Source organism: Eucyclogobius newberryi, unplaced genomic scaffold (assembly GCF_026437365.1).
Source record: "Eucyclogobius newberryi isolate DKJ021-1_F unplaced genomic scaffold, fEucNew1.0.hap1 SCAF_4, whole genome shotgun sequence".
Taxonomy (NCBI): domain Eukaryota; kingdom Metazoa; phylum Chordata; class Actinopteri; order Gobiiformes; family Gobiidae; genus Eucyclogobius; species Eucyclogobius newberryi.
This window is the reverse complement of record NW_027316056.1, coordinates 4,887,829-4,955,117: the sequence shown is the minus strand read 5'-3', so window position 1 is coordinate 4,955,117 and position 67,289 is coordinate 4,887,829. Positions and strand designations below refer to the sequence as shown.

Sequence of the window (67,289 nt, the reverse complement as noted above, 5' to 3'; positions counted from 1 at the left end):
TCCTGCTCCGTCCCTCCTCTCTCTCTCTCTCTCCTGCTCCCTCCCTCCTCTCTCTCTCCTGCTCCCTCTCTCTCCCTCTCTCCTTCTCCCTCCCTCCTTTCCCTCTCTCCCTCCCTCCTCTCTCCCTCCCTCCTCTCTCTCTCTCTCCCTTTCTCCTGCTCCCTCCCTCCTCTCTCTCTCGCTCTCTCTCTCTCTCCCTCTCTCGCTCTCTCTCTCTCCCTCCTCTCTCTCTCTCCTGCTCCCTCCCTCCTCTCTCTCTCCCTCTCTCCTGCTCTCTCCCTCCTCTCTCTCTCTCCTGCTCCCTCCCTCCTCTCTCTCTCTCCCTCTCTCCTCCTCCCTCCCTCCTCTCTCTCCCTCTCTCCTGCTCCCTCCCTCCTCTTTCTCTCTCCCTCTCTCTCTCTCTTCTGCTCCCTCCCTCCCTCCTCGCTCTCTCTCCCTCTCTCCTGCTCCCTCCCTCCTCGCTCGCTCCCTCTCTCCTGCTCCCTCCCTCCTCTCTCCCTCCCTCCTCTCTCTCTCTCCCTTTCTCCTGCTCCCTCCCTCCTCTCTCTCTCCTGCTCCCTTCCTCCTCTCTCTCTTCTGCTCCCTCCCTCCCTCCTCTCTCTCTCTCCTGCTCCCTCCTCTCTCTCTCTCTCTCTCCCCTGCTCCCTCCCTCCCTCCTCTCTCTCTCTCCTGCTCCCTCCCTCCTCTCTCTCTCTCCCTCTCCCCTGCTCCCTCCCTCCTCTCTCTCTCTCCCTCTCTCCTGCTCCCTCCCTCCTCTCTCTCTCCTGCTCCCTCCCTCCTCTCTCTCCCTCCCTCCTCTCTCTCCCTCCCTCCTCTCTCTCCCTCCCTCCTCGCTCTCTCTCCCTCTCTCCTGCTCCCTCCCTCCCTCCTCGCTCTCTCTCCCTCTCTCCTGCTCCCTCCCTCCTCTCTCCCTCCCTCCTCTCTTTCTCTCCCTCTCTCCTGCTCCCTCCCTCCTCTCTCTCTTCTGCTCCCTCCCTCCCTCCTCTCTCTCTCTCCTGCTCCCTCCCTCCTCTCTCGCTCTCTCTCCTGCTCCCTCCCTCCTCTCTCTCCCTCCCTCCTCTCTCTCCCTCCCTCCCTCCCTCCTCTCTCTCCCTCCTCTCTCTCTCTCGCTCCCTCCCTCCTCTCTCTCTCCCTCCTCTCTCTCTTTCTCTCCCTCTCTCCTGCTCCCTCCCTCCTCTCTCTCTCTCTCTCCTGCTCCCTCCCTCCTCTCTCTCTCCTGCTCCCTCCCTCCTCTCTCTCTCCTGCTCCCTCTCTCTCCCTCTCTCCTTCTCCCTCCCTCCTTTCCCTCTCTCTCCCTCTCTCCTGCTCCATCCCTCCTCTCTCTCTCTCTCTCTCTCCCTTTCTCCTGCTCCCTCCCTCCTCTCTCTCTCCTGCTCCCTCCCTCCTCTCTCTCTTCTGCTCCCTCCCTCCCTCCTCTCTCTCTCCTGCTCCCTCCTCTCTCTCTCTCTCCCCTGCTCCCTCCCTCCTCTCTCTCTCTCTCTCCTGCTCCCTCCCTCCTCTCTCTCTCTCCCTCTCCCCTGCTCCCTCCCTCCTCTCTCTCTCTCCCTCTCTCCTGCTCCCTCCCTCCTCTCGCTCTCCTGCTCCCTCCCTCCTCTCTCTCCCTCCCTCCTCTCTCTCCCTCCCTCCTCTCTCTCCCTCCCTCTCTCCTGCTCCCTCCCTCCCTCCTCGCTCTCTCTCCCTCTCTCCTGCTCCCTCCCTCCTCTCTCCCTCCCTCCTCTCTTTCTCTCCCTCTCTCCTGCTCCCTCCCTCCTCTCTCTCTTCTGCTCCCTCCCTCCCTCCTCTCTCTCTCTCATGCTCCCTCCCTCCTCTCTCGCTCTCTCTCCTGCTCCCTCCCTCCTCTCTCTCCCTCCCTCCTCTCTCTCCCTCCCTCCCTCCTCTCTCTCTCCCTCCTCTCTCTCTCTCCCTCCTCTCTCTCTCTCTCCCTCCTCTCTCTCTCTCGCTCCCTCCCTCCCTCCTCTCTCTCTCCCTCCTCTCTCTCTTTCTCTCCCTCTCTCCTGCTCCCTCCCTCCTCTCTCTCTCTCTCCTGCTCCCTCCCTCCTCTCTCTCTCCTGCTCCCTCTCTCTCCCTCTCTCCTTCTCCCTCCCTCCTTTCCCTCTCTCTCTCTCTCTCCCTCCTCTCTCTGTCTCTCCCTCCCTCCTCTCTCTCTCCCTCTCTCCTGCTCCCTCCTCTCTTTCTCTCCCTCTCTCTCTCCTGCTCCATCCCTCCTCTCTCTCTCTCTCCTCTCCCTCTCTCCTGCTCCCTCCTCTGTCTCTCCCTCCCTCCTCTCTCTCTCTCCTGCTCCCTCCCTCCTCGCTCTCTCTCCCTCTCTCCTGCTCCCTCCCTCCTCGCTCGCTCCCTCTCTCCTGCTCCCTCCCTCCTCTCTCCCTCCCTCCTCTCTCTCTCTCCCTTTCTCCTGCTCCCTCCCTCCTCTCTCTCTCCTGCTCCCTCCCTCCTCTCTCTCTTCTGCTCCCTCCCTCCCTCCCTCCTCTCTCTCTCTCCTGCTCCATCCCTCCTCTCTCTCTCTCCTCTCCCTCTCTCCTGCTCCCTCCTCTGTCTCTCCCTCCCTCCTCTCTCTCTCTCCTGCTCCCTCCCTCCCTCCCTCCTCGCTCTCTCTCCCTCTCTCCTGCTCCCTCCCTCCTCGCTCGCTCCCTCTCTCCTGCTCCCTCCCTCCTCTCTCCCTCCTTCCTCTCTCTCTCTTCCTTTCTCCTGCTCCCTCCCTCCTCTCTCTCTTCTGCTCCCTCCCTCCTCTCTCCCTCCTTCCTCTCTCTCTCTCCCTCTCTCCTGCTCCCTCCCTCCCTCCTCGCTCTCTCTCCCTCTCTCCTGCTCCCTCCCTCCTCTCTCCCTCCCTCCTCTCTTTCTCTCCCTCTCTCCTGCTCCCTCCCTCCTCTCTCTCTTCTGCTCCCTCCCTCCCTCCTCTCTCTCTCTCCTGCTCCCTCCCTCCTCTCTCGCTCTCTCTCCTGCTCCCTCCCTCCTCTCTCTCCCTCCCTCCTCCCTCTCTCCCTCCTCTCTCTCTCTCTCCCTCCTCTCTCTCTCTCGCTCCCTCCCTCCCTCCTCTCTCTCTCCCTCCTCTCTCTCTTTCTCTCCCTCTCTCCTGCTCCGTCCCTCCTCTCTCTCTCTCTCTCCTGCTCCCTCCCTCCTCTCTCTCTCCTGCTCCCTCTCTCTCCCTCTCTCCTTCTCCCTCCCTCCTTTCCCTCTCTCTCTCCCTCCTCTCTCTGTCTCTCCCTCCCTCCTCTCTTTCTCTCCCTCTCTCTCCCTCTCTCCTGCTCCATCCCTCCTCTCTCTCTCTCTCCTCTCCCTCTCTCCTGTTCCCTCCTCTGTCTCTCCCTCCCTCCTCTCTCTCTCTCCTGCTCCCTCCCTCCCTCCTCGCTCTCTCTCCCTCTCTCCTGCTCCCTCCCTCCTCGCTCGCTCCCTCTCTCCTGCTCCCTCCCTCCTCTCTCCCTCCCTCCTCTCTCTCTCTCCCTTTCTCCTGCTCCCTCCCTCCTCTCTCTCTCCTGCTCCCTCCCTCCTCTCTCTCTTCTGCTCCCTCCCTCCCTCCCTCCTCTCTCTCTCTCCTGCTCCATCCCTCCTCTCTCTCTCTCCTCTCCCTCTCTCCTGCTCCCTCCTCTGTCTCTCCCTCCCTCCTCTCTCTCTCTCCTGCTCCCTCCCTCCCTCCTCGCTCTCTCTCCCTCTCTCCTGCTCCCTCCCTCCTCGCTCGCTCCCTCTCTCCTGCTCCCTCCCTCCTCTCTCCCTCCTTCCTCTCTCTCTCTTCCTTTCTCCTGCTCCCTCCCTCCTCTCTCTCTTCTGCTCCCTCCCTCCTCTCTCTCTCGCTCTCTCTCTCTCTCCCTCCCTCCTCTCTCTTTACGCGCGCGCTCCATCCATACATGCGCGCTGCCGACGCCCCGTTCTCAGCAGCCGCGGCGTGACAAGAGGACGGTCCTTTTCACCTCATCCCGTTAAAACGCGCCGTCCGCGGGAGAAATCCCTCCGCTTGGCCGGTTATTTCAAAGGTACGTGTTTGATTTGAACCGTACCAAAGCATCCGCAGGCGCTTAATACTCCCCAGAGAACTGTTTTATTGGGTTAACGCCGATACATTCATCTATTTTTAGCTCAGAGTTGATGCCTAATGCGAGGAGAGAGGATAAAATGCTTTTTGGTGTGTTTTTAAGCTACTACTGTGTTAGTCTAGACAGGGTGGTCCCATCACGAGAACTCACACCAGATAGACTAATATGGATTGGATCATGCACTGACTCTTTCTTTTTTCTTCAATGTAGCATACATAACATTCTCGTTGACCTCATTGCAGTCATACCAATAAAAACAAGAACAAAAAGAACATTATCGAAGTAAATGAATGTAATCCCAGCCCGATTTCTCATTAATAACATCATGAGCTTTTATCTTTCTTTCTTCAAACATTTTTATCCAGCCATGGACTATAAGTGACTGCTGTATATTTGTAACGTAACTATTACACTGAGATAAAAAAAAAGACACCAACAATAAGCGTTCACAGTAAGTTTGGTCACAGTCTCAATTATCATGAATAATCGTGATGTTTTTTCTCACAATAATCGTAACACTAGAATTTGACATCGTCACATCTCTAGTCCTAATGTAGACTTGGTTTGGTCCTGTTCTAGTTCTGGTCAAGTCCAGGTTTAGTGCTGGATTTAGGCGCAGTTTGAATGTGGTACAAGCTCAACCTAAACGCAGATATGACAGGATTTTGTTTGCAGAAATAGTCATATATTTATGTGTTCAGCAACATAATAACCTTCCACTTCCACTAAGCCGTCCTTGGTTAAAAAAGCCAAGGCCGAAGCTAAAAGTGTGGTGCCCAGTGCTTCCTGTGTCCTTGTCAGCTACAGCAAGTCGTGTTGAAATATTCACCACTTTCTCCGCATAGGTTGAGGTCACACATCGTGCATTAAAGATTAAAGTTGAGGTGGAGGTCGGGATAGTAAATGCACCAGTAAGTTGTAAAAATGTAGTTTATTTTCTACCTTGTTAATGCAGAACGTCTCTGTTATTAGTGCCTGTCCACATGAAACAAAAACTGGCACAAAGTTCAATGTTGTGCTTTTTTGGTACTTGGTAATAAACCCATACTAGATCAATATTTTACATTTGGTTCATTTTAAATGGCAGTAACGATTTAAAACGTATTAATAATAGAAAGACTTCCTGTTCAAAACTGCTGACTCCGCCTCTGACTCCGCGCTTCTGTTCTTAATTTTAAATAATAATAATACGTGAACAGTGTGGGTAGATACGGGATTATTCAAACATTTAAAATACATCATTAAAATCTGTTATTAAAAAGCTCTGTAAGCCCATTTTTTATTCTTAGTCGCCTATTAGATTTAGTAAAAGTACTCAATAGAAGTATTTTTATTACTGTAGTGACAGTAATTTTGGTTATCAATTAATCTGTTTTTGATTATTTCCTTCAATTAATCGATTAGTTGTATGGATTGCGAAAGGACTGAGACTTTTGGCAAATTGAATTGAGACAAAGCTAAAAAGCAGCTTCACAAAAATCAATCAATACATTTAAAACGACTCAACCTGTCACCACCCACCTGCTCGCATTTTCCATATCTCAAATATTCTCTTACATCATCACTTTTATTTCTGTGGTCAATACCAGAAAGTTATACATCATTTTAAAGCTTATTTTCTCAACAAAACGAATATTTCATTGATTTACATTGAATAATTTGCCCCAAGAAGCAATTGCCAATAGTTTGTGATAAAGTCTCAACTTTTACAAACGCATGTCCTGTTTGCTGTTTATGACGGACGAAACGGCTTTAATTCTGTACATCCTTGTACTCAGTCTGTCCGTAAGGAATCATTGAAAAACAATATCCACTTGTATTTTTCCTGAAGTTATCCGATTTCGAGATATTGTCAAGTAAACAAAGTTTTCTTCTCTGACGATGGTCAGAATTAAGGCTCGTCCGGCGCATTTCTCCGTCCATAACAAATGACCCGTTTGACTTATAAGACGGTGTTTGGCATCAATCTCTTCTTCAGACTGTTACCTACAGAATGAGACCATCCACCAATTTTTCTGTCCACGGGTTTGTTCTCTACAGCCTCCGGAGGAAAAAATGCGCAGCTTCCGACCCGCGAAGCTAACGTGTTTTTAGCCACATAGCTAACGTCAGCACTGACTTAGTGGACTTTGATTAACATATTATTCTAGCCAATAAGAATAGCTTTAGAATGGGGGGCGGGACTTAGGGGTCCCACACACAGAATCCTCTCTATTCTCGTGCCTAAGGCTGGAAAGAGCCTAGATTTTTCGGCAGGAGGCGACTAGATTTTACGCATAACGTTTTCTGATTTTATTTGCCTTTTGGACGAGCATTTTGTTAGATATGTGTACTATTATACCAATACAAAAATAAAATAAAAATATTATAATTATTATTATTTTTTTTCACCTCGATATGGGAAATTCATGGGTAAACTCATATTTACACATTCATTGTTTTTAGCAGTTATAATGGGTATTAGTGGCCTACAAAACATCAAAATGTATGTTTTATGATCATAGAGGAGCTAAAATTGTAATAAAACAGTTTGGCACAGTTGGCACATATTTGGATCACTTGTTCCGAATATACTTTTTGATACAAAATGGTCAACAGCACCAAAATGCCTGTTCCTAGAGATCTGAAACTGTACACAGTTGTTGTCAACAACAAATTGACAATATTCTGGCGAGACAAAAAAAAGGATGTTTTGTTCATGTTTGGGCCTCTGTAGTGTAAGTTCTGAAGCCCTGACAGTGTGTCATGTGCACATCTGCAGAAACTAGAAGGCCTAAGCTTTCTAATGATGCATCACACTTGTATGTGGAACATAAGATCCTCTTTTAATAAGCAATGCCATTTGGGTGTGTCCAACCATTGTGCACAGGGCCAAATAGGTGGATGGTAACAGGTTTTAAAATCGTCCAATCGTTTCGTGATCAACTAAGTCTACAGCCGATCTTCTCTCAGTAAAAGCCAATTGTTGTTAAATGGAACTGTCTAGAGCAGGGGTGGGCAATTATTTTCCTCCGAGGGCCATATTCGAATCCAGGCAAGTAGCGGAGGGCCGACCCGCGATCATTGGTGTGGAAAAAATATATACTTAAAAATTAAATATCAAATAAAATATAACTTTTCTGTCAAATAATAGGCTATTGAATCTATTATTTAATTCCTTCCGCGTCATATTTATTAAGGATACAAGTACAGACTGATATCTAAGGGCAAAAAAAATAAAATAAATAAATGTGGCCCGCAGGCCGCAGTTTGCAGTGTTTATTTAACATAGAAATGTATATAAAAAATATATAAAATAAAACATTTTATATAGAACTGCACGTCACAATATTGGAAACGAGTGCGAAATGCGATAGATATTGATTTTATTGCGGTATTTAAATTTACTTTTTGACATGTTAAGACACAAACGCATTTGTCATAATCAGTCAAAAATAAAAACTCAACAGAGACAAAATAGACACTTAGTCTGAAGAAGGAAAATCATGAATCAAATTTGTGTTCTTTTTCAGTTTAAATACGATGCATTTCTGTCTGCGATATTGATTTTTATTACAATATTTATACGCCGTGCAGCCCTGGTATATTCTAATGTGAGGAAGAGAAGAAGAAAAAATGTGATCACCTTTTTGCCGTTTGTCCTGGTCCGCATAAAGTCCTGGTTTAGACCCAGTTTAGTCCTGGTTTAGGTTAGGTTCACATTTTTCTTCCCCTGCTGCCTCATGTGTTTGAGTGACGCTGTGATTGTCTCATTCATAATGGATAAAGGCCATGTTTGTGCACTTGTGGCTACACCACACACTGTTTAGTCTCATTCGCGATATCAAATGTGTTTTATTACTTAATTGTGGGAGGAAACATTCCGTTATAACGATTATTGACACATGAAACAAAAGTGAAATCCTTAATATACTAGTGTTAGAATAGTGACGCTGTGATTGTCTCATTCATCTCAGAATAGTATGTGACTAGCTTTATCAAACTTTCTGAATGCAAAAGTAAAGCTATTGTGATGCATAGAGCCACGTAAAAAGCACTGTGCATTTAGATGTACTTAATGTTGTTTTTAACATAGCCACAATTGTTAGTTCTTATGTTTATATTGTGACCTAAATAATCAGGATTATCGATTAACTGAATAATCTTCACATCCCTTGTGTCATTTTAAAAATCTATTGAAGACTACATTTTGTACGGCAATGTTTTCAAAAGCCAAATGTATTTTAGAGCAGTATAACTATGATTCCATCCACCCTCGATAAAGCCAAATCCACATTATTTCAATTCATACAATTAGATAGGTAGACAATTTTTCAAAACTGGAAATATCAGTTTTTTATATTCAAAGTCTTCATTTGATTTCTGTCTTGGAGACGTATTTGATCTAGAACCAACTCCATTCTCCAGCAGAGATTCAACCACAAGGACTAAACTAAACCAGAATGTACAAAAGAGCAGGACCTCAAACCAGACTAAACTAAGACTATCACTTGGAGATCTTTGTTCAACTGGGACCATTCTCCTCGGGCAGATTTTTCCTAAAGTATCTGACCAAAAAAGTCCCGTAGTTCAACCTGAAGCTGTTTCTGAACTCCTTTCTGAAGGAGTAAAGCTGTTGTTGGAGGAATGAACTGACAATAGACAATTTCCATTTCAAAGATGAAGCCGCTGTCACTAAAAATAGATTTCTAATTAAAGTGCATGTGTCAGATTCCTGTGTTTTTTGCTGGTTGAAGCTTGATACAATTCTCTTTTATCAGACGGTGGACTAGAAAAGGGAAGAAGAAGTCCGGGAGCCTCCATTTTTCTTCTTAATAAAGGCCATGATCATGACATTGCAAATCAAAATTTAAAACTCAAAACCTCTTTGTACATTTCTGTTGTCTGCAGTTTCACTTAAAGGAGTCATTTTTTTTGCTTACAACGTTGCGCCTTCTTCACAAGCCGAGATCTTAGGGTGATTATGTAACTCTTCTGACTTTGCCCTTGTTCTTTCACTTCCTGGTTTGCAGACAGCCAGTGATGATGTTGAACCGTGATTGGCTGATACTCTCCTGATCACCATGGCGACCGGGCGTAAAGGTGAGGTGGTGCTTTGTGTTATTTTGGGCACTGCTGCTGACTTTTTTTCCGTTCCTTTAAAAGTGTCATGGAATTAGACATACACCGATGGACTCAATTGGTCACTGAGTAGGATAGGCAAGCATCCGACCGGTCTGTGTGGTCGCTGTCGGGTGCCAGAGACTGTCGAGCATGTGCTGATTTGCTGTGAGGCTTATGATAGAGAAAGGGCCCACCTTCTTCGCCCTCTTTGACGTTCGGTGCTTTGGAAGTACAAAGCCCATGAGATCATGGGACGTCTTTGTTGTTTTACAAAGCCCATGATGTCATGGGACGTCTTTGTCGTTTTATCCTTTAGAAGTCCTTCTTCCATCACTTTGGCGTTTCTAGGCCCATGAAGTCCAAGCGCGTTAGAACATCCTCTTGCTCCTCATCCTCGGCTCAGTCTCCAACACCCCCCACCTCTATAAACGTTTACCCAGCCCTGTGCTACATAAGTAAGCAACCACAGCCTGACACAAACCCTGTGACTGGATCGCCAGAACGTTCCGCAGATTGAACTCCCGCCCATTATTCCGAAACCACAAGGCCAACCCGGCCCTTTCCCTATCATAAGCCTCACAGCAAATCAGCACATGCTCGACAGTCTCTGGCACCCGACAGTGACCACACAGACCGGTCGGATGTTTGCCTATCCTACTCAGTGACCAATTGAGTCCAGTATGGCCAATCCTCATGCGGGCGAAGGCCCTTTCCTCCCACGCGTTCCTGCCCATATACCCGCAAGGACCCACACTACCCTGTATGTGATAGAGATGCCGTCCAGTAACACAGTGGCTCCAAAAAGCCGGTTGGTCTCTGACACAACAACTATTCTAGTCACAAAGTCACATCATGACCTCATGGGCTTTGTAACACCAAAGCAATGGGAGGAGTACTTTTACGGACTACGACAGAGTCTGAGGACTACGAAAAGTCTGAGGAATAAAGTCTGGCGGTAATGCAACACTCGGATGCCAACCGCCATAAAACAACAACAACAACAACAACAACATACACCGATGCTATTCCTTAACACATCGAGAACACAATTCAACTTAGAATATAAAACGACACAGAAATATCAGACTTTTGTGTGGCATGCATGGGAGAAAACGCCGGGACTGGTCAGCCAGGCTGTTGTAAGCAGCCTGCGTGATCCTCCTGCGTCTCACACGTTTTTTCCCATGCTGGTTGGTTTTATTAGATATTCTGGAATAGGCGGGTCACATTTCTCATTGGTCAGCCTCACATCAAGGCACTTGTTTTACAGCTGGTATTTTTCCTAGAGATCAAGCCTTGGGTAAACATTACCCAAACTCCTCTGGGCTGTCACCCCCCCTCCTGGGGCAACATTCTTCACGACACCTTCACAAACAAATGCTGTCACACACCCGTTTTTCTCAGACTAATGATGCAGATAATATATCACTATTATGCAGATAAATCTACCTCTGTATCTACCTGCGTTGCACCAATGAAATTTCCCCATGTGGGACAATAAAGGAATATCTTATCTTATCTTATCTTAAAATACATCACAGAAATATAATCATATATTCACATTTTATCACAAAAAGCAGTGATTAGTCGAAAGGGAAGAGAAACTCAGACAAAGCATGAAACAGAACCAATCTAACTTAACTTTATTTATATGGCACATTTTATAAACAAGAATGTTTCCAAATAATTATGTTATAGCAATATAAATCAAATATTTATCTCTTTAAGTCTGCAGAAATGAGTTACATTTCCATTAAACTAACAAGACAAATCAATAAAACAAAATACACTGAAACAGGGCAAATAAGAATCAAATAAATCAAAAATCAAATTTTGATCCATCTAAATTTTTGATACAGTAAAAATAACAGAAACATAAAACAGATAAAACTGTCTTTCAATATCATTTCCTGAACATAAACAATACAGACTTTTAGTAATTACCACATTTCTTCCCTAAAGTCAGTCACTGACAGAAGCTCTTAAAAAGATCCAAGGTGATTGGTCATTGACGATTTGAATATACTGAATATTGATTTATTGCACCAAACTACAGCTTTGCCTGGAATGTTCCAGAGTATGGTATTAAACATATTTATCTCCAGAGACAAGATATTTTTGAGCCAAGAAACCATCTGCAATCAAACAAGGCTAGAGATATAAGCTTAATGCCATACTGTGGAACATTCCAGGTAAAGCGATAACAGGCAGTGTGTGCGGCTGGGAAAGAATGTCTCAGACACTTGGACTATCAGCACAGGAGCTCCACAGGGCTGTGTACTTTCTCCCCTGCTCTTCTCCCTGTACACAAACCGCTGCACCTCCAGCCACGACTCCGTAAAACTAATCAAGTTTGCAGACGACACCACCCTCATCGCCACGACGACACCACCCTCATCAGGCTCGCACGGGATGAGTCTGTCTACAGGAGGTGGACCGGCTGGTGTCCTGGTGCAGCGGTAACATCCCGGAGCTCAACGCCCAGAAGACAGTGGAGATGATGGTGGACTTCAGGAAAGTCACAGCCCCCCAGTCCCCCCCTTACAATCACAGACTCCCCATCACCACTGTGGACTCTCTCCGCTTCCTCTGCACCACCATCACCCAGGACCTCAAGTGGAGCCACCATCAGCTCCCTCATCAAGAAGGCCCAGCAGAGGATGTACTTCCTGTGGCAGCTGAGGAAAGCCAAGCTGACAGCGCAGATGCTGGTGCAGTTCTACACGACCATCATTGAGTCCATCCTCACCTCCTCCATCACCTCCTCCATCACCTCCTCCATCACAGTGTGGTACGCTGGAGCCACAGCCAGGGACAAACAGAGACTACAGTGCATTGTGCGCTCTGCTGAGAAGGTGATCGGCTGCAGACTTCCATCTCTGCAGGACCTGTACATCTCCAGGACTCTGAGACGAGCAGGTCAGATCACAGCTGAGCCTTCTCACCCTGGACTATTTGAGCCACTCCCCTCAGGCAGGAGGCCACTCCCCTCATGCAGGAGGCCACTCCCATCAGGCAGGAGGCCACTCCCCTCAGGCAGGAGGCCACTCCCCTCAGGCAGGAGGCCACTCCCCTCATGCAGGAGGCCACTCCCCTCATGCAGGAGGCCACTCCCCTCCGGCAGGAGGCCACTCCCCTCAGGCAGGAGGCCACTCCCCTCCCCTCATGCAGGAGGCCACTCCCCTCAGGCAGGAGGCCACTCCCCTCAGACAAGAGGCTACAGTCCATCCGGACCAGAACCTCCCGCCACAAGAACAGTTTCTTTCCCTCTGCCGTTGGACTCATGAACACTTCTTAAACACCTGTGACTTCAACTATAATTCAATCCATCACTCACTGCACTGTTCACCTCTGCACTACATCTGTACATTTTGTGTACATAGAAAGTTTATTTTTGTAGTTTTTCTTTTTGATTTATATAGGTTGTTTTATCATTGTCATTTGTTTAATGTTGCACCGAATCACCAAAGCATGTTCCTATGAATTCTGTTCATTAGCAATGGCAATAAACCTTTTCTGATTCTAATTTTGATTCTGACTAAATGTGTTCCACGTCCACAGGATCCACGTCCAAAGGCGCGGTTCGTTTCCCTGACGACGATGCTCCGCCTGGATCTCCGACTCGGCGAGACGACCAATCAAATCTCAGCTCCCTCATCGCCACCAAAGAGAAGGACAGCAGCTACTTAGTCAAAGTTTGTGAAATGCACTGTTGTTTTTTTTGAGGCCTATATCATGCAGTAATGTTGATTAAGTTTGAATTAATGTATGAAAAAAACTGAAAGATCCCAAAGGATTTCAGAACTATGTATTTGGCTATATATGACTCTCTGGAGCATTCTTCTGGCTGCAGTGAAAAAGATACTGTCAAAAAATGGATGACACGAAACACACCGACTATTTAGGACTGAACTGACATTACAATGGACATCCGTAATATGTTTTATGTCTTTTGATTTATATCTGTCATTCTCTCTCTGGTCTTGTTTTGTTTGTTTTTTCATGTTTGTATATTTATTTATTTTTGTTTAATGTTCATCATAAAGTTGAAAAAAAATTAAGCTATTTTAGCAAAGGGTTAGCAATGGGTAAGCTAACAGATAACTGACGTCTGAATGAAATGATATGATTTGGGGATGGAAAATTAGACTGTTAAAGGCCCCATGTCATGCAAAACGGACTTTTCAGAGCTTTTAACCTTCTTACAGTGCTATTGGTAACTCATATATGTGCCCAGAGTGTTTTTTTTTTTTATTGATTCCTGCAGTCTTTAGCTAGAGAGCAGTCTCTATCCTTCTCCTCGGATGAGCAGACAAACAGGGGCTACCGTGCTTAACACCCCGGGTGAGTTACACAGCACGCTTCTGTTTCAGCCCATTCTCCAGGAAGCACTCTGTACTTGTAACACGCCCCTTTAAAATCGTGACATTTGGATGTATTGTGTTGAAAACTCTGAACTCTGAAAAACGGTTCTGTCTTCAGGCTGGTTTCATGAAGAGTCACCACGTTTATGAGATCGTGTTCACTGTCCCGGACGTCCCCACTTTGGGTAAAGACCTGTCCTGCTCCAGCACATCTTCCCCCTCGAGAAGAGCCTCGTACCTGCGCGTCGGTCGAGTCAGCTCCACTCTGGAAGGTAAGAAAAGCGTCTTACAGTGAGACTTGGATTTATTAAGAAGGAGATAAATTATCTAGTTTACTTAAAACATAAATAAGATGTCTAAAAGAAGCAAGACATTTAAAACTTGCTTGGTTCATTTTTCAGATATATATGTCCTATTTAGGCAATTTTTACACATAACATGCCTTATATATGAATATATAACAAGATTAAAAACTTAAATATTAGGCATTAGTGACTCACTTTAATGCAGTGAAATGGGTTGCAAGTGGTAGTGGTACTGACTCCATACTCAGAAGAAACAGAAGAGCAACCAAAAAACTGCCACTTAGCCACTGGGTTAACAAAGGAGCAACTGATATTTAATAGTTTGGAACTTAGTCCTAGTGTAAAAGACGTGAAAAAGACCATAGTTACTTCAAGAGCTGGAGATGGGAAAGGTTTAACCTCAGTGTGGTTTCTATCATGAGCACTAAAGTCAAGTGTATCTGACTTAAACTTATTTGACTTGAACAGTAATTGTACAAAATGTCTTCAGCCTGTGTGCATTTGTTTACCTCAATAAGATTCTTGATTCCTGGGACATTTAGTTGTTTCTTCTTCTCCAAACACAGACATTGATCCAGGGCCCAGACAGTCTGTGTACAATAGTATTGGATTTGTGATTACACTTAAACTTAGATGAAAGAAATATAAGCTGATTATTGGACACTTTCACATGAGACGCTGGTTAACAGGCAGAAACACCTTACTTCCACGTCTTGTTTGTTCTCATAATCAAATCAAATAAGCATTACAAAGAAGACACTAACCAGACTTGACCAGAAAAAGGACATAACCCATTTATTGCCATGAGAACCAAAACCGACAAAAACACCCTTTGGACATTAAGATTTTGAATTACTATATAAGATGGAAAAAAATACTCCAGTTATAATAAAGTATCTCCAATCTCCAAACTTTCACTAATTTATTATCTGTATCTCTTTGCAATACCTTTGAAGTAATTTCCATGTATTTTTATGCCTTCAGATAAATATTTCCAACATAAGCAGTCAATATATTAAATATGATGCTTATTATTATGCCCTGTTCAAAGAAGAATTTTACTTAATTTGACTAAGCTAGGACTAAACCTGTAAACTAATTTAAGAATAAACCAGATTTAGACCAAATTAGGACAAAAAGGGGCCATGAAAATGGAAAAGAAAGAGGACTAAACCAGTGATGGTTCCATGGACAAGATAGATTGTATTATTTTGGCAAATATTTAAAACAAAAATGACTAAGGCTACCGGGGTACCGGGGGTAGAAGCTAATGTGCTGTGAGATAAAACTGGGCTAGACTCACTCCAGGAGCCAGTCAGCAATGCTTTTTCTAGTTTATCGATTTATTTTGTTCTTTTTATCTGATCTGTAACTTGTTTAACCTGATTTTACTTTGCATGGCGATAAATCCAAACTAAAACGTCTCTGGTTGTAGGCGGAGTAAAAGTGTCGTGCGAGTACAAGACTCACCAGGAGGGGGTGCTGCAGGAGGAGCTGTCCATACTCACCAAAGGGAAGAGGGACAGCACACTGAAGGTCAAACTACAGGCCAAGGTCATCGGTGAGAAACAGACGGACAACAAACATTCACCACAATTTGTTTACACTGAAAAAAGATGTTCAATTTTGTACCAGTTTTTGTTCCTTGTGGATTTGCCCAGAAATGACAAAGATACTGACCATAAACCAGGACAAAACATCTTTAATAGGACATGTATGTGCCTAGAATGTCCCACAGTATGGCATTAAACTTATTTCAATGGATACAAGCAAGTTTTTCCATCAGGCCAAGTCAGATCAGTTAGAATACATGTTTTTCAAGGTTATTTTGAGCAAAACTAACACGTAAGCTTGAATAAGTACATGATCAATGTAATGCCATGCTGTGGAACATTCTAGGCAAAGCAATAACATCTGCATCTTTAAACGTTCCGATCTCAGTCACATGAAAGCAATAAAGGAGTCGAGTTTCCAGCACATTTGAGATTTAAAGCATCATTCACTTTATCATAGGCTGTTTATGGTTCAGTGAATGAATTATGTTCATGTGTAGCTGAAGCTAAGCCACTGGCAGTAACTTTAAGAGAGCCATCTTTCTTCCACGATGTAAAAGCGGTGTCTTTCTGCTCTGGTTTCAGACCCTCACCACGGGACGCCGCTGCTGCTGGAGGGGGTCAAGTGTCTGGGGCCTATGAAGGACTGTCACTCAAAACACTGCACCAAGAGAATATAAGCACCGTCCGGACTGTTTCAGATCCACAGCACTGCTTCTCAAACCTTTTCACTCAATCCCCTGGTTGAAATATTTTATGAAGCACCTGACTATCGCTTCATTATTCATTACTGTGACGACAATAGACAAGGTTGTTGTTTTTATTGAATAGCTTCTCTTCATAGAATGTATATTAGTTACATTTTAATTCTGTATTATACAACTGGCTGTTTTAGTCATGGTTTAGGCACAAAAGAAAACAATACATTAAACCTGAGTTACAGTTACACAAAACAAAATGTATGTTTACAATGTTGTAAGGACATTACTGTGTTTTTATTGTTGATCTGATTTTTAAAAAGCCATAGAAAATAGCTGAGTAGTTTAGTGAAATATCACTGAAACATGTGGAGTTGGCGTGACACAAATGTACGTACACAGGTGCTAAAGTGAACAGCAGCATGGTCCTGTGTGGGCTGATGCTGTGATACATGTTTGTGTTTCATCGCTTTAGGTTCAGTCTGGGTTTGTGCTTGCCTGACCAGCCATTCCCAACACGATTTGACAGACTTTACAAAACCTGAGGGTCTGGGATCCAATCAAGTCGCGCCAATTTCCAAAGGGAGTGATTGACAGGCGGATTAACCAATCAGACAAACGCATTGTCCATTCGCGTCCAAACAAACATGGAGGATTAGAGGAAAGAATACAAATAACAGACTGAGAAACGTTGCCGACTTCTGCCGAGTCAACAAGCGACGCACTAAACTCTGTAAATCCCAGGTAAATGAAGTTATATGTTTTGTTTTGAATGTTCCGAAAATATTTGAGAGACACGTGACACAAAGTCTTCTGCATTTGAGAGACACGTGACACAAAGTCTTCTGCATGTGAGAGACGTGACACAAAGTCTTCTGCATGTGAGAGACACGTGACACAAAGTCTTCTGCATGTGAGGGACACGTGACACAAAGTCTTCTGCATGTGAGAGACACGTGACACAAAGTCTTCTGCATGTGAGGGACACGTGACACAAAGTCTTCTGTATGTGAGAGACACGTGACACAAAGTCTTCTGCATGTGAGAGACGTGACACAAAGTCTTCTGCATGTGAGAGACACGTGACACAAAGTCTTCTGCATTTGAGAGACACGTGACACAAAGTCTTCTGCATGTGAGAGACACGTGACACAAAGTCTTCTGCATGTGAGGGACACGTGACACAAAGTCTTCTGCATGTGAGGGACACGTGACACAAAGTCTTCTGTATGTGAGAGACACGTGACACAAAGTCTTCTGCATGTGAGAGACGTGACACAAAGTCTTCTGCATGTGAGAGACACGTGACACAAAGTCTTCTGCATGTGAGAGACACGTGACACAAAGTCTTCTGCATGTGAGGGACACGTGACACAAAGTCTTCTGTATGTGAGAGACACGTGACACAAAGTCTTCTGCATGTGAGGGACACGTGACACAAAGTCTTCTGCATGTGAGGGACACGTGACACAAAGTCTTCTGTATGTGAGAGACACGTGACACAAAGTCTTCTGCATGTGAGGGACACGTGACAAAGTCTTCTGCATGTGAGGGACACGTGAATAGACAATAGAAAACAGGCCCTTTCATTCTGGTAATGCCACAAGTTACTGCCAACAATGTTTCGAAGGTGTGTCCTCTTGCTCAGGTCGCTCGGCAGCATTCCTCTGTGTAGCACGATCACAATTCCATTTGTTGTAAGTCACCTTAGAATAACCACGAGGATACTCCATAAAGACATGACACAATGGTACTGACAACCACAGCAGGTCAGTAAGAAACCCTCTAAGTCAGGCTCGAAGACACTAACTTAATCTTTTCAGATACTGACACGTTACACAGTTGAGCCACTCCCCTCAGGCAGGAGGCCACTCCCCTCAGGCAGGAGGCCACTCCCCTCAGGCAGGAGGCCACTCCCCTCAGGCAGGAGGCTACAGTCCATCCGGACCAGAACCTCCCGCCACAAGAACAGTTTCTTTCTCTCTGCCGTTGGAGTTTGTTGAATTGTACACAGTGCACCTTTAAAGGGCAATTCTTTTTGCTTGCTATGGAAAGATGTATTTATTCCTGCAATAATTGGCAAATTATTTTTTGAGATAAAATTGGTTCCCTCCCGGAACTAAGAAGTTTGTGCCCGTTTTTAAAAACGTGATTGATACTGCATCATGCAAAGTCCACAGCCTTTTAGACCAGCCACATCGGTGGAGCAGCACAACGGCCTTTTCATTTGGTAACGCCTCAGAGCCAAGGAAAACGCAGATCGCAGAACCTGATCCAGTCCTTTGGCCAGACAACGTCAAAGCCAAGCTCCAGAGCAGCCCTGCTCTGGCCAGCGTGTGGACCTAGCTGCAGCGTGACCCCTGAGCGAAACCTGGAGGCGACACAAACGACACGCAGACTCTTGGACTCTACGCAGGCCCGTCTCCTCAGGATCACAGCTTCTGGTTCCGTTCGTATGAATGCACTTCACAGGCTGGCTGAATTTCATCTTAGAATTAACTCTAGATAGATCTAGAACAATCATGTCTAGTGTTTTCCATCTGTTATCGACTCATTTGCATATTCCTGCATCATATTTATCTGATTATTTGGTCATTAAATCTTCATAACCCACATTTGGTTAAGTGTTCCTTCATTTCCAGAATAGGGGTCAATGTCACGGTTACGTTCTCAAACCTTTAGATCAACGAGCAAATTAATTTATCTAGATATCTGATTATAGAGTTGTTAAAATTGCCGATTATCCGGCTGGTGCCCCATTTACTAATAAAAATACGATTCAAACTTACCCACACTTATGCAGTGTGTCATTTTTGAATTCTTGAACAATTCTTTAAATCAATTATAAAACCTGAATGCCCCCCCTCCTTCACAAAAAGGACATTCATAACCTTACAGTACTTGTACTAGTATGTTACCCTACACTAACTTAAATAAATGTATCACCTGACAGGTACTGAATGAAGAATCAGAATGATCAGAATGAAGCTGAGAGAATTGGTCTTCCTACTGGTGCTCACGGCATCCGTCATCCTTCTGCTCATTTACACAAAGGTACATTTTACAAAGGAACATTTTAAGATTGTGAAATTGTTGGTGGTTTGAAAATACAGCTCCTGATACATCATCAGTGATGTTATAAGGGTCATAGGGGGTTTTGGGTTTTTCAAAATCAGATGTCGTCTCCCAGGTGACCCATCTGAGATTGATCAGATCCTAGATTGCATCCCATTAGCACCAGTCCATTGGCCTGCCCTCTTTAACCAAAGAGACCAACCTGGTAGCTTTTTCCGCTGCTTCTTTGTTTAAGCATATTGCTATCCTCTTAGATGCTTCAGAGATCCCCAGCCCCATTAGAGCTTTACTTATGGAATGTCCAGCAAATGATCTGCAATCCATTTAAATTGGCTCCCAACCCGCAACTTCTGCACTGCTCCTCCTCCGTGAAGGTCGTCACTGATCTCCTCCTACGTCATGACTTGATGTAGAAAAATTCAGTTGGATCATCCGGACTCTGTTTTAGAAAAACAAAACAAGTCGACTCTCGAAGAGTCATTCTCAATTTGCAAATCGAGTCTGGGAACTTAGGTTTTTATATCCTACTCAGTGTAAGCCCTGCCCACTGGGCGGGACCTCCTGATAAAGGGAGTTTTTGGTTTCACTTGAGACTACTTTTCTTTATTTTCTAATGATGGGCTATCTACATCCTATTGTAACCTGACTTTCACTCCTTACTCACTGAGTACCTGATTAGGATCAGATTGGCAGGGTTTCAAGACACTATTATATACAACCGGAAGTTTGAATCTTAGATCTTGTGAAGAAAGCCTATACTTAATACAAATACAGTGACAACTGTTGGCACAGTTATCCACAAGTCTCCAAAATGTGTATTCCCATACTCCAGGACATATACATACATGTATATCATGGCCACACTGGATTGTGGCCATGGGCTAATTTCCATCTGTTGTCCCGCATTCACTCTTACAAACACATTCTTATTCATATAACAGTATACATGGACACTGAAGGCAAGGTGTATGAAGTGTCTTGCCCAAGGACTCAACAACAGTATGCACTACTTCCCCAATGTGCCACCCGGCATTCCAGGGCTCTCCATAACCACAACGCCTCTGATGAGGTTTAAAAAATATATTTTTTTAATTTTTGGGGCCCTCAGCCTCTCACTCATACTCAGCAGTGTTTGCTTCTTTTGGAAGTACAGTTGGTATTATTCAGCTCCTTTAAAATGTTTCACTCTTTGTTTTATTGCAGCCATTTGTTAGAATAAAAAAAGTTAATTTTATTTCTCATTATTGTACACTCAGCACCACATCTGGACAGAAAAAAACAGAAATGTAGACATTTCTGCACATTTATTAAAAAAATAAAAACTGAAATATCACATGATCATAAGTACTTAAATAGACCATTTGCTGTGACTCTCATATTAAACTCACAGGTTGCATTTCTTCTGATCCTCTTTGAGATGTTCTATATGCTTTGTTTAATTCAACTGATTATCACTTTCCTAATCACGGAGGAACGGATTTGGCCAAGGTTACAAAAGAATCCTTAAATAGAAGAAGTTTGGGACGACCAAAACTCTTCCTAGACCTGGCTGTCCAACCAAACTGAGCAATCGTGGGAGAAAAGCCTCAGCGAGAGAGCTAAAGAAGGACCCAAAGATCATTGTAGCTGAGCTCCAGAGATGCAGTAGTAATAGTAGTAAGTCAACTATTACTTTTTCCACCTGTCGGGGCTTTATGGCAGAGTGGCCCGACTGAAGCCATAACATGAGACCAAGACTGAACTTTTTGGCATTCATTTTAAGCGGTATGTGTGGAGAAAACCAGGCACTGTTCATCACGTGCCCAATATAATCCACAGTGCAACATGGTGGTGGCAACATCATGCTATGGGGGTGTTGCAATTAAAGGAAAGATGAATGCGGCCAAATACAGAGAAAGAAAACCTCTTCCAGAGTGCTCAGGACCTCAGACTGGGCTGAAGGTTCAGCTTCCAACAAGACAAGATAAAGGGTGCTGAGTCTACATTAATGAGAATTAAAATTTACTTTTTTGATTTTAGCAAATGGCTGCAATGAAACAAAGAAAGTGAAACATTTAAAAGGGTCTGAATACTTTCGGTACCCACTGTACATGATCTTCGTGCAAAGTGTTATTGCATAATGTTGATTGATTTTATATACCGTATGCGAAAAAACATGTACAGTATATAAGGATATAGGAGTGCCTTATTTGGTATTTTGAACACATTCTGGCTTAAACCTATTGGTCTGCATGAGGCTGCTTGCCATTTTTCTACGCACTCGTTGGATAATTACGTCGATTGTCCAGAGGATGCTCAGCTAAACACAAACGCATCTATATTTTAATCTTCCTCACATCTTTGGTCCCATGACCATTTAAATAGTGATCATGTTATGAGTTTAAACTTGTCGACATAAATTAAAACAACACTAAAATTAGGTTTTTGTTTTGTTTTTTTCTCGGGTTAGACAAACTCGGAGACGAGGGGTTGGTACTTCACATTTTACTGCTGAATCCTCTACTCTCTCCTGTCCAAGCATGTTAGCAATGGAAGTGGGATTTGCTTGTGATGTGGAACATAGCAGCAGGCTCTATGATATGATGTAGGTGACGATGTATTTTTCTGTTTTTAGGGCTACAACTCCAACCATTGGTACAAAACACTTACTGTCTGCTTCACACCTAAGAACTTGACAACACAGTCTAAACCTGAGGTCCAAAGGTGCAGTTTTAAGTACCTCTCTCCAGAAAACACTGAAGAAGGCCGCAGACTTCTGGACTCTATAACTTGGCCTGAAACCCCGCCTCTGCCCAAACCATTCTCACTGAAATTGACAACTAATGCTTCCAAAAGCATATTCACCATTGTGCCTCGAAGGGGAGGCTGGCGTGTGGGAGACAAGCTGACAGTGACGATCCAGATGAACGATTACTATGGAAACCAAAAGAAGGGTGGAGGTGACTTTCTTATTGCCAGGCTCCAAAGCCGGGAGCTAGGGGCAGGAGTAGTGGGACAGGTGCAGGATCACCTCAATGGATCGTTTACTGCACTGTTTCCTCTACTTTGGAAAGGGACAGCAGCTGTCGAGGTAAGTATTTCATGACTGTACCCATGTTGAGGGTTCATGAAAAGCAAGATAATATATAATTTCACATCCTCAGGAGTTTGTGCAACTTCCTCACACTGACTCCACAGTACTAAACGGACGTGCAACACACTATTACATTGGTACAGTGGTTAGCATTCAGGACTTACAGACATGAACTTCAGAGTTTGAGACCTGTTTGGTGTGGGACCAGTTTGTGTGTCAAGAACTGCCCTGTCTTAAGGGTTTGCTGCTTTCCCATAGTAAAAGAATAAAAGCACACAGAAGGCCGATTTTTAAAACCTAACATTTTCGCTATTATCAATTGATTTTATTTTATTGGCACTGTTACATAGAATGTGGTACGGACTCTGGACGATGCTTTACTAAAATATACTGCTCTGGAGAAGCGTTTCGAACTGTGTTTCAAAGCCTAAAAACATTTGGTTCAAAGGCTTTGCTTTTTTATGAGGCTTCACTTTGCCCATCACTAGTGGTAAGAAGACCGGGTCTCATACACTGCAATGTCTATTTTTATTTGAATGCCTCACTATACAGTATTGTCAACATTCTACCAATGTGAAGACAGAACGTGGCATGGCGAGTGTCTTTACATTAATTATAATATTATTACTCTTAGCTGACAAAACAATAAAACGTTTAACAATGCCACCTGGACCATAATGGACCCTAATACCTTTGTTGGAGGTCATCAGGGAGGCCATCTAGAACTGCACCCACCAGAATGTAAATCAGGAAGAGTACCAACTTTCTCATATCTGGGATAAATTGGACTGCAAGTTACGCTGTTTTCCTACTGATCGAAGTAGGAAGTCAGCGCCAAAATCAGTTTGAATCAGCTGACCAAATACATCTCATATCTACCAGTGATACTTCTGGGGACGTGTCTATAAGAAATCGTAATTTTATACTACCGTGAAGACCTAAAGAACTTAGCCTAATTTTTGCGTCTGCTGCTGTTTAATTTACCGTAATTATAATTATAAGTAGTAAAAAGCTATTTACAAAGGAACACCAGATTTTGTCTTTAAAAAAGTCCAGTAATTCTGACCTGAAGTGAAGTTTCTTGCCAATCGACACAATCACAGTATTTATTGGTTCGAGCTGGCATTGGACCAGTGACCATTGGGGTAGTAGGTATCATACTCAGAACATAATTGGTGTTGGTCCTTTTGTAGGTGATGCTGGTGTCCAGCAGTGAGTCCATCACAGTCTTAAAGCGTCTGACAGAAGAGCAGCCTGACAGGATCTACTTCGGCAGTGAATTTGAGTTTGGAGGGCTCAAGGAAACAACCTCATGTAACGTGTGTCTGGATCCACACAAAGCTCCACTGTGTAACTATACCGACCTCAAAACTGGAGAGCAATGGTTCTGTTACAAACCCAAAAAACTGGACTGTGACAAACGGATCGTTCAGTACACCCGAAAAAACAGCCGGAGAATCAGCAAGGAAGAGGAAGCCTTGTTCCAAAGGTAGGAATGATATTTTGATATGATATTTTAGTTAAGTTGTATTAAATTATAACTGCATACTTTGGGACAAAACAGTTATTCATGCACTGCCAATTTAGAATCCATGTAAAATCTACAACATCTATGTTTGTGTTATAGCGGAATCAACTTGAAAGTCCCACTTAAGGCCTTAGGAAATTACACAATCATAATTTTGCCAAAAACAGGTATTGTGTTTAAAATTTACTTTTTAACCCACATTAGATAATAAGTAGAGAACCTCATAACTAAATAATTAACAAGCATTGTAAACGTTAAAAACACATACTATTGATTGCAAATCCATTAATTTTCCATTGTTCAGGTGAGTCACATGAGGCGAGTCCAGGACCTTCTGGATATTATTTCAACAACCAATGGCGGCCGATAGGTGGCCCTGCAGTGCGCCAGTTCAACAACGCTTCAGTCACCACTGCCTGTCTCAAAGGGAAACAACTTTATATGTTTGGAGACTCCACCATCAGGCAGTACTACGCTCACATCACAAAGACACTACCTAGTAAGTATCATGGGCAGTTACACCCTCCTACCAAGTAACGTTGTCCTAGTGAGGACATTTATGTTGGCCTACATGATTTTAGCGCCGTATGAACCCCAGCAACTAGAGGAAAGCTGGCTTGGCTAGAGTTGATGTTCTCTGCCCGATTCTAGCCCAACCTTTTGTTTTACTCTCACCCTTTCTCTTTCAGATCTACAGACGTTTGACAAGCACAGTTCACCTCAATGTGGCCCTTTCTTGGCTGTCGACTACATCAACGACATCGTGGTGAAGTTCCGCTGCCACGCTCCTCCCATTCGCTTTGGCCATTTACCTGTGTCCCAGATGCAATACGTGGCTAATGAACTGGACAGAGTGGCTGGTGGACCCAACACTGTCATAGTGGTAGGCGTGTGGGCCCACTTTTTCACCTTCCCCATGGAGGTCTACTATCAGCGGCTTATGACCATTCGCAAAGCAGTGCATCGTTTGCTTGACAGAGCTCCGGGCACCAAAGTGATCATCCGAACTGCCAACATGAAATACCTGAACCTGGACGTGAGCCTGACCGACAGTGACTGGTACGCCCTGCAGTGGGACAAGGTGCTCCGGGCTGTGTTCAAAGACACTGGGGTTTTCCTGTTGGATGCTTGGGAGATGGTACAGGCTCATTACCTCCCCCATAACCTCCACCCACAACCAGAAATTATCAAACTTATGATTGATGGAGTGCTGTCCCACACCTGTCCTGGAATGGGAGATTGATTACACAAGCACGAAGAAGAAAATTAGAGCCTTTTTTATTTTCTTAACCTAAGTCTGAATCTTATAGCCTATTATGTTCTTTTCCATCAGTCTGTTTTCTCTCACTTTTCATGTATTGAGGATTTTTTTTAATTTTTTTATGAGTGGCATGGATGTGTTTTTATCCTAAAATCAAGTATAAAGAATGTGCTGGTGTTGTTATATGGAAAATTATGAACCATTTGACTGCAATTTGTACCGGTATGTGTAGAACTATGTGATTGACAATCTTGGTTTTAGTATTTGGGAAGTTCCTCTATTAAAAAATGTTATGTGGATCATGTGCTTTGGTTTTTGCCTTTTGTTCACTGCACTTCAAACCGCTCATGGCTAATCTACATCACACTATGTAAACTTTTGATTGTTCTTTTTTTGTATTAGAAAATAAATATAGACATTGCAAATCAGGTAATCCGGTTATTTTACAGCTGGAGTGGTCAACCTTTTTTGGCTCAAGATCTACTTTTTGGGTTTGCAAGACCTGGAGATCTACCAATAGATTTTTATTATGGGTGCAAAGACAGGTGTTTATCAGGGTCATACATATTACATACATACATCTTTAAACAAATCACACAGATTTCTCATCAGCTTTATTTTGCAGTGAAATGGTTTGGTTCACGATTCAAAATGTTACACTCTGCTACCCTCTGCTGGTCTCCTGAAGGATTTATTGGATTTGTTTTTATTTGTTTTGTTTTCTGCAGAGGTTGTATAATGTGCAATACTTTTCAAACAATATATTGTGACTAGGACAATTTGAATCTACAATACTACATCCAGCTGCAAAACATAACACAAAGCTAAGCTGGATTGGCGTCACTGGGGCCCCATCCTGGAGCCAGGCATGGGGTGGGTGCTCGATGGCGAGCACCTGGTGGCCGGGTCTTTCCCTACGAGGCCCGGCCGGGCACAGCCCGAAAGAGCGACGTGGGGCCCCCTCCCGTGGGGCCACCATCTGCAGGAGGATCCATAAGGGGCAGGTGCAGAGAGATCTGGGCGGCAGTCGACGGCAGGGGCCTCAACCAGATCTCCGGACACAGAGACTAACTCTGGGGACATGGAACGTCACCTTGCTGGGGGGGAGGAGCCTGAGCTTGTGCTGGAGGTTGAGCAATATGGACTAGATATAGTCGGCCTCACCTCCAGCACAGTTTGGGCTCCACGTCTCTGGTGTTGCCCGCGGGGAGAGGCGAGACTGGTGTGGGCTTACAGCCCCTCAGCTCAGCCGCCACGTGTTGGAGTTCACCCCGGTGGACGAGAGGGTCGCGTCCCTTCGTCTTCGGGCGGGGAACAGGTCTCTCACTGTTGTGTCGGCCTACGGGCCGAACAGCAGTGCAGAGTACCCGGCCTTCTTGGAGTCCTTGGGAGAGGTACTGGACAGTGCACCGACCGGGGACTCCGTTGTTCTGCTGGGGGACTTCAACGCCCACGTGGGCAATGACAGTGACACCTGGAGAGGGGTGATCGGGAAGAATGTCTTCCCCGATCTGAACCCGAGCGGTGTTCAGTTATTGGACTTCTGTGCTAGCCACGGATTGTCCATAACGAACACCATGTTCAAGCACAAGGGTGTCCATCAGTGCAAGGGGCACCAGGACACTTTCAATGATGGCCATGGAGGAGGACTATCGGGCGGCCCCAAGGAAATTCTGGCAAACAGTCAGGCGCCTCAGGAGGGAGAAGCAGTGTGTTGCGGAAACTATTCTATAACAAATGACAGAGAAAATGAGGCAAAATATAACCAAGTTGTCTTGTTCAAAAGTGGTTCTTTATTTTAGCCGTGCACAGCCAAAAAAGCTCTCCCTGACATCTGCCGTTCTGTCCCTCCCTGATCTGACCAGATCAAACATTGAGTTCAGCTTATTAAGGCACAACAGGTGCCACGTATGCACAAAACCAGTCTAAACATATTGCAGAGACACACACTCAATGTTCTACCGCATGCGAGACATCCTTGGATCCGCAGCTGTCAGTCTGTTTACCCAGGGACGTCTGCATACAGAGTCATAATAAGTGTGACCCAGATGTTAAACATATGCTGACCTAAGTTCTATGGCATCAGGCAAAGACATTACATTTTTACACCACAAGTGCTTCACCAACACCGTTTACGGTGCGGGTGGAGACCTGCTGACCTCGACTGGGGATGTCGTCGGACGGTGGAAGGAATACTTTGAGGACCTCCTTAATCCCCCCGTCACGTCTTCCAAAGAGGAAGCAGAGACCGGGGACTCAGAGGCTGACTCGTCAATCATCCAAGCTGAAGTCACTGAGGTTGTTGGCAAACTCCTCAGTGGCTCCGGGGGTGGATGAGATCCGCCCTGAGGACCTAGTCTCTGGATGTTGCAGGACTGTCTTGGTTGACACGTCTCTGCAACGTAGAGTGGCGGTCGGGGACCGTGCCTCTGGACTGGCAGACCGGGGTGGTGGTCCCTCTGTTTAAGAAGGGGGACCGGACGGTGTGTTCCAACTACCGAGGGATCACACTCCTCAGCCTCCCATAAGGTCTATTCAAAAAGGTACTGGAGAGGAGAATCCGACCGATAGTCGAACCTCGGATTCAGGAGGAGCAGAGTGGTTTTCGTCCCGGTTGTGGAACACTGGACCAGCTCTATACCCTCCATCGGGTGCTCGAGGGTTCATGGGAGTTTGCCCAACCAGTCCACATGTGCTTTGTGGATCTGGAGAAGGCTTTCGACCGTGTTCCTCGGGGTGTCCTTTGGGGGGTGCTCCGGGAGTACGGTACCTGTATGACCGGAGCAGGAGCTGTGTTCGCATTGCCGGCAGTAAGTCAGACCTGATCCCAGTGCATGTTGGACTCCGCCAGGGCTGCCCTTTGTCACCGGTTCTGTTCATAGTTTTTATGGACAGAATTTCGAGGCGCAGTCAGGGGTTTGGGGACCACAGGATCTCATCTCTGCTGACGATGTTGTCCTGATGGCTCCATCAAACCCGGACCTGCAACATGCACTGGGACGGTTTGCAGCCGAGTGTGAAGCGGCTGGGATGAGAATCAGCACCTCCAAATCCGAGGCCATGGTTCTCGACCGGAAAAAGGTGGCTTGCCCTCTCCAGGTGGGTGGGGAGTCCTTGCCCCAAGTGGAGGAATTCCAGTATCTAACAGGGTCTTGTTCACGAGTGAGGGAAGGATGGAGCGTGAGATCGACAGGCGGATCGGTGCAGCGGCTGCAGCGATGCAGTCGCTGCATCGGACTGTTGTGGTGAAGAGGGAGCTGAGTCGAAAGGCAAAGCTCTTCATTTATCGGTCGGTCTACGTTCCTTCCAGCTGTCCCAGTGCAGACCCGATGCCCAGCCGGTGTGGTCCCCCGCTGGGTGATTGTCGCTGTGAAGACTGGCCAACCCATAGCGACTGAACCACCAGCCCCCTCCCTCTGAAGTGGCACACTTCACTGTCCATGTCTATGGTGCTGAAGCCAAAGCCATTCTGGTCAATCCTTCTGTGCACGCCATGAATTACATCACCTAGATTACATATCAGTAAAAAGTTAATGGAGACAGTGTTTATTTCTATTACTTACTAATAAACTATAACTTAAGTAGATAATTAGTTTCCATTTTGTTCACAATAATTGCAACATGTATCAAGAAATTAGAAATAGAAATGGAACCATTGCATTCCTGTGAAAAGTGCAGAATTATTGAATTAATAAACGCATGTTAGAATAAAGAAGTGGGCGGGGATTTTCTGAGCACTCAAATGCAGGACAATACAGGATTTCTCGAACAAGTATTAATCAATCTAAAAACAACTCTGAGTACCCTAATGATAAGACACCACCAGTATAACATGATGAAAGTCATAACGGCTGATTTAGCATGGTATGTCCCTTTAAAACTAATTTTCATTGTTTGGCCAAGCACAGAAATTGAGAACTGCTTCAAACAGATACAAGCTTTTGTTCTCTTTCTATTAAACTTTACTGCTTAGTTAATTGATTAAAATAAATATGTGGGAAGAGAGGTGAAAACAGATGAATTTGCAGTTTTGCGACTAGATGCCACCAAAGTGAATGCGCTACACCATTATTACAGTTGAATAATCATCACAGTCGTCAGTATTTGCAGTCCTGTTGTACTTCTTGACATGCAGTTTGAAGCCTGACTTGTCGTTTCCCAGTAAAATGACTGTACTCTGTGAATGCTGTGCTTCCTTCATGGTCCCAGAGATCCACCCTCAAAGTCACTTCCTGGTCTTTCCTTTGGTCAGAGCAAAAGTCTTCCTAAGTCCGAGCCAGTGGTCCTCTGTAAAGAAGCATAAAGTTACATGACGTTTTCTATATTTAAGGATCTCTGAATGTAAAAGGTGCAGAGGAGGAGTAACAAAGGACAAGCAGGAAAGTGTGTTAATTGTCTGTGGCGTCGCTGTTCAAATACTACACCTGATCAATCTATAAATGACTTGTCAGTTGAACCATATTAGACATTTTAAGCATTTTCGAATTTTAAAGTTCTTACACAGTTACTGAACAGGGTTACAATAATAAAAACATATTTGGAAATACATTTCTTTCTTTTATGTGTGCTGGCTGAGTCAAGAGCATTTAGGATCGATTTGTTTTTTTTAATTCAACACATTTTTTGAGAAGAGCGTCTTTCAAAATTCCAGATAGAAAGCCGTTTTTGAATGTACCAATAGGATAGGATGTTCAATAGGATATTTATCACAGCAGCTCAACCATCAGAACTACAATGGTATAAGTGGTACTTACGTGTGAGGCTCCCAAATACGTTTTTGTAGGCTGCCCAAGCTCTGTTAAGCGTCCTTGTAAAACTGTCCATCCTCCATCAGAGCACATCTCACAGTACGACTACAAAAGGGCTTAACAAGTCATATGTTCCAAAAGGACATGAAGTTCTATATTCATTCTGACTTCATTGTAAACTGTGAATTACATTAATTTAATGCATAATTATTTAGCATTTTTGCCAAAATGGCGCCGCTGTGTATGGCTAGTCGTCAGCTCCTGCTCGATGATTCATTGCTACTGTTACTGTCGTCGTTTTTTGTTAAGAACGTGTCCACACTACTTGTGAATGAACGCCAGACCCCTCTGAATAGCCGCAACTCTGTGACAAAACCTGCGATCACTGGCTGTAATGGACAATCAAAGACGCTCCCACCATTCTTGGCGTCTGTGCCCAGTTACCTGTGGCGTCTTCCTGTCCCGCTGCTCCGCAAATCTCGACACCGAAAGCGGGGAAAGTGAAGTGGAGTATTGTTGAGACTGAGAGCCTACCTGGCGCAGTCTTTTACAGACGATCGTCACCTTAAGCGGCTTCCACAGGAGTATGACAGATTCCTCGTGCGGCACTCCTCGGAGGTTACCTGGCTCCGATCGACTGCCCTGGACACCGGCTGCAATCATCCCAGCCGCCTGCAAAACTTTCATCTTGAAGGATTTCTTCTCGTCACACGTGCTGGATTTTATGTTGTTGATGGAAACATGGATTAAACCAGGAGACAACAGCGCATTGATTGATTGATTTTATTTATTTGAGCCGTTGTGATATTACATCACAAGTTAAAATCAGGACCAAGACCTTGGCTGAAGATGTGGAGAAGGGGCTGCTGCAGCTGAAGACTGCTCATGACAAATGCAGAGAACATGTTTACTTCTTTAAAAGGTTCTAGGACTAAGAAGTTGACTTATTTTTGATCATTCTCATCTACATATTCCCTCTTGCACCACATCAAATAAAACAAATCCTTGCTATTGAGGCAATGTATGTTTTTTGGATTGATTAGCAACATTTAAACAGTTTATTTGTAACTATAAAAAAATAGAGTTTAATTTACTAATGTTGAGGAAACAGTGTTGTAACGAGGATAAAAATGTAAGATTTCAGTTTATCTCCTTTTTAAAGTTATGTTTCAGTAGTGACAATGGTTAAAGTTAAGATTAGTCTCCAGGAAATGTCAATGTAATTGCCCCAAGAAGAAACTCATGTTCAATGATGATGATGATTATCATAAAAGTATTCATTATTTTTGCTGGTCAATTATGTATAGTTATATTCTGGAGTCATTGATGTTTAGAAAGCAAAATGCCTGTAAATATACATTTTTAATTTTGTTATCCTTCTCTAGGCTGCGTAAACACAGACTAGACATTTTTAAGGACATGTAAGGGTGGAGAATATTGACAAACATTAATATCTCAATACTTTTTTGTAGTATACTGATATCTCTATTCTGATGACATCATGTCAATCCAAAAGAAATCTATCAAAAAATGTTTTTAAACGTTTTAGTTGAGGTAACAATGTGACAAGTGTGTAGAATTACACACAAAAGTGAAGAAATATCACTGTACCTGGATTTGTAGCTTTACAGCATCACTTTTTTGTATTAACTAGAAACAAAAAACGCGATATTCAAGTTTTGCATAGCTACAAAAAAATATATTATTTATATATTGATATATTAAACGTCTATATATTAAACGTCTATTGATATATTTAACGTCTATTTTTTCTAACTGAGTCCAGATGACTGCAACTGAAGCTTTTTCTACTATTGATATATTATACTACTATTGATATATTATACACATTTCTAATCGTTTGTTTACTGCCAAGTTCTTTTTTCTTTTTTTTTTGTTACTCGAGCAGATGTCAAATCGAAACTCAACACAAGGGGCGCACTTGGCCGCTTCACTTCTTAGAAATATCTATCTTTTGTAAAGTCAAGAGGAGGGACCATGGATGTAACATCCATGGTCCCTCCTCTTGTCTGACCGTGGATAAAGCAGGTACATGTCGACCCGGAGACATTTCGAGTTATTCACAGATTCTGATTCATTTTATGCAATGATGTCTCACTCATGTAGATCTGATCAGATTTGAGTAAGTTGTGGTCATTTGAATGTAAACAACTCTCAAACCCATTCACTGAGAAAACTGCCTCTAAAGTTTCTCACCGGAGTGAGCCCAGAGTCACAGGGGGCGGGGCTCATTTGCATCTCATTGAGATAAGCCCTCCCCCCTGTCACCACCTCCCCCTACAGCTGTCACTGAAGACTCAAGAGGAGTGTTGTTATTGATGGTAACTGGACTTGAATCAGAATCAGAAGTTACTATATTAAAATGGAAATACTTGGATTACAAAAGGCCCTGAATAGCATCAATGAATCAGAATAGGGTTTATTGCCATTTGTCGATAAACAGAATTCACAGGTGATTCAGTGCATAATAAAAATGTATTAATCCAAGAATGTGAAAGTTATTTTCACGTTAACAAATCACATCTCTACCATCCAGAAGTCGGAGTTGAATTAAATATTTAAACAAACACATAAAGCACAACCCACATGTAGCATGTGTCAATATGCCACTGGGCTAGATCAGAAGGTAGGTTTGACTCAGGGAGGTGCGTGTAAGCAATAATACAAACTAGTGAATCAAAGTGTGGCTGTGCCTTATATATTTACAGTGAAGGTTTACCAACATACAATTAATCCAATATTTACAAAATGTACAATCTGCAGATGTTCAATGGTTTCATATACTGAAATACTGAAAGGTTCACAATCTATGGTTGTATAAATTGCAATTAAAGTTCAACACGAGATTCAGCATAAAACATCCAGTGTAGGAAGTGCACACATATATTAAATAACAGTTGCACATCTCAATGAAATAGCAATAAAGTGTCCATGAAAGAGCAAGCAACAAAGTTTTTGTATTGTCCAAAAGATAGCGCTGTGACTGATTTGAGAGTTTGCAAAGTCTGTGGTGTCTTTTGGGTGGGATCGGACGGCTGAATCAGCCCCTACCATAACCGCAGGCGACTCATGTTGAAGGATTTGTAGGTTTGTAAAGTTCAGTGAATCAGTTCTGGTTCCGGGTCCAGGCTGGTCTCAGCTCGCCATCAATTCAATCTTTTGTTCTGGTACCCCACTGGGCACAACTGGCCTGCGGTCAATAGACAGGACCATCAGTGAAATACCCAAACATTAGCTAGCTTAGCTATGTCATTTAGTTCATCTCTTTAAATTAACAAATAATGCAGTAAATACTTCAGTACATTCATCAATTCAATTGTATAAATACATTATATAAATACCTTTCGTTAAGATAAATAACCGGTTGGTACGGAGCTAACAGGTTGATAGCAAGTTTAGCTCCCAACTTAGCCCCACAGCCCGGAGCTAAACGCAGGTTTTGCCACGAAAACTTACTTAATGCATCATAAAACAGACATAAAACACAACCCACACAACTTACGGGTCAAGAAATACTACATAAGTATATAATTTGTACCGACAAAACGCCGAAAAATAACCCGATTCAGTGCACTGAAGCAGCATGTTAGCTTAGCTTGCTCCTGTCTGCTCCGGTGCGCACCGCCTTAAAACACAGCGTTTTAAGCAATTGGAGTAAAAGTACCTCAGTTCCGTTGCAATGTAGTCCAGGTAATCATCTCTGGAGAAAGTCTGGAGAGTAAATAATGTCTCGAGAGGAGAGAACAAGGTCTCTCCCCAACCGCATGTGGAGAACACAAGGAGGCATGTAGCTGTAGCCATGCGGTTAGCAGCTGATTGGTCGAAATATGTAAACAGTACGTGGCTGAAAAAAGGGTAACGCCCCCCGCCCGGCACACGAAAACTACCCATTTTTAACAGCTTAATGTGTACTTTTAAGGTAATGAATACTGATATCTGAAGCACGGAGGAGCTCCTTTATAACTTCAACTTTCGCATAATGCAAAAAAACGAAAATCACAAATTTGGGGGGGAAAACTAAAACACTGTTTTTCTCAGTTTCACCGAGGCCGACATGTGCCGGAAATAAGCCTGCTCCGACATGATAATATAATTTATATTATCTGGGAGGGACATATACCGCCATGTTTCCTGCTTTTTGCTGCAAGCCTACATTCATTTAGCAGATTTTTATCATTCATTTGGCATAGAACTTTTATCACTTTTATATGTATTTATGTATTTGTCTATGGGAGTTTTTGTTTATAGGAGATCTTCTACTGAAAGTGTTTTTCAGACTTCCTATAAGTGATCTGTTCTTTTCTTCTGTATCTGCCTCTGTATCTTCCTGCGTTGCACCAATGAAATTTCCCCACGAGGGACAATAAAGGATTATCTTATCTTATCTTATCTTATCACTCCTACAATAAAAGAGCTCAATGAAACTTTTCAGTCTGCAGGCTGCACCCTGGAGATAAAATAGCCTCCACCCACTTGAAGCCTAAACCAATCTGTGATATTATAATAGATCCTTGGATAACCGCTTCAGTGTTTACTCAACTCTAGTCTTGTTTATGGCGTCATTATAACGCTACTTGCCTGCGAGAAGGTGAAACTTCAGAAGGTAAGGTTCATTTTAATCTGGCGGTAGGCCAAACAAGATTTTCCCCTCTTATCTAACATGCTTAACAGAATAATAGTCATTTATGTTGCATATGTTCAAGTAACAGAGAAACACACAGGCTCCTACGCACTTTCATTTGAACAGAACAATAGTCATGCAAAACCACAGGGCGAGGCAGATTTATCCTGTTTGCACCTATAATAACTTACAAAGGCGATAGAGATTTTATTTCTTTATTGATGGTGAAATGTTGGAGTCAGAAACATCCGTTTGTGGAAAGACTGTGGCCAACAACATAGAGTAGAACAGAGGGTATTTCCCGGGCTGCGTCATCTGTTACATTCATGAAAGTAAAAAGGAGCCAGACGCTCGAGTGGGACACGTGTACGTTTGAAGGCAGATCTTATAGATCTTATAGATCTTATAGACATTATAGATATTATAGATATTATAGATCCACGGTTCAGTGCCTGTTATAGACACCGGCGCTGAAGGCAGAAACAGCAGATCATCACATGCTGAAAAGCTCTTGGCCTCAGTGAGGTCTTCATGTGTCTTTTTGTGCCAGTTTGTGTTTCACATTGGATATTGGCCCAATTTCAAAGATATTACCATGTCAAAACATATAAAGGATCATATTTGTTCCACTGAGACACTGAGAGATTTTTAAGTTTTTAATTTGAAAGGTCTACTACACATTGAAGGAATATTAACACACTAAAGAATAAAGTCTAAAGTCAGTAGGTGGCAGTAATGTAGCACTTGGATACCAACCGCCATAAAACACCAAAGAAGAAGTTGGCAAATTGGGCGATTAAGCTATGATTCGTTTGGCCTATCCAGACGCACGAGCAAGCGAGCGAGCGAACAATCAGAGAGTCAGAACGCATTCTATGTGCACATGTGAGGTTAAATAAAGCTCCTGAGCCCGTCCCCATGTCTCCTCATCGTCTCCTCATCGTCTCCTCATCGTCTCCTCATCGTCTCCTCATCGTCTCCTCATCGTCTCCTCATTGTCTCCTCATTGTCTCCTCATCGTCTCCTCATCGTCTCCTCATCGTCTCCTCATCGTCTCCTCATCGTCTCCTCATCGTCTCCTCATCGTCTCCTCATTGTCTCCTCATTGTCTCTTATCTATCCGAATATCTATCCGGGCCTTAAGTAGTGCTCTGGCCGGCACTCCAGAGCAGTGACAGCTACACACTTGACCCAGCACCTTACAGTCCACAGAGTCTGGAGATACTTCTCCAACACTTGGTCTCACGTGGTATAAACCAAAAACGTAATTATTATTGCCAAGAGAGAGTATACGTATATACTCGGTTCTCGATACCACAATGACAATTAAAAGTGCTCTTCTTGGAGTGACAGTTTAATTCTTCCCACATAGATCAGCTTAATCCCTGCACAAAAAAAGGCCGGAGGAGGTTTGGCTCCCGACAAAGAACCACAGCTGTATAATGCACTCTGATGTTTGACAAGGTAAGAGTAATATTCATTTCAACTTTATCGCCAACTCGTAGACCGTTTAAAAATACACACCTACTGTACAAAACATAGATATTCAGATTTTGTTTGTTTGTTTAGAGCTGTTATAGGATCATTTTGTCTGGAGTTGTTATAGGATCATTTTGTCTGGGGTTGTTATAGGATCATTTTGTCTGGAGTTGTTATAGGATCATTTTGTCTGGGGTTATTATAAAAACAGGGATTTTCCGAACACTCGAGCCTCAGAACAATAACAAGGATTACTCAAACATGCACAAATCAAATAAAATACAAGTTTGAGTGAACTAATGTTGAGAAATACTGTTGTAACAAGGTTAAAAATGTATGTTTTCACAGTTTATCTTCTTTAAAGTTAAGTTTCAGTAGTGACATGGTTAAGATTAGGATCAGTCGCCAGGAAATGTCAATGTAATGAGCCTAAGAAGAAACTCAACCTGTAGCATAATGATGTTGACGATGATTATTATAAAATTATTTATTATTTTGCTTGAAATGTATTTATAATTATATTCTGGAGTCATTGATTAGTTGTTTAGAAAGCAAAATGCCTGTAAATATTCGTTGTTGTTTTTTTTATCCTGCTCTGGGCTGCATAAACCCAGACATTTAATAAACATTTTCTAGGACATAAGGGTGGACAAAATTCCATCCACCAATCTTCTTCCGCTTATCCGGGGCCGGGTCGCGGGGGCGGCAGTCTAAAAGCAGGGCCTCCCAGACTTCCTACTCCCCAGACACTTCCTCCAACTCCTCCGGGGGGATCCTGAGGCGTTCCCAGGCCAGCTGAGAGACATAGTCCCTCCAGCGTGTCCTGGGTCTTCTCCGGGGCCTCTTCCCAGTGGGACATGCCCGAAATACCTCCCCAGGGAGGCGCCCAGGAGGCATCCGGAACAGATGCCCGAGCCGCCTCAGCTGGCGCCTCTCGACGTGGAGGAGCAGCGGCTCTACTCCGAGCTCCTACCGTGTGACTGAGCTCCTCACCTTATCTCTAAGGGAGCGCCCAGCCACACGGCGGAGGAAACTAATTTCAAACACTTGTATCTTTCGGTCATTACCTAAAGCTCATGACCATAGGTGAGGGTAGGAATGTAGATTGACCGGTAAATTGAGGGCTTTGCCTTTCGACTCTGTGTAATATCATAGAATCATGTAATTACAATCCTAAAATCTTAGTATGAATTCATCATTTTCTAATTATTAATGAAGTCTAATCCTTAAGTTATATGTGTAATTTATGTCTAACCCATGCATCGGTATGGGGCGGAGGAGGGCGGGCCAATGGGAAGTAGGTCAAATTTAATGGGTAAAATGGGGACATGTGAGACTGATCCAGATGGGAGTCAGAGGGTGACCGACACGGTCTTTGACCGCACATCGCCACGTACATCGCCACGTACATCGCCACGTACATCGCCACGTACATCGCCACGTACATCGCCACGTACATCGCCGCACATCGCAACATTTTTGATTGTGCAGAAAATAAAGGTCAAAGCCTTCTCCAGGTCCACAAAGCACATGTGGACTGGTTGAGCAAACTCCCATGAACCCTTGAGAACCTGATGGAGAATATATTGGACAAAATGAACAAACACTAATACCTCAATATGTTTTTTAGTATACCGATATCGCTATTCAGTGTCAAAATGTGTTCTTTAACATATTAGTTGAGGTTCAAATGTGACAAATGTGAAATGTGTGTAGAATTACTCACAATAGCTTCAAAACAGTTTTATTATTTAAATGTTGATATATTACACACTTCTAATTACTAGAACAGTTTGTTTGCCGCCAAATTCAATTTTTGGCTCGAGCCTTCCAGAATGGAATGGATCGAGACATTGTTGTGCAAAACGCAGCAGAAAACATGGACAGGCGGGAAGGCGAGAGCCATCATCGCCGCTACCGCGGCTTGAATTTATTTTGATTTTTTAACTTAAGGAAATCGAAACTTAACACAAGGGCGCTTGACCACTTCACTTCTTAGAAATATCTGTCTTTTATAAACCCAAGAGGAAGGACATATAATGCCATGTTTCCTGTTTTTTGCTGCGATCCTACATTACTTTAGCAGATCTTTATTATTCATATTGAATAGAGCTTTTGTTACTTAACTCCTCTTTTCTGACATACTTAATAGAATAATAGTCATTTCTGTTGCATATGAGGTTTCACAGGTTTTTCCTTCCTGCTGCTGTCAGACACTGCAACAAACACTGTTAAACCTGAAGATGTATCATTCAGCTTCATACTCATGTGCAATACTCTATACTCATGTGCAATACTCTTATACTCATGTGCAATACTCTATACTCATGTGCAATACTCTTATACTCATGTGCAATACTCTTATACTCATGTGCAATACTCTTATACTCATGTGCAATACTCTTATACTCATGTGCAATACTCTTATACTCATGTGCAATACTCTTATACTCATGTGCAATACTCTTATACTCATGTGCAATACTCTTATACTCATGCGCAATACTCTTATACTCATGTGCAATACTCTTATATTCATGTGCAATACTCTTATACTCATGTGCAATACTCATGTGCAATACTCTTATACTCATGCGCAATACTCTTATACTCATGTGCAATACTCTTATACTCATGTGCAATACTCTTATACTCATGTGCAATACTGTGACATAATGTCAATCATCCTGGTGCAATATCTTCTGTCCATATAACAGCTGTAAATAAGAGTGTTATTTGCATTAAGAGTATAAGAGTTTTGCTACAATAGTGTTTTTTTTTTTTAATCAGTTTTCTGTTTTTTTATTATTTACTACTGTACCTAATCTGTGTTGCAACACTGAAATTTCCCCATTGTGGGACAAATAAAGGTGATCTTATCTTATAACTTTGGGGCCCACAGGTGCTTTTAGAATGTTAATCCTGGAATGAATGGGGTCTCTTCTTTGCGGTCTAAGCACTCCCTTTGGACTTTAGGCTGCACTTAATGTTTCATGTTTTAAAATGAAACAATCTTTTAGTGCAGAACTTCTCAAAGTGCGGGACACGAGACATTTGGAGAAATGTGCGCACATTATGCACGACAAACGCCCAGTGCCAACACGCGGTTAATCTCTAAATACAGAGAGCAGCGGAGGAGTGGGTCAGTCTCCCTCTGTGCCCCTCACACGTCTGCCTCTGTGCCCCTCACACGTCTGCCTCTGTGCCCCTCACACGTCTGCCTCTGTGCCCCTCACACACGTCTGCCTCTGTGCCCCTCACACACGTCTGCCTCTGTGCCCTTCACACACAACTGCCTCTGTGCCCCTCACACACGTCTGCCTCTGTGCCCCTCACACACGTCTGCCTCTGTGCCCCTCACACAAGTCTGCCTCTGTGCCCCTCACACAAGTCTGCCTCTGTGCCCCTCACACAACTGCCTCTGTGCCCCTCACACACATCTGCCTCTGTGCCCCTCACACACATCTGCCTCTGTGCCCCTAACACACATCTGCCTCTGTGCCCCTCACACACGTCTGCCTCTGTGCCCCTCACACACATCTGCCTCTGTGCCCCTCACACACGTCTGCCTCTGTGCCCCTAACACACATCTGCCTCTGTACCCCTCACACACATCTTCCTCTGTGCCCCTCACACACGTCTGCCTCTGTTCCCCTCACACACGTCTGCCTCTGTTCCCCTCACACACGTCTGCCTCTGTGCCCCTCACACATATTTGCCTCTGTGCCCCTCACACATATTTGCCTCTGTGCCCCTCACACACATCTGCCTCTGTGCCCCTCACACACATCTGCCTCTGTGCCCCTCACACATATTTGCCTCTGTGCCCCTCACACATATTTGCCTCTGTGCCCCTCACACACGTCTGCCTCTGTGCCCCTCACACACGTCTGCCTCTGTGCCCCTCACACACGTCTGCCTCTGTGCCCCTCACACACGTCTGCCTCTGTGCCCCTCACACACGTCTGCCTCTGTGCCCCTCACACACGTCTGCCTCTGTGCCCCTCACATATTTGCCTTTGTGCCCCTCACACATGTTTGCTCTGTCACTCCTCTGTCACTCCTCTGTCCCACCTCTGTCCCACCTCTGTCCCGCTGGATGCGCTCCTGTCCTGGTTCCCTTTGCGTTTTTCTCCCTCTCTTCTTCTTTGTCTTCTGTTGCTTTTAATGGCGGTTGGCAGCCAACTGAAAAGGTCTATTTACCACCTCCTACTGTAGTTGTACGTCTAAGTTCGTCAAGAGAAAGAGAGAGAAAGAGAGAGAGAGAAAAACAATGAGAGGACTTCTTCTTCTGTTACTTTTAATGGCGGTTGACAGCCAACTAAAAAGGTGCATTTACCGCCACCAAGTGGATTGAGTGTGGACAGGAGATCAACGGAAACCATAATACCAAAAGGGGATTGTAGTGTAACACTACAAAGACGCTCTTAACTCTATACTCTTCAAATTCATTATGTGTTGTACAAGTAAGTAACCAAAGCCTTACATGATCCTTGTGACTGGATTGTAAGAAAATTCAGCAGATTGAATTCCTGTTTATTATTTTGAATCAAAACCATTGAGCTAATTCAGTTCTGTCTCTTTCATATGCTGTACAGTGAATCAGCACATGTTCAAAAGTTTCTGGTTCTTGACAGTGATTACATTAACTGAATAATGTCTGCCTATCCTATTCAGTGACCTATTGAATAGGATCAATCAGAATAACGGTGATGCGAGTAAAGGCTCTCTCTTCCCCTGTGTTCCTGCCCATAGACCAACACTACTTTGTATCTGATACAGATGCCATCCAGCATCACAAAGATTCCACTAATCCTGCCAAAGTTTATATACATGGCTCTTAATAATAGGCTTGACTTCAGATCTACTTATTTCAACTATCACATCAATTGATACATTTTTTGCGAAAAAATCAGCCATTTCATTACCATCCACCCCAACATAGGCAGGAACCCAAATGAAGGAGACCTTCTCACCTTTATCAAATAGAAGCCAGAAAAAGGTTTGAAAAGCTCTGTTTTAGTGTGTTGGCCTTAGAACTGACTAACTTAAATAAATGTATCACCTGACAGGTAATGAATGATCAGAATGAAGCTGAGAGAATTGGTCTTCCTACTGGTGCTCACGGCATCCGTCATCCTTCTGCTCATTTACACAAAGGTACATTTTACAAAGGAACATTTTAAGATTGTGAAATTGTTGGTGGTTTGAAAATACAGCTCCTGATACATCATCAGTGATGTTATAAGGGTCATAGGGGGTTTTGGGTTTTTCAAAATCAGATGTCGTCTCCCAGGTGACCCATCTGAGATTGATCAGATCCTAGATTGCATCCCATTAGCACCAGTCCATTGGCCTGCCCTCTTTAACCAAAGAGACCAACCTGGTAGCTTTTTCCGCTGCTTCTTTGTTTAAGCATATTGCTATCCTCTTAGATGCTTCAGAGATCCCCAGCCCCATTAGAGCTTTACTTATGGAATGTCCAGCAAATGATCTGCAATCCATTTAAATTGGCTCCCAACCCGCAACTTCTGCACTGCTCCTCCTCCGTGAAGGTCGTCACTGATCTCCTCCTACGTCATGACTTGATGTAGAAAAATTCAGTTGGATCATCCGGACTCTGTTTTAGAAAAACAAAACAAGTCGACTCTCGAAGAGTCATTCTCAATTTGCAAATCGAGTCTGGGAACTTAGGTTTTTATATCCTACTCAGTGTAAGCCCTGCCCACTGGGCGGGACCTCCTGATAAAGGGAGTTTTTGGTTTCACTTGAGACTACTTTTCTTTATTTTCTAATGATGGGCTATCTACATCCTATTGTAACCTGACTTTCACTCCTTACTCACTGAGTACCTGATTAGGATCAGATTGGCAGGGTTTCAAGACACTATTATATACAACCGGAAGTTTGAATCTTAGATCTTGTGAAGAAAGCCTATACTTAATACAAATACAGTGACAACTGTTGGCACAGTTATCCACAAGTCTCCAAAATGTGTATTCCCATACTCCAGGACATATACATACATGTATATCATGGCCACACTGGATTGTGGCCATGGGCTAATTTCCATCTGTTGTCCCGCATTCACTCTTACAAACACATTCTTATTCATATAACAGTATACATGGACACTGAAGGCAAGGTGTATGAAGTGTCTTGCCCAAGGACTCAACAACAGTATGCACTACTTCCCCAATGTGCCACCCGGCATTCCAGGGCTCTCCATAACCACAACGCCTCTGATGAGGTTTAAAAAATATATTTTTTTAATTTTTGGGGCCCTCAGCCTCTCACTCATACTCAGCAGTGTTTGCTTCTTTTGGAAGTACAGTTGGTATTATTCAGCTCCTTTAAAATGTTTCACTCTTTGTTTTATTGCAGCCATTTGTTAGAATAAAAAAAGTTAATTTTATTTCTCATTATTGTACACTCAGCACCACATCTGGACAGAAAAAAACAGAAATGTAGACATTTCTGCACATTTATTAAAAAAATAAAAACTGAAATATCACATGATCATAAGTACTTAAATAGACCATTTGCTGTGACTCTCATATTAAACTCACAGGTTGCATTTCTTCTGATCCTCTTTGAGATGTTCTATATGCTTTGTTTAATTCAACTGATTATCACTTTCCTAATCACGGAGGAACGGATTTGGCCAAGGTTACAAAAGAATCCTTAAATAGAAGAAGTTTGGGACGACCAAAACTCTTCCTAGACCTGGCTGTCCAACCAAACTGAGCAATCGTGGGAGAAAAGCCTCAGCGAGAGAGCTAAAGAAGGACCCAAAGATCATTGTAGCTGAGCTCCAGAGATGCAGTAGTAATAGTAGTAAGTCAACTATTACTTTTTCCACCTGTCGGGGCTTTATGGCAGAGTGGCCCGACTGAAGCCATAACATGAGACCAAGACTGAACTTTTTGGCATTCATTTTAAGCGGTATGTGTGGAGAAAACCAGGCACTGTTCATCACGTGCCCAATATAATCCACAGTGCAACATGGTGGTGGCAACATCATGCTATGGGGGTGTTGCAATTAAAGGAAAGATGAATGCGGCCAAATACAGAGAAAGAAAACCTCTTCCAGAGTGCTCAGGACCTCAGACTGGGCTGAAGGTTCAGCTTCCAACAAGACAAGATAAAGGGTGCTGAGTCTACATTAATGAGAATTAAAATTTACTTTTTTGATTTTAGCAAATGGCTGCAATGAAACAAAGAAAGTGAAACATTTAAAAGGGTCTGAATACTTTCGGTACCCACTGTACATGATCTTCGTGCAAAGTGTTATTGCATAATGTTGATTGATTTTATATACCGTATGCGAAAAAACATGTACAGTATATAAGGATATAGGAGTGCCTTATTTGGTATTTTGAACACATTCTGGCTTAAACCTATTGGTCTGCATGAGGCTGCTTGCCATTTTTCTACGCACTCGTTGGATAATTACGTCGATTGTCCAGAGGATGCTCAGCTAAACACAAACGCATCTATATTTTAATCTTCCTCACATCTTTGGTCCCATGACCATTTAAATAGTGATCATGTTATGAGTTTAAACTTGTCGACATAAATTAAAACAACACTAAAATTAGGTTTTTGTTTTGTTTTTTTCTCGGGTTAGACAAACTCGGAGACGAGGGGTTGGTACTTCACATTTTACTGCTGAATCCTCTACTCTCTCCTGTCCAAGCATGTTAGCAATGGAAGTGGGATTTGCTTGTGATGTGGAACATAGCAGCAGGCTCTATGATATGATGTAGGTGACGATGTATTTTTCTGTTTTTAGGGCTACAACTCCAACCATTGGTACAAAACACTTACTGTCTGCTTCACACCTAAGAACTTGACAACACAGTCTAAACCTGAGGTCCAAAGGTGCAGTTTTAAGTACCTCTCTCCAGAAAACACTGAAGAAGGCCGCAGACTTCTGGACTCTATAACTTGGCCTGAAACCCCGCCTCTGCCCAAACCATTCTCACTGAAATTGACAACTAATGCTTCCAAAAGCATATTCACCATTGTGCCTCGAAGGGGAGGCTGGCGTGTGGGAGACAAGCTGACAGTGACGATCCAGATGAACGATTACTATGGAAACCAAAAGAAGGGTGGAGGTGACTTTCTTATTGCCAGGCTCCAAAGCCGGGAGCTAGGGGCAGGAGTAGTGGGACAGGTGCAGGATCACCTCAATGGATCGTTTACTGCACTGTTTCCTCTACTTTGGAAAGGGACAGCAGCTGTCGAGGTAAGTATTTCATGACTGTACCCATGTTGAGGGTTCATGAAAAGCAAGATAATATATAATTTCACATCCTCAGGAGTTTGTGCAACTTCCTCACACTGACTCCACAGTACTAAACGGACGTGCAACACACTATTACATTGGTACAGTGGTTAGCATTCAGGACTTACAGACATGAACTTCAGAGTTTGAGACCTGTTTGGTGTGGGACCAGTTTGTGTGTCAAGAACTGCCCTGTCTTAAGGGTTTGCTGCTTTCCCATAGTAAAAGAATAAAAGCACACAGAAGGCCGATTTTTAAAACCTAACATTTTCGCTATTATCAATTGATTTTATTTTATTGGCACTGTTACATAGAATGTGGTACGGACTCTGGACGATGCTTTACTAAAATATACTGCTCTGGAGAAGCGTTTCGAACTGTGTTTCAAAGCCTAAAAACATTTGGTTCAAAGGCTTTGCTTTTTTATGAGGCTTCACTTTGCCCATCACTAGTGGTAAGAAGACCGGGTCTCATACACTGCAATGTCTATTTTTATTTGAATGCCTCACTATACAGTATTGTCAACATTCTACCAATGTGAAGACAGAACGTGGCATGGCGAGTGTCTTTACATTAATTATAATATTATTACTCTTAGCTGACAAAACAATAAAACGTTTAACAATGCCACCTGGACCATAATGGACCCTAATACCTTTGTTGGAGGTCATCAGGGAGGCCATCTAGAACTGCACCCACCAGAATGTAAATCAGGAAGAGTACCAACTTTCTCATATCTGGGATAAATTGGACTGCAAGTTACGCTGTTTTCCTACTGATCGAAGTAGGAAGTCAGCGCCAAAATCAGTTTGAATCAGCTGACCAAATACATCTCATATCTACCAGTGATACTTCTGGGGACGTGTCTATAAGAAATCGTAATTTTATACTACCGTGAAGACCTAAAGAACTTAGCCTAATTTTTGCGTCTGCTGCTGTTTAATTTACCGTAATTATAATTATAAGTAGTAAAAAGCTATTTACAAAGGAACACCAGATTTTGTCTTTAAAAAAGTCCAGTAATTCTGACCTGAAGTGAAGTTTCTTGCCAATCGACACAATCACAGTATTTATTGGTTCGAGCTGGCATTGGACCAGTGACCATTGGGGTAGTAGGTATCATACTCAGAACATAATTGGTGTTGGTCCTTTTGTAGGTGATGCTGGTGTCCAGCAGTGAGTCCATCACAGTCTTAAAGCGTCTGACAGAAGAGCAGCCTGACAGGATCTACTTCGGCAGTGAATTTGAGTTTGGAGGGCTCAAGGAAACAACCTCATGTAACGTGTGTCTGGATCCACACAAAGCTCCACTGTGTAACTATACCGACCTCAAAACTGGAGAGCAATGGTTCTGTTACAAACCCAAAAAACTGGACTGTGACAAACGGATCGTTCAGTACACCCGAAAAAACAGCCGGAGAATCAGCAAGGAAGAGGAAGCCTTGTTCCAAAGGTAGGAATGATATTTTGATATGATATTTTAGTTAAGTTGTATTAAATTATAACTGCATACTTTGGGACAAAACAGTTATTCATGCACTGCCAATTTAGAATCCATGTAAAATCTACAACATCTATGTTTGTGTTATAGCGGAATCAACTTGAAAGTCCCACTTAAGGCCTTAGGAAATTACACAATCATAATTTTGCCAAAAACAGGTATTGTGTTTAAAATTTACTTTTTAACCCACATTAGATAATAAGTACCTCATAACTAAATAATTAACAAGCATTGTAAACGTTAAAAACACATACTATTGATTGCAAATCCATTAATTTTCCATTGTTCAGGTGAGTCACATGAGGCGAGTCCAGGACCTTCTGGATATTATTTCAACAACCAATGGCGGCCGATAGGTGGCCCTGCAGTGCGCCAGTTCAACAACGCTTCAGTCACCACTGCCTGTCTCAAAGGGAAACAACTTTATATGTTTGGAGACTCCACCATCAGGCAGTACTACGCTCACATCACAAAGACACTACCTAGTAAGTATCATGGGCAGTTACACCCTCCTACCAAGTAACGTTGTCCTAGTGAGGACATTTATGTTGGCCTACATGATTTTAGCGCCGTATGAACCCCAGCAACTAGAGGAAAGCTGGCTTGGCTAGAGTTGATGTTCTCTGCCCGATTCTAGCCCAACCTTTTGTTTTACTCTCACCCTTTCTCTTTCAGATCTACAGACGTTTGACAAGCACAGTTCACCTCAATGTGGCCCTTTCTTGGCTGTCGACTACATCAACGACATCGTGGTGAAGTTCCGCTGCCACGCTCCTCCCATTCGCTTTGGCCATTTACCTGTGTCCCAGATGCAATACGTGGCTAATGAACTGGACAGAGTGGCTGGTGGACCCAACACTGTCATAGTGGTAGGCGTGTGGGCCCACTTTTTCACCTTCCCCATGGAGGTCTACTATCAGCGGCTTATGACCATTCGCAAAGCAGTGCATCGTTTGCTTGACAGAGCTCCGGGCACCAAAGTGATCATCCGAACTGCCAACATGAAATACCTGAACCTGGACGTGAGCCTGACCGACAGTGACTGGTACGCCCTGCAGTGGGACAAGGTGCTCCGGGCTGTGTTCAAAGACACTGGGGTTTTCCTGTTGGATGCTTGGGAGATGGTACAGGCTCATTACCTCCCCCATAACCTCCACCCACAACCAGAAATTATCAAACTTATGATTGATGGAGTGCTGTCCCACACCTGTCCTGGAATGGGAGATTGATTACACAAGCACGAAGAAGAAAATTAGAGCCTTTTTTATATTCTTAACCTAAGTCTGAATCTTATAGCCTATTATGTTCTTTTCCATCAGTCTGTTTTCTCTCACTTTTCATGTATTGATGATTTTTTATTTTTTATGAGTGGCATGGATGTGTTTTTATCCCGTGGGGCCACCACCCGCAGGAGGATCCATAAGGGGCAGGTGCAGAGAGATCTGGGCGGCAGTCGACGGCAGGGGCCTCGACCAGATCTCCGGACACAGAGACTAACTCTGGGGACATGGAACGTCACCTTGCTGGGGGGGAGGAGCCTGAGCTTGTGCTGGAGGTTGAGCAATATTGACTAGATATAGTCGGCCTCACCTCTAGCACAGTTTGGGCTCTGGAACCCATGTCCTCGAGAGGGGCTAGACACTCCACTTCTCTGGTGTTGCCCGCGGGGAGAGGCTGAGCTGAGGGGCTTACAGCCCCTCAGCTCAGCCGCCACGTGTTGGAGTTCACCCCGGTGGACGAGAGAGTCGCGTCCCTTCGTCTTCGGGTGGGGGACAGGTCTCTCACTGTTGTGTCGGCCTACGGGCCGAACAGCAGTGCAGAGTACCCGGCCTTCTTGGAGTCCTTGGGAGAGATACTGGACAGTGCACCGACCGGGGACTCCGTTGTTCTGCTGGGGGACTTCAACGCCCACGTGGGCAATGACAGTGACACCTGGAGAGGGGTGATCGGGAAGAATGTCTTCCCCGATCTGAACCCGAGCGGTGTTCAGTTATTGGACTTCTGTGCTAGCCACGGATTGTCCATAACGAACACCATGTTCAAGCACAAGGGTGCCCATCAGTGCACATGGCACCAGGACACTTTCAATGATCCACTTTGTTGTCGTGTCATCTGACCTCCGGCCACGTGTCTTGGACACTCGGGTGAAGAGAGGGGCAGAGCTGTCAACTGATCACCACCTGCAACATGTATCGACAAATTAGTAATAGTTTTTGAAATTAGAAATAGAAATGGAACCATTGCATTCCTGTGAAAAGTGCAGAATTATTGAATTAATAAACGCATGTTAGAATAAAGAAGTGGGCGGGGATTTTCTGAGCACTCAAATGCAGGACAATACAGGATTTCTTGAACAAGTATTAATCAATCTAAAAACAACTCTGAGTACCCTAATGATAAGACACCACCAGTATAACATGATGAAAGTCATAACGGCTGATTTAGCATGGTATGTCCCATGGTATGTTCTCTTTCTATTAAACTTTACTACTTAATTCATTGATTAAAATAAATATATGGAAAGAGAGGGGAAAACGAATCAGGTGAAATTTGTAGTTTTGCCACTAGATGCCACCAAAGTGAACGTGCGTCCTAAAAGGATCTCTGAATGTAAAAGGTGCAGAGGAGGAGTAACAAAGGACAAGCAGGAAAAAGTGTGTTAATTGTCTGTGGCGTCGCTGTTCAAATACTACACCTGATCAATCTATAAATGTTTTTTGTTGTCTGTACCATATAAGGCATTTTAAGCATTTTCTCATTTTAAAGTGATTACATTTGATGAAATCCAGATTACTGAACAGGGTTACAATAATATAACCGTATTTGGAAATACATTCCTTTCTCTTATGTGTGCTGGCTGAGTCAAGAGCATTTAGGATCGTTCTCCAGGCGATTTGTTTTTTTAAATCACATTTTTTGAGAAGAACGTCTTTCAAAATTACAGACAGAAAACCGTTTTTGAATGTACCAATAGGATAGGATGTTCAATAGGATATTTATCACAGCAGCTCAACCATCAGAACTACAATGGTATAAGTGGTACTTACGTGTGAGGCTCCCAAATACGTTTTTGTAGGCTGCCCAAGCTCTGTTAAGCGTCTTTGTAAAACTGTCCATCCTCCATCAGAGCACATCTCACAGTACGACTACAAAAGGGCTTAACAAGTCATATGTTCCAAAAGGACATGAAGTTTAATTCCCTATTCTATATTCATTCTGACTTAGATTGTATATTAGTTAAAAGTTGAATTCTGTATTATACAACTGGCTGTTTTAGTCATGGTTTAGGCACAAAATATAACAAAACAATACATTAAACCTGAGTTACAGTTACACAAAACAAAATTTATGTTAGTATCCGCGCTGCAGAGACTCTATTTCCCATGTGCCCCTTGTGTTTGTCATGTGCTCCCCTGGTTGTTTCTGTGTCTCCGCCCCTCACCTGCCGTCCGTTACTTCCTGGATTTCCCAGTCTCCTCCCTCACCTGCTTCTCTGTGTGTGTTTAACTTCTGTCTCCCCTTTGTTCTGTGTCTGTTCGTCACTTCATGTCTGTCCTGCTCCTGCCCTGCTCCTGCCCTGCTCCTGCCCTGCTCCTGCCCTGCTCCTGCCCTGCTCCTGCCCCTGCCCTGCTCCTGCCCTGCTCCTGCCCTGCTCCTGCCCCTGCCCTGCTCCTGCCCTGCTCCTGCCCCTGCCCTGCTCCTGCCCCTGCCCTGCTCCTGCCCTGCTCCTGCCCTGTTTATCTGTCTACCTGAGCAAGTTTGTACTTTTCAGTTCTGGCTTTTTGGAAATTTGGATATTTTGTGTTTTTTGACTTTTGGACATTTTGAGCCTTTGTGCCTGCCTTTGGATTCTGAACTTTTTGTTAAATAAATTCTTATTTGCCTTATCCGGACTGCTTTTGGGTTTTTGCCTCCGGGATCATAACAATTATGTTTACAATGTTGTAAGGACATTACTGTGTTTTTATTGTTGATCTGATTTTTAAAAAGCCATAGAAAATAGCTGAGTAGTTTAGTGAAATATCACTGAAACATGTGGAGTTGGCGTGACACAAATGTACGTACACAGGTGCTAAAGTGAACAGCAGCATGGTCCTGTGTGGGCTGATGCTGTGATACATGTTTGTGTTTCATCGCTTTAGGTTCAGTCTGGGTTTGTGCTGTGGAGAATGTCACCTCCAACATGACAATACAAATAGAAAACAGGCCCTTTCATTCTGGTAATGCCACAAGTTACTGCCAACAACAATGTTTCAAAGGTGTGTCCTCTTGCTCAGGTCGCTCGGCAGCATTCCTCTGTGTAGCACGATCACAAATCCTTTTGTTGTGAGTCACCTTAGAATAACCACGAGGATACTCCATAAAGACATGACACAATGGTAATAATAATAATAACTTTTATTTATATAGCGCTTTTCAGTGACCCAAAGACGCTGAACATATATAAAAAAGGGGGGGTATTTACAGACAGGGGGGGACAAGCACGTACAATACACAATAATATACAGATAAAATGTAAACAAGACAGAAGAAGTAGAGAGAAAAAGATGGGGATGTAACAGGGGGTAGAAGAGTAGGCAATGGGGTAGAGGAGGCTAGGGGTAGGGGAGGTCATAGGCTTGGGTGAAGAGGTATGTTTTTAGGCGGGATTTGAATGTTGTGAGTGAGGGAGAGTGGCGGACAGGTTGGGGGAGGGAGTTCCAGAGTCGGGGTGCTGTTCGGGAGAATGCTCCATGTCGCCAAAGGTTTTGAGTCGGGATGTTGGTGCAGTCAGGGTGAGAGAGGAGGAGGATCGGAGAGCTCGGGAGGGGCGGTGGGGGATGAGGAGGTCAGACAGGTAGGGGGGGGCAAGGTGGTGAAGAGCTTTGAAGGTGAGGAGGAGTATTTTAAAGTTTATGCGCTGCTTGATGGGGAGCCAGTGGAGAGAGCGGAGAACGGGAGTGATGTGAGGAGGCGGGCAGCGGAGTTTTGGACCATTTGGAGTCTATGGAGGGAATGGGAGGAGATGCCAGGGAGGAGGGAGTTGCAGTAGTCGAGGCGGGAGGAGATGAAGGCATGGATGAGGGATTCAGCAGCGGGGAGGGTGAGGCAGTGTCGGATTTTGGCGATGCGGCGGAGGTGGAAGTATGAGGTCTTGACGATGTGGCTGACATGGGGAGTGAAGGAGAGGGTGGGGTCCATGATGACACCGAGATTGCGTACCAGGGTAGAGGGGGTGATGGTCGAGGTGTCGATGCTGAGTGAAAAGGGACCAGTTTTATTGAGAGTGGATTTGGTGCCAATGAGGAGGAGCTCTGTTTTGTCACTGTTCAGTTTGAGGAAGTTGAGAGTGAGCCATGATTTTATTGTAGAGATGCAGGTTTCAATGTGGCTGAGGGGAGGGTTTTGGGTGGATTTGGTGGTGAGGTATATCTGGGTGTCGTCAGCGTAGCAGTGAAAGTCCAGGTTGAGTTGGCGGAGGATGTGACCAAGGGGGAAGAGGTAGCAGATGAAGAGGAGGGGGCCGAGGACTGAGCCCTGGGGGACCCCTGCGTTACTGGGGAGAGGGTGGATGAGTGACCGGAGAGGGAAATGAACTCTTGCCTGTTGGTGAGGTAGGATGTGAGCCAGTCAAGTGCAGAGCCCTCAACACCCAGTTGGCGCAGCCTTTGTAGGAGGATGGAATGGTTTATAGTGTCAAAGGCTGCGCTGAGGTCTAGTAGTAACAGGATGTTGAGGGCCCCGGAGTCTGCAGAGGTGAGGAGATCGTTGAGTGCTTTGACCAGGGCTGTTTCAGTGCTGTGAAGTGGGCGGAAGCCAGATTGGAGGGGTTCATAGAGGTTGTTTGACTGGAGGTGGGTGTGAAGTTGGGCGGCGACGATGCGTTCCAGCGTTTTTGAAAGGAACGGCAGGTTGGAGATGGGGCGGTAGTTGGAGAGGTTGGCGGCGTCTAGGGTGGGTTTTTTGAGGATGGGGGTGATGGAGGCCAGTTTGTAGATGGAAGGAACATGGCCGAGGGATAGAGACTGGTTGAAGAGGGTGGTGAGATGGGGGATGAGAGCAGGGAGGCAAGCCTTGGTTAGGGTCGTTGGGAGGGGGTCGAGAGAGCAGGTGGTGGTTTTGGAAGCGGTGATGATGTCTAGGATATGAGGGGAGTTAACAGAGGAGAAGGTGGTGAGGGGAGGGAAGGGTGGGTGGTCAGGGAGAGGAGGGGGGGCAGGGGTGGGGGTGGTGATGGAGTTAATGGAGACGGCAGTCATGGAGCTGTTGATTTTGGAAATTTTGTCATTGAAGGCAAGGAGGAAAGAGTTGCAGAGGTCAGGGGAGGAGGGTGGAGTGATGTCCGGTGGCTGGAGCAGCTTGTTGACGGTGGAGAACAGGGTGCGAGGGCTCCGGTGGGAGCTGTTGATGAGGGTGGAGAGGTGGGCAGATTTGGCGGCTTGGAGAGTGTCGCGGTAGGAGGAGATGTGTAATTTGAAAGCTTCGGCGTGGACGGTGAGGCGGGTTCTTTTGAGGAGTCGTTCGAGTTGGCGGCCAGTCTGCTTCATGGTGCGGAGTTCAGGGGTGTACCAGGGGGCGGGGTTGATGTATGAGACGGAGGAGGTTTTCCAGGGGGCTAGGGAGTCAAGGGAGTCGGAGAGGGTGGTGTTGAGCATGACAGCATAGTCGTCGGGGGAAGAGGGGGGGGGAGTCAGGGGGGAAAGCAGAGGATATGAGCTGGGAGAGCGTGAGGGGGTTGACTGACTTGATATTGCGGTAGGTGATGGTGCGTTTTTTGGGGTTGTGGGGCGAGGGTAGGGGGGCGGAGAAAAGGATGCAGAGATGATCAGAGAGTGGGAAGGGGAGGGGGTGGGGCTTAGATATGGGTAGGAGAGAGGAACAGACTAAGTCCAGAGTGTGGCCTTTGGTATGGGTGGGGAAGTCAATATGTTGGGTGAGATGGAAGCAGTCCAGGAGAGAGAGGAAGTCGGATGTCAGTGGGGCGTTGGGGCAGTCAATGTGGATGTTGAAGTCACCAGTGAGTAGGAGGCGGGCAGAGAGAGAGGATGCGATGGTGAGGAGTTCAGACAATTCAGTGAGGAAAGAGGGGTGGGGCTTTGGGGGACGATAGATCAGGATAGCGGTGATAGAGTTGGGGAGGGAGAAGGCGAGGTATTCAAATGATGAGATGGATGGAAGGTTGAGGTTCAGTTCAGTGATGGATGTAGATTTTTTATGAATAACAGCAAGACCTCCCCCACGCCCGGAGAGGCGGGGTTTGGCAGTGTAAGTGTAGTTGGAGGGAGTGGCTTGGTTGAGAGCATAGAAGTCCAGGGGCTGTTGCCATGTTTCACAGAGGAGAAGCAGATCAATGTTATTGTCCAGTAGCAGTTCAGATATAACAGGTGATTTGTTGGAGAGGGAGCGGCAGTTCAGCAGTGCAAGGGAGATGGATGGGGGCGCGGAGATGGATGGGGGCGCAGGGGTGGGGGGGCGGAGGTTGCTGAGGTTGGCAGTGCGGCAGGTGGGGGTGACGGGGGGGCAAAAACTAGTCCAGAGTGAGGGGATAGGTGAGCCGTCGTTGGAGTGTTGGTTATGGGAGAGACCAGAGCCCCGGTGGATGTAGCGGGGCCGGCGAAGGATCCCAGCTGAGCTAGCTGCAGAGGCAGCAGCAGCTGGGAGACGGTGGTTATGGTTGAGGAGGTGAAGGTCAGCAGCGGTGTAGGTGAGTAGGCGAGAAGTTGGTGGAGCGGTGGCCTGGAGGCGTGGGAGTGATAGTCCGAGGAGGAGATGGAACGTAGCAGCAGATGAGAGTAATCCAGTTAGAATGTTGGCGGTGGCTAGAGGCTGGTTAACTAGAAGCTGGTGGGCAGAGAGTTGTGAAAAAGCAGCAGTGGACCGGGTGTTGAAGTTGGTGGAGTGGGTGGCGTTGGTTGCCCCAGACCTTGTCTGCACGGCAGGGAGGCCCCGCGATACCATGACGGACCTCAGCAGGTGTTAAGCCAGCTGTTAGCTGGCGGCTAGGGCAGTAGATAGTCCAGGAGTGAGGGAGGAGATGAGTGATGGACGGTGCAGTAATGTCCGATGAAGTTAAGGAACAGGGATGTAGACAGAAGACAACACAGAGACGCGGGAACAAAACAAAACAATGGAAACAACTAACAAAACAAAGACGTTGGGACAGAAGCGGCAGTCCACATACCAGACGCCGGCGTTGCTCTAGCCCAATCAAGACGCATTTGAGTCCAGTTTTGTGACCAGATCGCCCCCGTCTGTGGAGCGGGGAAAGCAGAGAAACGGGGCTGTACCTTGGTTGTATGGGGCTGCTTTTCTCCGGGTGGAGCCGGTGCCCCGCTCTCCGTGTCTGCTCCTGTGGCGGGCTGGGGCCACACCTTCGCCCAGGTACAGACCTCCGGGGCGGCGGATGCGGGAGCGCGGAGCCGGTGTTCGGGCGTGGAAACGCCGGTGCAGCGGAGGAGAAGCGGTGCCGCGTGCGGCTCGTGGCGGTGCGTGCCGCTCGTGGTGGAGCTCGTACTGACAACCACAGCAGGTCAGTAAGAAACCCTCTAAGTCAGGCTCGAAGACACTAACTAATCCTGTGTTTGGAAATCTCTTTCTCAGAGTGTAAGGAAAACAGTTTGATAATGCATTATCTGAATTTGATTCAGTGAAACAGGTTCTAAATGGAAAAAATAGCATATGATATTTGAGGTCACGTTTCACTATTGGAAATATAATTTCTGTATTAAATATGAAATTTAAACAGTGTTTGGTTACAAAAGTGTGAGTGTCTTCTGTATATTGAACATCCTTTTTGCTTGTTATGGAAAGATGTATTTATTCGTGCAATAATTGGCAAATTATTTTTTTTGATAAAATTGGTTTATTTTTTATTACTTTTACTTATGTCCTCTCAGCAGTTTAAAATATAAACTCATAATAAATGAAGTCTCGTTTGCATGTTGTATGTGTGTTGTAACCAAATAAACATTGTATGACATATTACCTTGTTGTATTGCCTTTTTGTGCATGTTTTTGTTCAAGGTTCAGAGCCCACCACAGCACTGAAACTGCACCAGTTAAAGTCACAAATGATTTGTTATTAGCCGCTGACGATGGACTGGTCTCAATCCTGGTTCTGTTGGACCTCAGCGCAGCGTTTGACACCATCGACCACAACATTCTACTGCAGAGGTTAGAATGTGATGTAGGTGTTGGAGGAACAGCCCTCAGCTGGTTTAAATCCTATCTATCTGATAGGTACCAATTTGTTAATGTAAACCAGAGCTCCTCACCTTGCTCTAAAGTAATTTACGGTGTGCCTCAGGGGTTAGTACTCGGTCCAATTCTGTTTACTCTTTATATGCTACCATTAGGCAACATTATCAGAAAGCATGGCATTAACTTCCACTGCTCTGCAGATGACACTCGGCTGTATTTATCAATGAAACCTGATCAGAGCGATCAAGTAGACAGACTTAGTGCTTGTGTGAAGGAGATAAAAACCTGGATGACACTTAACTATTTTCTTCTTAACCCTGAAAAAACCGAGGTCATTGTGCTTGGCCCTAAACATCTACGAGACGCTCTATCTGAGCAGATAGCCACACTGGACAATGTCAGTGTAGCCTCCAGTTCTACTGTAAGAAACCTTGGAGTCTTATTTGACCAGGAGCTCTCATTTAAAGCTCATATAAATCAAGCTTGTAAAACAGCCTATTTCCATTTGCACAACAAGAGCCAAAATCAGAAGAATCCTGCCTAAAAGCGATGCTGAAAAACTTATCCATGCATCAGTAACAACTAGATTAGACTACTGTAACTCCTGCTTGCAGCGTGTCCTAAAAGCTCCATAAAAAGCTTTAACTGGTTCAAAATGCAGCAGCAAGATTACTAACAGGAACTAAAAAAAGAGAGCACATTACGCCAGTGCTGAAGTCTCTTCACTGGCTCCCCGTCCAGTTTAGAATCAAATTAAAAATTCTACTCCTGACCTACAAAGCCATAAATGACATGGCCCCATCCTACCTCAAAGATGCTATAGAACCATTCTGGTGGTCCCAAGAGTCTCTAAAAGCACAGTAGGAGGTAGAGCGTTTAGCTACCAAGCGCCTGTGTTATGGAATCAGCTCCGGTCCATGTTGAAGAGGCCGACACAGTCTCTTCATTTAAGTCCAGGCTTAAAACGTTCCTCTTTGAAATCGCTTATGGTCAGACTAGTTAGGAACAGAAACATAAGATAAGATAAGATAAGATAAGATATTCCTTTATTGTCCCACATGGGAAAATTTCATTGTTGCAACGCAGGAAGATACAGAGGCAGATACAGAAGAAAAGAACAGATCACTTATAGGAAGTTTGAAAAACACTCTCAGTAGAAGATCTCCTATAAACAAAAACTCCCATAGACAAAACCTCCCATTTCCCAACAAGGGATGGAGGGGAAAAAATAATAAAGATAAAGATAAAGATAGATGAATAAATAAATAAATAAATAAATAAATAAATACATAAATACCATTGCATGTGATCACGACAGTAATTGCACATCAATATGTGTCACGACGGCACATGAATTTCACAGTAATTGCACATGAATCAAGACAGTAATTGCACACATGACGGAATTGCACATGGTTAGGTCAGTATTGCGAGTGTTCAGGACTAACAGTGTTTGTTATAAAGTCAAACATAAACCCACAGCTTCAGCTACGCTGCCCTAGGAGCAACTATGCTGGGGGAAGTATGGCAGCTTGAGCACTATCCTCTTCTTCTGACTACTTATGCTATCAAACAATATTACATATTTAATTCCACTTGCAAACTGCCTTTTCTTTCTCTCACTCCTGAGGACCTGTGGACCCAGATGCTCCTCTCCTGGTGAAGTGGTCCCTGCCCTGTGTGGACGGTCCCTCAGCTGCCTGAAGAGTGGGTCCAGCTTGACTCTGATGGTCCCTCATCTGCCTGAAGAGTGGGTCCAGCTCGACTCTGACGGTCCCTCATCTGCCTGAAGAGTGGGTCCAGCTCGACTCTGATGGTCCCTCATCTGCCTGAAGAGTGGGTCCAGCTCGACTCTGATGGTCCCTCTTCTGCCTGAAGAGTGGGTCCAGCTCAACTCTGACGGTCCCTCATCTGCCTGAAGAGTGGGTCCAGCTCGACTCTGACGGTCCCTCATCTGCCTGAAGAGTGGGTCCAGCTCCAGTCTCCCTCGCGTCCGTCTGTGAGTCAGATCTCTCCTTCACTCTGGAACTCCTCCAGGTTTCTACTTTTTCCCAAAGAGGTTTTGTAGTTTTTCCTGGCTGAGAAGGAGAGTCTAAGGACAGAGGACTCTGGGACATTGTCCCTCGCCACCACAGACATTGCTTGATTCATTTTTCACTGTCGCCCTCAGAGGCAACTGTAGTTGTGATTTTGGGCATTACAAAAATAAATTGAATTGAAAATTGAATTGAAGTGAAGAACAAACACAGTCCGCACAAAGACTGTGCCTGCTCGGGGAATTGAACCTTCTTACTGTGAGTCAAAAGTCATCATAAAAATCCAACCTTGAAAGAAAACATGTATTTCAAATAAAATATTAATATGAGGTTTGGATTAATGTTTTCCCGTCCGGTCTCCAATGTAAACTCACCTGAAGCAATATATTTAAGGTTTTCTCACCAATAACTTCATTGTAATTGAAAGAACCGTCTTGTTTTGACCCAGTTAAACTTATCAATATATCATATAGTGTAAGTATATATATATATATATATATATATATATCCAAATCGTTCCAGCAGTTTTTATTGTACTGTAACAATTTTTCTGGTTCATCTGTGATCGATCGAGCTAACATAGGTTAATAGAAACAGGTCAGATGACTTCTTGTTCAAAACTGCAGATCTGATAAGCTCCGCCTCTTCATAGTGATAAGATCCACCTCTTACAGTTTTTTTACGATTTAATAAACACTCAAATCTAAAGTTTGGCCCAATTATCAAAACCTTTCACTCAAGAAGCAAAACTGGGCCTCAGATCTGCTCCACTGTAACACAATAAGTCAGTTCACACTTTGTGCACAACAACACACACAGTGATTTACAACACTCAACACACTTGTATTTATTTAGACACAGAAGTTTATCAAGATGTCACTTCTTTGCAATTCTAAAGCACTGACTGTCAAATGACCACACCCATGTGTCAAATGACCACACCCATGTGTCAAATGACCACACCCATGTGTCAAATGACCACACCCATGTGCCAAATGACCACACCCATGTGTCAAATGACCACACCCATGTGCCAAATGACCACACCCATATGCCAAATGACCACACCCATATGCCAAATGACCACACCCATGTGCCAAATGACCACACCCATGTGCCAAATGACCACACCCATGTGCCAATTGATTGAACACTGTCATTAGGTGACCAAACACAAGATCGCTTAATTGTAAACACACCAATCAGGTTTAAGCACGATAAAAATGCAGCAAGTGAGTTCATCAAACTGAACCAAAATGGAAGGAAGAGGAAGAGGAAGAGTGAGGATGAGAGTGAGAGTGAGGAAGAGGAGGAGGAGAAGAAGGAGGCAGAGGCCGTGCCAGAGGTGGAGGTGGAGGTAGGGGTAAAGGTAGAGGAAGAGGAAGAGGAAGAGGAAGACTTCAAGCAGGAGGAGGAGGGGGAGGAGTTTGGGAGGGTTCTTTTTTGTACTGGATAAAATGTAATTTTCATGAAAACTGGGACATTTTTTCTTTTTCACCATGTTGGCTTGAGTTTATGGAAAAAAATAAATGACGTTGTCAACAGCATGAGTCTTGTGTCCTGTGTGGTGTCCACAGTAACACATACAAGTGTGTGTAGTGTTCACTGTGTGTGTTGTTGTGCACAAAGTGTGAGCAGACATTGTGTTTAGAGTTGTGCAAATCCGAGCCATGTTCACTGTGTTCTTCACCCACACGACTCTGTGCACTTAGAAGCAGGATTAGCCACAAGTGTTGAAGGTTTTCCACAGCAGTGTGTAACTGGTGTGTAACTGGTGTGTAACTGGTGTGTAACTGGTGTGTAGCTGGTGTGTAGCTGGTGTGTAACTGGTGTGTAACTGGTGTGTAACTGGTGTGTAACTGGTGTGTAACTGGTGTGTATATGGTGTGTAACTGGTGTGTAACTGGTGTGTAACTGGTGTGTAGCTGGTGTGTAACTGGTGTGTAGCTGGTGTGTAACTGGTGTGTAACTGGTGTGTAACTGGTGTGTAGCTGGTGTGTAACTGGTGTGTAACTGGTGTGTAGCTGGTGTGTAACTGGTGTGTAACTGGTGTGTAACTGGTGTGTAGCTGGTGTGTAACTGGTGTGTAGCTGGTGTGTAACTGGTGTGTAACTGGTGTGTAGCTGGTGTGTAACTGGTGTGTAACTGGTGTGTAGCTGGTGTGTAACTGGTGTGTAACTGGTGTGTAACTGGTGTGTAGCTGGTGTGTAACTGGTGTGTAACTGGTGTGTAACTGGTGTGTAACTGGTGTGTAGCTGGTGTGTAGCTGGTATGTAACTGGTGTGTAACTGGTGTGTAGCTGGTGTGTAACTGGTGTGTAACTGGTGTGTAACTGGTGTGTAGCTGGTGTGTAACTGGTGTGTAACTGGTGTGTAGCTGGTGTGTAACTGGTGTGTAACTGGTGTGTAGCTGGTGTGTAACTGGTGTGTAACTGGTGTGTAACTGGTGTGTAGCTGGTGTGTAACTGGTGTGTAACTGGTGTGTAACTGGTGTGTAACTGGTGTGTAGCTGGTGTGTAACTGGTGTGTAACTGGTGTGTAGCTGGTGTGTAACTGGTGTGTAACTGGTGTGTAACTGGTGTGTAGCTGGTGTGTAACTGGTGTGTAACTGGTGTGTAGCTGGTGTGTAACTGGTGTGTAACTGGTGTGTAGCTGGTGTGTATCTGGTGTGTAACTGGTGTGTAACTGGTGTGTAGCTGGTGTGTAACTGGTGTGTAGCTGGTGTGTAACTGGTGTGTAACTGGTGTGTAGCTGGTGTGTAACTGGTGTGTAACTGGTGTGTAACTGGTGTGTAACTGATGTGTATATGGTGTGTAACTGGTGTGTAACTGGTGTGTATCTGGTGTGTATATGGTGTGTAACTGGTGTGTAACTGGTGTGTATATGGTGTGTAACTGGTGTGTAGCTGGTGTGTATATGGTGTGTAACTGGTGTGTAACTGGTGTGTAACTGGTGTGTAACTGGTGTGTATATGGTGTGTAACTGGTGTGTAACTGGTGTGTAACTGGTGTGTAACTGGTGTGTATCTGGTGTGTATATGGTGTGTAACTGGTGTGTAACTGGTGTGTATATGGTGTGTAACTGGTGTGTAGCTGGTGTGTATATGGTGTGTAACTGGTTTGTAACTGGTGTGTAGCTGGTGTGTAACTGGTGTGTAACTGGTGTGTATATGGTGTGTAACTGGTGTGTAGCTGGTGTGTAACTGGTGTGTAACTGGTGTGTAACTGGTGTGTAACTGGTGTGTAACTGGTGTGGTACTGGTGTGTAACTGGTGTGTATCTGGTGTGTAACTGGTGTGTAACTGTGTGTAACTGGTGTGTAACTGGTGTGTAACTGGTGTGGTATTGGTGTGTAACTGGTGTGTAACTGGTGTGTAGCTGGTGTGTAACTGGTGTGTAACTGGTGTGTAACTGGTGTGTAACTGGTGTGTAACTGGTGTGTAGCTGGTGTGTAACTGGTGTGTAACTGGTGTGTAGCTGGTGTGTAACTGGTGTGTAACTGGTGTGTAACTGGTGTGTAGCTGGTGTGTAACTGGTGTGTAACTGGTGTGTAACTGGTGTGTAGCTGGTGTGTAACTGGTGTGTAACTGGTGTGTAACTGGTGTGTAGCTGGTGTGTAACTGGTGTGTAACTGGTGTGTAACTGGTGTGTAGCTGGTGTGTAACTGGTGTGTAACTGGTGTGTAGCTGGTGTGTAACTGGTGTGTAACTGGTGTGTAGCTGGTGTGTAACTGGTGTGTAACTGGTGTGTAGCTGGTGTGTAACTGGTGTGTAGCTGGTGTGTAACTGGTGTGTAACTGGTGTGTAACTGGTGTGTAGCTGGTGTGTAACTGGTGTGTAACTGGTGTGTAACTGGTGTGTAACTGGTGTGTAACTGGTGTGTAGCTGGTGTGTAACTGGTGTGTAACTGGTGTGTAGCTGGTGTGTAACTGGTGTGTAACTGGTGTGTAACTGGTGTGTAGCTGGTGTGTAACTGGTGTGTAACTGGTGTGTAGCTGGTGTGTAACTGGTGTGTAACTGGTGTGTAGCTGGTGTGTAACTGGTGTGTAACTGGTGTGTAGCTGGTGTGTAACTGGTGTGTAACTGGTGTGTAACTGGTGTGTAGCTGGTGTGTAACTGGTGTGTAACTGGTGTGTAGCTGGTGTGTAACTGGTGTGTAACTGGTGTGTAACTGGTGTGTAGCTGGTGTGTAACTGGTGTGTAACTGGTGTGTAACTGGTGTGTAGCTGGTGTGTAACTGGTGTGTAACTGGTGTGTAACTGGTGTGTAGCTGGTGTGTAGCTGGTATGTAACTGGTGTGTAACTGGTGTGTAGCTGGTGTGTAACTGGTGTGTAACTGGTGTGTAACTGGTGTGTAGCTGGTGTGTAACTGGTGTGTAACTGGTGTGTAGCTGGTGTGTAACTGGTGTGTAACTGGTGTGTAGCTGGTGTGTAACTGGTGTGTAACTGGTGTGTAACTGGTGTGTAGCTGGTGTGTAACTGGTGTGTAACTGGTGTGTAACTGGTGTGTAACTGGTGTGTAGCTGGTGTGTAACTGGTGTGTAACTGGTGTGTAGCTGGTGTGTAACTGGTGTGTAACTGGTGTGTAACTGGTGTGTAGCTGGTGTGTAACTGGTGTGTAACTGGTGTGTAGCTGGTGTGTAACTGGTGTGTAACTGGTGTGTAGCTGGTGTGTATCTGGTGTGTAACTGGTGTGTAACTGGTGTGTAGCTGGTGTGTAACTGGTGTGTAGCTGGTGTGTAACTGGTGTGTAACTGGTGTGTAGCTGGTGTGTAACTGGTGTGTAACTGGTGTGTAACTGGTGTGTAACTGATGTGTATATGGTGTGTAACTGGTGTGTAACTGGTGTGTATCTGGTGTGTATATGGTGTGTAACTGGTGTGTAACTGGTGTGTATATGGTGTGTAACTGGTGTGTAGCTGGTGTGTATATGGTGTGTAACTGGTGTGTAACTGGTGTGTAACTGGTGTGTAACTGGTGTGTATATGGTGTGTAACTGGTGTGTAACTGGTGTGTAACTGGTGTGTAACTGGTGTGTATCTGGTGTGTATATGGTGTGTAACTGGTGTGTAACTGGTGTGTATATGGTGTGTAACTGGTGTGTAGCTGGTGTGTATATGGTGTGTAACTGGTTTGTAACTGGTGTGTAGCTGGTGTGTAACTGGTGTGTAACTGGTGTGTAACTGGTGTGTATATGGTGTGTAACTGGTGTGTAGCTGGTGTGTAACTGGTGTGTAACTGGTGTGTAACTGGTGTGTAACTGGTGTGTAACTGGTGTGGTACTGGTGTGTAACTGGTGTGTATCTGGTGTGTAACTGGTGTGTAACTGTGTGTAACTGGTGTGTAACTGGTGTGTAACTGGTGTGGTATTGGTGTGTAACTGGTGTGTAACTGGTGTGTAGCTGGTGTGTAACTGGTGTGTAACTGGTGTGTAGCTGGTGTGTAACTGGTGTGTAACTGGTGTGTAGCTGGTGTGTAACTGGTGTGTAACTGGTGTGTAACTGGTGTGTAGCTGGTGTGTAACTGGTGTGTAACTGGTGTGTAGCTGGTGTGTAACTGGTGTGTAACTGGTGTGTAACTGGTGTGTAGCTGGTGTGTAACTGGTGTGTAACTGGTGTGTAACTGGTGTGTAGCTGGTGTGTAACTGGTGTGTAACTGGTGTGTAACTGGTGTGTAGCTGGTGTGTAACTGGTGTGTAACTGGTGTGTAACTGGTGTGTAGCTGGTGTGTAACTGGTGTGTAACTGGTGTGTAGCTGGTGTGTAACTGGTGTGTAACTGGTGTGTAGCTGGTGTGTAACTGGTGTGTAACTGGTGTGTAACTGGTGTGTAGCTGGTGTGTAACTGGTGTGTAACTGGTGTGTAGCTGGTGTGTATCTGGTGTGTAGCTGGTGTGTAACTGGTGTGTAACTGGTGTGTAGCTGGTGTGTAACTGGTGTGTAGCTGGTGTGTAACTGGTGTGTAACTGGTGTGTAGCTGGTGTGTAACTGGTGTGTAACTGGTGTGTAACTGGTGTGTAACTGGTGTGTATATGGTGTGTAACTGGTGTGTAACTGGTGTGTATCTGGTGTGTATATGGTGTGTAACTGGTGTGTAACTGGTGTGTATATGGTGTGTAACTGGTGTGTAGCTGGTGTGTATATGGTGTGTAACTGGTGTGTAACTGGTGTGTAACTGGTGTGTATATGGTTTGTAACTGGTGTGTAGCTGGTGTGTAACTGGTGTGTAACTGGTGTGTAACTGGTGTGTATATGGTGTGTAACTGGTGTGTAGCTGGTGTGTAACTGGTGTGTAACTGGTGTGTAACTGGTGTGTAACTGGTGTGTAACTGGTGTGGTACTGGTGTGTAACTGGTGTGTATCTGGTGTGTAACTGGTGTGTAACTGTGTGTAACTGGTGTGTAACTGGTGTGTAACTGGTGTGTATCTGGTGTGTAACTGGTGTGTAACTGGTGTGTAACTGGTGTGTAACTGGTGTGTAACTGTGTGTAACTGGTGTGTAACTGGTGTGTAACTGGTGTGTAACTGGTGTGTAGCTGGTGTGTATCTGGTGTGTAACTGGTGTGTAACTGTGTGTAACTGGTGTGTAACTGGTGTGTATCTGGTGTGTAACTGGTGTGTAACTGGTGTGTAGCTGGTGTGTAACTGGTGTGTAACTGGTGTGTAACTGGTGTGTATCTGGTGTGTAACTGGTGTGTAACTGGTGTGTAAGTGGTGTGTAACTGGTGTGTAACTGGTGTGTAAGTGGTGTGTAAGTGGTGTGTAAGTGGTGTGTAACTGGTGTGTAACTGGTGTGTAACTGGTGTGTATCTGGTGTGTAACTGGTGTGTAACTGGTGTGTATCTGGTGTGTAACTGGTGTTTAACTGGTGTGTAACTGGTGTGTAACTGGTGTGTAAGTGGTGTGTAACTGGTGTGTAGCTGGTGTGTAGCTGGTGTGTAACTGGTGTGTAACTGGTGTGTAACTGGTGTGTAAGTGGTGTGTAACTGGTGTGTAGCTGGTGTGTAACTGGTGTGTAACTGGTGTGTAACTGGTGTGTAAGTGGTGTGTAACTGGTGTGTAACTGGTGTGTAAGTGGTGTGTAAGTGGTGTGTAAGTGGTGTGTAACTGGTGTGTAACTGGTGTTTAACTGGTGTGTAACTGGTGTGTAGCTGGTGTGTAACTGGTGTGTAACTGGTGTGTAACTGGTGTGTAGCTGGTGTGTAACTGGTGTGTAGCTGGTGTGTAACTGGTGTGTAGCTGGTGTGTAGCTGGTGTGTAGCTGGTGTGTAACTGGTGTGTAACTGGTGTGTAACTGGTGTGGTACTGGTGTGTAACTGGTGTGTATCTGGTGTGTAACTGGTGTGTAGCTGGTGTGTAACTGGTGTGGTACTGGTGTGTAACTGGTGTGTAGCTGGTGTGTAACTGGTGTGTAGCTGGTGTGTAACTGGTGTGGTACTGGTGTGTAACTGGTGTGTAGCTGGTGTGTAACTGGTGTGTAACTGGTGTGTAACTGGTGTGTAGCTGGTGTGTAACTGGTGTGTAACTGGTGTGTAACTGGTGTGTAGCTGGTGTGTAACTGGTGTGTAGCTGGTGTGTAACTGGTGTGTAACTGGTGTGTAGCTGGTGTGTAGCTGGTGTGTAACTGGTGTGTAACTGGTGTGTAACTGGTGTGTAACTGGTGTGGTACTGGTGTGTAACTGGTGTGTATCTGGTGTGTAACTGGTGTGTAGCTGGTGTGTAACTGGTGTGTAACTGGTGTGTAGCTGGTGTGTAACTGGTGTGGTACTGGTGTGTAACTGGTGTGTAGCTGGTGTGTAACTGGTGTGGTACTGGTGTGTAACTGGTGTGTAGCTGGTGTGTAACTGGTGTGGTACTGGTGTGTAACTGGTGTGTAACTGGTGTGTAACTGGTGCAAACATAGTTAAGTCATATGCAACGTGTGTGTTTCATAAGGTAAAAAATATAGTTTTTATGAGTTATTGTAGAGTTTTTACAAGAGTGTTTCATTTTGCAAAGGAGATAAGGTGTTTTGATACTTGGGTTTGTGGTTGTGCTAATTGTGTGTAGGGTTTTTCTAAATAAAACAAAACCATCAAAATTGTGTTTATTCAATCGTAAAAAACTGTAATAGCGATAAGCTCCACCTCTTCATTGTGATAAGCTCCGCCTCTTCATTGTGATAAGCTCCGCCTCTTCATTGTGATAAGCTCCACCTCTTCATTGTGATAAGCTCCGCCTATTTATTGCCACATTTCCCTGTAACATGCAGCAGATTGTTATTTACATGTTTTTAGTTTTAAAAAGTGGCTATGCAAAATTTCAGAACCAAAAATGTGTCACTCACTCATATAAGGATCTGGGCGGGGCTACGGAGTAGGTGAAAACAGAACAGCCACAGAACAATAACAAGGATTACTCAAACATGCACAAATCAATCAAAATACAACTTTGAGTAAACTAATGTTGAGAAACACTGCTGTAAAAAATAAGGTTAAAAATGTAGTTTTCACAGTTCATCTTCTTTAAAGTTAAGTTTAGTGACAATGATTAAAGTTCAGTCTCCAGGAAATGTCAATGTAATGTTCCCAAGAAGAAACTCATGTTGCATAATAATGATGATGATGATGATGATGATGATGATGATGATTTTTATTATAAAACTCTCAATTATTTTGCTGGTCAATTATTTATAATTATATCCTGGATTCAGGCAAATATACGTTTTTTTTGTTTTTTTTTATCCGTCTCAAGGCTGCGTAAACCCAGACATTTACTAGACAAGGACATATAAGGCTGGACGATATTAACAAACATTAATATCTCAATATTTTTTTTTGTAGTTTACCGATATTGCTATTCAGATGATATCAGATTATATTATCAGATTATATGATGTCAATCCAAAGAATTCTGTCAAAAAGTGTTTATAAGATTTTAGTTGAGGTAACAATGTGACAAAAGTGTGTAGAATTACACACTAAAGTGCAGAAATATCACTGTACCTGGATTTGTAGCTTTACAGCATCACTTTTTTGTATTAACTAGAAACAAAATACTCAGGCCTCTGGTGGTTATATGTGCCTCGCCACCGGAATTGTCGGACCATGTCGGCCTCGGTGAAACTGAGAAAAACAGCATTTTACTTTTTTTTCCCCAAATTTGTGATTTTCGTTTTTTTGCAGAATGTGCTAGTTGAAGATATGGACCAGCCATTCGATGTATCAGATAACAGTATTTGCAGCATTAAAAGCATAAATAAAGCCGTTTAAAATGTGGTGTTTTCGGGCGCTCTCTGGACGTGCAGAGGGGTGTGACCGCATTTCCATATGAACAGCTGCGCTATTGTAGTCAGCCAATGGGCTGAGCCGCCAGCCGCATGGCTACTTGATAAGCAGCAACACAGGGACACGCAACACACGCTGTGTAACATCAGTTGAAAAATGGATCCTTCTGCTATCGCTTCGGAGCTTAACAGAGGTTGTTACAGCTCCACGCTTTTGGATTATTTCTGCGAAAAGTCCGCTTATCCAGATGACTATCTAAGTTCTGAATCTGAAGATGACCTCACAGATGACGAACGTGATTTCATCCAGCTGGAAAATATCCCTAGTCTACGGCTGACCTTAGATGAGGAGGAAGATGGGTTTTGGACAGAGGAAGGAGCGCCCGGTCACGCCGAAGAGCTGGAGCGTGAAATAACAGACGCTATAGCCACGGTTACTTTTGCAGGAGAGAACGAAGAGTTGGAAAAGATCCGTAACTTTGACTGCAAATGTTACTCAAGAAGAAAAGAAAATTCTCTACTCTCAAGCAAATCGTGTAGCGGGAAACTCTCTCCAGAACTCATGTACAAGCTACGGAGCGACTCATTAGCAGCAGAAAGAGAGTGGCAGGATATGAGGATTATCGGACATATGGAAGCAAACAGACGTTCTGTCGTCACTTCTGAGCTGACGACGTCCACGAAAAAGCCCCAGAAGAAGCGCAAGTTTGCCCGGACAAGCTTTTTCATAGGAGGCACGGAAGTCTGCAGAAGTACTTTCCTGTTCCTCATGGCGTAAGTAATGATTAATATTAAATATGCCTGTTTTAGTGTGCTGTTGTGGTCGTGTTTGTGTTGTGAGTGCCTGTTTTGTTGAGCCATCACAAGCTAGCTAGCCACGTAGCGCCGCTAGCCCCGGCCGTACCCGCTCCTCCGCGTTTTAAGTCTTAAATACGACGTAATCGTCAGAATGTGAATAATGCAGAATAAATGGCATCACAAACACGCTTGAAAGTTATGTTTTCCGGTTGACAATCTCCATGTCCTGGTCCCACCTGGATTGAACATTGACAGGCAGACCTATCTGCATGAAAAAATCAGGCCTTTCTGTGCTGACGAGGCAAAAGACATCACATGCCCAGCGCCGAGAGTCACAGCACAGAAGACGAATGTGCAAAAGAGGCTGCGGA

At 44.5% G+C, this 67,289-nt stretch overlaps 3 protein-coding genes and 1 pseudogene across 3 annotated transcripts; 3 read left to right on the top strand and 1 right to left on the bottom strand.

Annotated features, from left to right (window-relative positions):
• Positions 1–8,979: 8,979 nt before the first annotated feature.
• Positions 8,980–16,519, top strand: LOC140377518 (adipose-secreted signaling protein-like). Its single transcript, XM_072462955.1, has 5 exons — positions 8,980–9,107; positions 12,690–12,823; positions 13,611–13,764; positions 15,233–15,358; positions 15,936–16,519. The coding sequence occupies exons 1-5, from the start codon at positions 9,089–9,091 to the stop codon at positions 16,028–16,030; spliced, it is 528 nt and encodes a 175-aa protein (XP_072319056.1). The 5' UTR covers positions 8,980–9,088; the 3' UTR covers positions 16,031–16,519.
• Positions 16,520–20,995: 4,476 nt separating this feature from the next.
• On the top strand, positions 20,996–25,049 carry LOC140377331 (NXPE family member 3-like). Its single transcript, XM_072462701.1, has 6 exons — positions 20,996–21,064; positions 21,738–22,193; positions 23,390–23,685; positions 23,824–23,891; positions 24,029–24,223; positions 24,414–25,049. The coding sequence occupies exons 1-6, from the start codon at positions 20,996–20,998 to the stop codon at positions 24,965–24,967; spliced, it is 1,638 nt and encodes a 545-aa protein (XP_072318802.1). The 3' UTR covers positions 24,968–25,049.
• A 3,215-nt stretch (positions 25,050–28,264) lies between these two features.
• LOC140377329 (fibrinogen-like protein 1) lies at positions 28,265–49,766 on the bottom strand (annotated as a pseudogene).
• On the top strand, positions 42,908–46,880 carry LOC140377236 (NXPE family member 3-like). Its single transcript, XM_072462584.1, has 6 exons — positions 42,908–42,976; positions 43,650–44,105; positions 45,302–45,597; positions 45,736–45,803; positions 45,936–46,130; positions 46,321–46,880. Exons 1-6 carry the CDS (start codon positions 42,908–42,910, stop codon positions 46,872–46,874), a joined length of 1,638 nt encoding a protein of 545 aa, XP_072318685.1. The 3' UTR covers positions 46,875–46,880.
• Positions 49,767–67,289: the final 17,523 nt, after the last annotated feature.

What these genes read in the sequence shown, in the direction of transcription:
- LOC140377331 (XM_072462701.1), top strand. Translation starts at nt 20,996, where the DNA reads ATGAATGCGGCCAAATACAGAGAAAGAAAACCTCTTCCAGAGTGCTCA. An exon ending in AAGGGACAGCAGCTGTCGAG is followed by an intron (nt 22,194 to 23,389) that starts GTAAGTATTTCA and finishes GTCCTTTTGTAG; the next exon opens with GTGATGCTGGTGTCCAGCAG. An exon ending in GAGGAAGCCTTGTTCCAAAG is followed by an intron (nt 23,686 to 23,823) that starts GTAGGAATGATA and finishes TTTGTGTTATAG; the next exon opens with CGGAATCAACTTGAAAGTCC.
- LOC140377518 (XM_072462955.1), top strand. An exon ending in ACAGCAGCTACTTAGTCAAA is followed by an intron (nt 12,824 to 13,610) that starts GTTTGTGAAATG and finishes TTCTGTCTTCAG; the next exon opens with GCTGGTTTCATGAAGAGTCA. An exon ending in ACTACAGGCCAAGGTCATCG is followed by an intron (nt 15,359 to 15,935) that starts GTGAGAAACAGA and finishes CTCTGGTTTCAG; the next exon opens with ACCCTCACCACGGGACGCCG.
- LOC140377236 (XM_072462584.1), top strand. Translation starts at nt 42,908, where the DNA reads ATGAATGCGGCCAAATACAGAGAAAGAAAACCTCTTCCAGAGTGCTCA. An exon ending in AAGGGACAGCAGCTGTCGAG is followed by an intron (nt 44,106 to 45,301) that starts GTAAGTATTTCA and finishes GTCCTTTTGTAG; the next exon opens with GTGATGCTGGTGTCCAGCAG. An exon ending in GAGGAAGCCTTGTTCCAAAG is followed by an intron (nt 45,598 to 45,735) that starts GTAGGAATGATA and finishes TTTGTGTTATAG; the next exon opens with CGGAATCAACTTGAAAGTCC.